This window comes from Carettochelys insculpta, chromosome 2 (assembly GCF_033958435.1).
Source record: "Carettochelys insculpta isolate YL-2023 chromosome 2, ASM3395843v1, whole genome shotgun sequence".
Lineage (NCBI taxonomy): Eukaryota > Metazoa > Chordata > Testudines > Carettochelyidae > Carettochelys > Carettochelys insculpta.
The window spans coordinates 83693830-83765918 of record NC_134138.1 but is presented as its reverse complement, the minus strand read 5'-3'; the positions used below and the strand labels follow the sequence as shown (position 1 = coordinate 83765918).

Genomic DNA, 72089 nt, shown 5'->3' with positions numbered 1-72089 from the left:
GACTTCCTTTTGTTTTCTTAACACTCTCCGCAAAGGGAGGAGAACTATGTAACTACCACCACATAGGTATGTCACTTTCTCTCTCTGCTGTTTCCTAAATCCTGTTATACCAGAAGTGCCAGTTTGAGACACTACCTTTTTGGTAGCTTTTCTGGCAGCTGTGTCAAAAAGGGAGATCTGATTATTTTTAAACTCTATTGTTTTCTTTACCAGTGGTTCTCAGATGTATTTGATTGCACCCCGCTTCTTTGTGCATGCAAGCAGGCCTGCTGATGGGCAGGGCAGGGCAAAGGAGGCAGTTGGGCCCCTATTCAGCATTTCCAAGGGGCCTAGAGCTCCAGCCACCTCTGCATTAGCAGGAGCAATGGCCGGCTTTCCGGGCCCCTTATAAGATCCATGGAGCACTGTGCTGCCTCTCCACGCACGGTGGGGCGCGGCCCAGGGCTGACCTCCCTACGCGCTGCCCCTTCCACACTTGACCTTGCCCCTTCTGGGGGCAGGGAGCTGGGCCTCCTTCCCGCCTTGCACCTGGGCCCACAGTGGCTGCTGGCACCATTGTACGGAGTGATTCACATCCCTTCTCACGCTGCCACCCAAGTACATATACGTATGTACCCTATTTTGCCTTCAAAGCTGCATGGCTTGGGAACACACATGAGGGTGCCCAGCCCTGAAAGCAGCATAACCAATATCAACAGCACAGAAATAAAGGTGGATATACCATATCATGCCATCCTTATTTTTCTGCTGCTGGTGGTGGTGGCACCCAGCCTGTATTTGCCACTCTCCACTCTAACGTCAGACCTCATGCCCCATATCAGAAGATATTCCACATCCACATTCTAATCTTATGTCAAAACTCCATAATTCCCAGGCTTGGCCCCTATATATTCAGTTTCTCCTATATTCTTCTTTCTTTTTTGTTTTTTTCTTTGAATGCTTCTTGACCATCAGAACAATTCAACCTCTGTTTTTGCCAGTTGTGCCACTATTAATTTTATGTCAGAAAAGTGTCTCACTTGAAGAATACAAATCCATTCTCTTCCAGGAAACCCTTTAATCATGCTTCCCCTGAATGTTTTATGATAAGTTGTTTGATACAAAACATTTGTGGTAAGTGTACACAATGCCTTAAAATCTATGTTCTGAACAGTAAACTGTTACCAAATGAATACTATCACCTAGGAAATGTCAGCATGAAAGGAATGATTCTCTTCCACTGGCAACTGTTAAATTAATATGAGATGTTTCTCAAGAAGATCACACTGGAATTAGTCAAGAGAAGTTCTGTGGCCTTATGAAACAAGAGGTCAGAGTAGATAACCACAATGATTCCTTCTGGCCTTAGAATCTATAAATCTGTGAAGCCTAGATAATGACATGTTCTCAACCCAAACAGTTTACCACTGAATAAGGAAAGATAAGCACAATATTCCACACAGGATACACAGTTCAGTGGAGCTGAGGTAAAGCAATTTATTGATTTGTATATTCTTAGATTTTATTGCATGGGCAACCAATGGAAATGGGCTACTAACCTGGTGTGTAATTCTACTGAACAGCCAAACAACTCTCAGTGCTCGACCGATATACTCCTGTAGTTTGCATAAGGTATGTTTGGAATCAGTTTGTTAGATTTTCAGTTTCCATGATAGCTGCTGCAATAGTCAAAGAAGTGCCCCAGTGGCTAGCCTGAGTTTCTCCTTATCACTTGCTGGGTGAGAACTACAGAAACTGTTTATCCGTTTCCTAGGCAGCTGTGTGTTTTCTTCGGCATGACTCAAAAGTCAGCACACTGTAAAGCTTCACCTCTGAGTTCTCATTGCTTTCATTCAGCACATTATTCACAGTATCATTATACACATGGTATCATATCCTTGAGAAATCAGCAGCTAATAACTAATGCGGTGATAGTTCTTTCTCTTGATTCATCCATTTATAGTTAACAATAAATGGGACATTTTGTGTTTTCTAGTCTTTGGTTTTATACAGCTTCATTGTGTACCGTATAGTCACTGATTCCAAGAGGCCGGATAAGGTTTTCTAAATTACCAATACATTTGCGGTATTCATTCCCTGTGGATTTTTTCGCTCCTCCCTGTCTGAACTTATATGTACCTTTCAAAATGTTTGGGTTTGTTTCACACACATAGGAAGTTGGCAGTGTGGGCCAGTGTCACTTTTCTCTGTTTGCTATTAGCGGAGAAGCAACCTACTCATAGTCAAAGTCCAGCTTCAACTTTTGATAGCAATAGGGGGTTGGGAAGTGCGGGAGAGAGAAAGATTGATAGAATTAGTCTGGAAACTAGGATTCAATTGTATTGATAAATGTCAATTTCACCATACAAACACAAACAGACTAAAAACATTTCCCTCAATAATAATTGAGAATTATAGATAGGCAAAATGTAAAAAAATACTGCAGCTTGATAACTTTGGAGTTGAATTCAGGGATACTAACTTTGTATTTTTTTTTTTTTACTTTTGATGTTTGTGTGTTAACAGTCATAAAGCTTTAATTTATTAAATCTCAATGTCTTTTAGTTATTATTGTCTAATTCCTTATCTGTTCCAATATGACAATTTTAAAAGCTAAAAATAGAAAAAAAAAACCTTTAAAATAAACATTGGTATTATCTGTCAAAATTACATTTTGTAGCCAGACATGAACCCCCCATTTGGCCTTTTCTTCCTCCCCCTGGCCACTGGGAGAGACAGAGAGACAAATAAGCAGGGGAGATAGGTAGCCTTTGATGTCCTGGGAACGCAGGTGTGCTGTCTCGCCCAGCATCTCTACTATACACAAAAACCAGACAGTGAATGGGCTAGCTAATGGCCACCCTTCTGGCTGATCTCGGTAATTGACATGCCTTGATCACGTCCCCAGGAAGGACGGGGAACCCCTGCCCATCACCTCCATAGGTGCCCAATTGTCCACAATTCACAGGTGCGAACTGAGCCTTGCATCTTCCCTGGAAACCTGGGGTCCAAAACATATTCCTCCCAATTGGTCACTTGAGACCAGGAAGAAGCCTACGTGACAAAAGGGGTATAAAGGGGCTTGCCAGACCACCCCCCCTTTGAGTTTCAATCACCTACACCTGCTGGCCAAGTCTGGAATTAACTCCCGAGACTGGGGACGCCTGGTTCGTACCTACTTCTTCCCGAGGGATTGAGAGAAAGATTCTGGGTCACACTGGATCTAGGAGGCAGGGGTAAGAATTACACCTGTATTACACTTCTTTCCTATAGGAATTGAGGGAAAGACTCTGGTTCCACCAGGTCTAAAGGCAGGGGTGAAAATCACACCTGCAACTTGCCTTTCTTGTGTACACATTAATTGTATTAGTTTAAGCTAACTAGTTTGTCTAAAACTTTTCTTAAGTTAAATTGTGTTGTTTCCCCTTTAAAAACTGCGAGTACTAACTTGGACTTTAATCATTTGTCTTAGTTAAATTGTTTCTATCTTTGTATAGATAAAAAGTAACTGTTAAAGCCTCTCTAAGTGTAATTTTCCTCTTGCTGCTGTACCCGAACTAAACACAAACCAAAGAACCCAGCCTGCCCTGGCTGCTTAGCGTGGCTGCGGGTGTGGCATCACCCCCTTTGCCCCACCAGGCCCTTAGCTGGTACCTGGGCATCGGCTCACAGAATTGGCGCAGCGAGCAGGGTTTGTGCTCGTAGTTCCAATACAGCAGCATGAAGCTAGTCACTGATTTCGGCAAGTTAGAAAAGAGCTTTGCCCAGGAAGATTGGGCTGACCCAAAATGGGAAAAAGAAATGTTAGAAAGGGAATGGGAAAATCCCGAGGAACTGTGGCTGCAGTTCTGTAGTTGGAGAACTGCTTGTAGAATAAAGCAGAAAAAGGGAAAAGGAGCTTGTATCTGGCTATTTAAAAGTGCCCTACAAGCAGCATGTAACAGCCACGCTAATCTGAAAGCAGAATTAGAGAGAGTAAAAACGGAAAGAGATGAGTTAGAGCACCGCTGCCAGAACCTAGACACCCGACAGCGCCTGCTAAGTAATAATTTGCACCAATTAGAACAGTGCTTCACTCTGTTAATAAAGAAGGAAGGAGTGGAGCGGAGGGTGAGATTAGATAGCAAGCCCCGAACAATTAATCAAGCTAAAGTAGAGGCTGCTCTCTGGCTAGATCCAGAGGATTGGGATGGGGACATCTGGGATTCCTCTGATGATGAGGTATATTCCACCTATTCCTCCCCTGAGTTAGGAAAACCCCCCATCCACATGAGACCCATCATCACCTACCAAAAAGATCTCACTGAGCAGGGAGAGGATGAGTCTAGCAAAAAGGCAGAGCCACGACCCATCCGAATCACTACTCGCAGCTATGAGCCTGCAGAATTGAGAAAGATCCAAGACGAGTTTGCCAAAAAGCCTGGGGAAGGAGTGATAGAATGGCTAGGCAGAATATGGGATACAGGAGCAGGCCATACACAGCTGTCCTCCCGGGAATGTGGGAGGGTAAATCTGGGTGCAGGAATATTCCTTACCCCCAGGAATAAGGAGGATCCGAAGTCTATTTGGACCTTTGCCTGTAGATGGGCTAGGGGAATCCACTGCACTGATAGAGGTGAACCCACTGTCACCCCGTGGACAAATGGGGATGAACTTAAAGGAGCCCTGCAGACTGTGTCCATAACAGCTCTGCTCAACCGAGTTAGTCCAGAGAATGGGGTGGAGGAGGACAGCCCATGGCAACAGAGGGTAAAAACCGAGGATTTGAGACCAGTGCTTAAAGGGGCTCCTGGACCTCATAGGGCAATAATGCTAGCCACCAGAAATCATGCTCAGGAGCATAACTATGCCTATCAGGAGCTATTTGAACTTATGCTAAGAGACCTCCAAGAGTTTGGGGAAACTGAGGCACCACAGGCCAAAGTTAAGATAAGAAATTTAAAGGGAAATGATAAAAGGCAGCAAAAAGGCTTTAAGCCTAGGCATGAGATAACCCCAGAGAAAAAGGAATTAAGAACCAAACTGTGGAAACAGCGTTTAGATCTAGGACACCCCCGAGATTTGCTGCACAGAATGCCTACCGGGAAGCTAAAGCTCCTGGCTGCCTTAAAAGGGGCTAAGCAAGGGAGGGAGGCGATTACTCCTAGTGCACCCACCCCCGGCTCCGATACCCCTTATACGCAGCTGTGGCAGCAATTACAAGAGCTGCAGCCGCTAGTTGAAACTGACCAGGGAAGTTGACTAGCAGGGGAACAAATCTCTCTCTCTATAAATGAGCTCAAACCGGCAGGGAGAGAGAATCCAAGCAATGACCCCCGGATCCTAGTAACAGTAAATGATAAGACTACTGTTTCTTTCCTGGCAGACCCCTACGGTAGCCCAATTAGCAAGGGATTCTTCCCTACAAGAAAAGCCTCTCTGGCTCCAGCAGCACCACTAGCAAGCTCCAAATATGCCCCTGGGGATACTGTGGTAGTTAAGCACCCCAGCCTGGGCACACACACTTGTATACTCCAGTCTTACAAAGGAAAGGGAGTTTGGATTATTGCAAACCCCCACAAGCTGCCACTAACCATTTCTGAGGCTTGGATTGTATCCAAGACCTGCTGACTTTGTGCTTTCTTTCAGGAAAGGAGTTAACAAGATAACAACCCACACAGGACTTGCAAATACACCTTGAGGGCTCTTCACTTATCAGCCTGAGCCGATCCCAACTCACACAATAGCATGACACCCGAATTAGCTGCAATGTTCCTCCTGATCACTGTGATCTCAGCTGCACCTGAGCACCCATTCAAAAACGCCATCCAAACCATTGCCTCTGCTGCTGGTGCTACAAACTGCTGGATGTGCACCCTGCTAAATTCCTCCACAGGACTTGGAGTTGAATTTGTTCCTTTAAACTTAAATGACTGGTGGAACAAAAGTGACTTTTTCCAGTGGGGACCAGCCTGGTTTGATGACAGCAACCCCAGCGATCACAACCTTTTAAATGACTCTGGGAAGGGAACTTGGGGGTGGCATGGACAATGAAGACCTACACTGGCGGGTCAACCTTTGGAATATATAACAGGAACCTCCAGGGAAGTGTACCCCATCTGCTTTGAAAATAAAAATGGCACAGGACCCCACCTCGTGTGGTTAAGGGATCAGCAGTGCACCCACATCGTAAATTTTAATGAGAAATTAAAAATCTGGGATATCTATCCCAGTACAACCCCCCAAAAACCTTTAAGGTGCTGGGGATATAACATCTCCCACACTGGCACATTATTGCAGAGGGATGTCACTGTTGTTCCCCTAAACTTTAGTCTATACCCCGAGGGAAAAGCCTGGTACAATCATTCCCTATTCATAATTCCCACCACTGGACAAATATACAACCCCACACTGGTAACCAGTAATACCCTACTCTCTAACCAGTGCGCCAGAGCAGACCTTTTTGCTGCAAACCAAGTCCTACAGGACTTGCTGTTTGTCTTGCATTGCACAACTGCTAATGATAGTCACTGTGCTACCCACCATACTCCAAAGAAAGGACCTGCTGGAACAGGGTGGAAGAGGGACCCTATTCCCCTATCCTAAAGAAAGAGCCAGGACTGTTTTTCATCTGTGGGCAGCAAGCCTACAAGTATCTACCACTAAACTGGATAGGGTGCTGCTCACTAGGGCACGCTGCCCCTGGGGGACTTACTGTACATCCCCACATTATGGCTCCAGATGTCACTAACCTTGGAAGTTTCTTGCACCGAATGCCAAGAAGATTCACCACAAACCCCCTTATAGAACACCCTACAGGTCTCCACCAGTTCACCCGTGCATTCCTGCCCTGGCTTGGAGTGGCTGAGCTAAAAAAGGCACTAGTAAATGTATCTGGGCAAATAGAGCAGGCTCTAAGCCGCACTGCAGATGCCCTAGGCTTGCTTAATGAGCAAATACAATCAGTAGCCCGTTATGCCCTACAAAACCAAATAGCCTTAGATGCAGTTTTAGCCCAACAAGGGGGAGTGTGTGCAGTAATTAACCAGTCTTGCTGTTTTTATGTAAATAAATCAGGACAAATTGAACAAGATGTACTCGCTATAAAGGGCGCTATTACGGTACAACATGCTGTAACTGAGGATGGGAAAATCTCATGGCTAGATTGGCTAGCCCAACACTTAGAACTTTCATTAACTCCATTCCTTCACTCTATTGTAAATACTATATTAACCATTTTACTCATTGTAATTGCTTGCTGTATACTTCTATGTATTGTTAGGCGTTTTGTGTACACAGCTGTCTCCTCTGCACAGATCCTGTATATGGCATTGGCAAGTGATCCTAATCAATCCCTTGATCCAAAATTACCTAATCAGACCCTGCCAATAGGGCGATTTTAGCTTCCTCCAAGGAGGGCAAGAGGTGCTGGCATCACCACCACCTTGCTTCCTGGGACGTAATAAGGCGTGTCAAGGGCGTGGAATGTAGCCAGACATGAACCCCCCATTTGGCCTTTTCTTCCTCTCCCCCCGCCACCACTGGGAGAGACAGAGAGAGAAATAAGCAGGGGAGACAGGTAGCCTTTGATGTCCTGGGAATGCAGGTGTGCTGTCTCGCCCAGCATCTCTACTATACACAAAAACCAGACAGTGAATGGGCTAGCTAATGGCCACCCTTCTGGCTGATCTCGGTAATTGACATACCTTGATCACGTCCCCAGGAAGGACGGGAAACCCCCGCCCATCACCTCCAAAGGTACCCAATTGTCCACAATTCACAGGTGCGAACTGAGCCTTACACCTTCCCTGGAAACCAGGGGTCCAAAACATATTCCTCCCAATTGGCCACTTGAGACCAGGAAGAAGCCTACGTGACAAAACGGGTATAAAGGGGCTTGCCAGACCACCCCCCCCCTTTGAGTTTCAATCACCTGCTGGCCAAGTCTGGAATTAACTCCCGAGACTGGGGACGCCTGGTTCATATCTACTTCTTCCCGAGGGATTGAGAGAAAGATTCTGGGTCACACTGGATCTAGGAGGCAGGGGTAAGAATTACACCTGTATTACACTTCTTTCCTATAGGAATTGAGGGAAAGACTCTGGTTCCACCAGGTCTAAAGGCAGGGGTGAAAATCACACCTGCAACTTGCCTTTCTTGTGTACACATTAATTGTATTAGTTTAAGCTAACTAGTTTGTCTAAAACTTTTCTTAAGTTAAATTGTGTTGTTTCCCCTTTAAAAACTGCGAGTACTAACTTGGACTTTAATCATTTGTCTTAGTTAAATTGTTTCTATCTTTGTATAAATAAAAAGTAACTGTTAAAGCCTCTCTAAGTGTAATTTTCCTCTTGCTGCTGTACCCGAACTAAAACACAAACCAAAAGAACCCAGCCTGCCCTGGCTGCTTAGCGTGGCTGCTGGTGTGGCATCACGCCCTTTGCCCCACCGGACCCTTAGCTGGCACCTGGACATCGGCTCACACATTTTAAAAATCAAATTTGTCCAACTTCAAATAAAATGTGAATTCAGTCACATGATGCATAGTTGCTGATTGTCGTAGTTCCTAGTCACCGGATACAACAGTAGCATGTAAGAGTCTTGGATTTGTGAGACACACATTGCCCAAATGAGAGGGGAGACATGCAGAAGGAAACGGGGGAGAGACAGTGTCTTCCTAAGCTCCTCCTGGCCTTTTAACTCTGTGCTGCCCCAACTTTGCAACACACGTCTCCCTGGTACACCTCTGCTTCTACACAGAGTTGATTCTAATATTCCTGGGAGCTCATCCTCATTCTGGTCCCGGTACAAACTGGCTGGAGCCAAAGGGAGCTGTTCCACAGACTCCTCTGGGCTTTCAGACTGGCCTTCAAGGAGGGCAATATTAGCTATAAAGGCACATAAGTAACAGAAAAGGGGTCATTTTTAGCTTTGTTCTGGATGAAGAATAGCCACATTTTGTCACAAAATATCATACAAACATCAACGAAATAAGATGAGACTAGTGGTTTAAGTAAGGCAATTTTCTTAATTAAAATACACTAAGAATAATAATAGAGAGCATAACAAATGGAATGATACAGGCTGTGAATCAAGTGCAAATTACTCTAGATTTTTATGCTTGTTATATGTCGTGCAAATAAATTATGGAAATAGTATAACCCTTACTGTACATTGAATGCAGTTGGTTTCAGAACATTTCTTCTTGATTAAAATACACAGCACAAGTGACTTATCTGGCATATATTTTTGCAGTTCCATTTACCTCTGTAAAACTATGACATTGTACACCTGCTGAGGATTTTGCCACAGCATTTAGAACCAGCCTCTTCCAGCAGGAACTGGGCTCCCCTTTATGTGAACATTGTGAGGATCTGTCACATATGGGCTACGTCTACACGTGCAGCCAACATCGAAATAGCTTATTTCGATGTTGCAACATCGAAATAGTCTATTTCGATGAATAACGTCTACACGTCCTCCAGGGCCGGCAACGTCGATGTTCAACTTCGACGTTGCTCAGCCCAACATCGAAATAGGCGCAGCGAGGGAACGTCTACACGTCAAAGTAGCACACTTCGAAATAGGGATGCCAGGCACAGCTGCAGACAGGGTCACAGGGCGGACTCAACAGCCAGCCGCTCCCTTAAAGGGCCCCTCCCAGACACAGTTGCACTAAACAACACAAGATCCACAGAGCTGACAACTGGTTGCAGACCCTGTGCCTGCAGCATAGATCCCCAGCTGCCGCAGAAGCAGCCAGAAGCCCTGGGCTAAGGGCTGCTGCCCATGGTGACCATAGAGCCCCGCAGGGGCTGGAGAGAGAGCATCTCTCAACCCCCCAGCTGATGGCCGCCATGGAGGACCCAGCAATTTCAACGTTGCGGGACGCGGATCGTCTACACGGTCCCTACTTCGACGTTGAACGTCGAAGTAGGGCGCTATTCCTATCTCCTCATGAGGTTAGCGACTTCGACGTCTCGCCGCCTAACGTCGAAGTTAACTTCGAAATAGCGCCCGACGCGTGTAGACGCGATGGGCGCTATTTCGAAGTTGGTGCCGCTACTTCGAAGTAGCGTGCACGTGTAGACGCAGCTATGCAGTCCAAGCACACATGGGAACTCAGTCTGCCTCCTTAAGGCATCACCAATGCTGCACCACACGCCAAGTGGAATGGAGCAGAGCAGGAAACAGGTGCAGGGGAGACGCTGCAGAAGAGCACTGTTTCCCGACTTAAACCAGTGGTTAAGTGAGGTATTATGGCCTGGTAAGTTTAGGAGTTTGAGAAATCTCCACAATTTTTTCAGTGAAAGTACATCTACCAGCTGCAGCAGGTAGACTCCGAGAAGAAGACTCCATCTGGGTGCTGGCAGGATGTTCAGATAGATATGAGAGCCTAAGTGGGTAGACTACAAAAATGACTCATAGTCAAGCTAGTGGAGGAAGGTCAATTGGACCCATGAGGCATAGAAGAAGATTAGATATTCTCTGAAGCAGCAGAAGCCTTTGCTTCTAGTAGTATTCCATATTTATCCCTCATAGAAGTGTCCTTCAAGAGGAAGGTTGAGTCTGGGACAAAATAGATGCAGAGTAGCCATCCAAACCACGCTGTTATGTAAGTAAGCGAGGAGATACCATCAGTCTGTGGGAGGCCAATGTGACCGGCATTATAGAAGAGGTAATTGTGCTTTGTCAGACTTCTTCTTCTAAAATAATCAGCTTCTTTAATCTCTGACAATTTCTTCTACCTGGGCAAATAATATACATGTTAATTGAAATATGAGTATTGACCATCCAATTAGTGGACATAACATACCTATTGCTGACAGAACAAGAGTTAGGTAAGCCCTACTAATTGGCCAGATGTAGCAGAGTAAACAAATTCATAAATGAAAAGATTTATAAGCTCTCTGGTTTTAGGAACTTTTCACTGCATTTCTGGCAGCAGACGATCAAACAGGTCATCTGAAAACTAGTAGGCAAGGTTTCACTGATCCTCCCAAGCATCAATATTGGTTAACAGTAGTTTCTGAGGTGCAGCTTACCTACACGTATGGTCCCAATATTTCTGTTTAGCATGGATTGTTTCACTTTCTCCAGTTGCAAATGGGGTCATTGTGCCTTGGCATCACTGTGTTTGGAAAGCTCACCTTATGAGAGTTTGTCTGTCTATCCACCAGCTCATCCTTGTGTCCACCAGATCATCGTTCTGCCCACAGTGACATGGTAAAGAATGCAGCCCCTCTTGAGTACACTTATGCTGACTTTGGTTCTCTGAATGCCAGTTACCCTGGCCTGTCTCCTCATATTTCCTAAGAATAAATGATTGAATCCCAGGAATGTACAAGCAGAAGCTTTTATCCTCTAATCAACAGACAAGTCCTGGTTACAATTTCATTTAAACAGCGTACTGTTTTGCAAAACAGACAAAACTAAATAAAATGATTTTTCCTTCTTCGTCTGTAGATGCATAGCACAGGAAACCTTACATGGGCTACCCTGGGCCTATAATATTTCCTATTAGTCTACTGGTAACTTAAATCGAAATGCAGCCTCCTTCACGCCCCTCCTACCTGCAGGTGGGTTTGACATGTACAGGGTAGCTAAATATGACAGAAAGGTGATAGGTTACGTGTGTGTTGGGGATGGATGTGTAAGTGGGAGGGAGATGAAATGATTCCATGTGAAGAAGGTAAAGTGTGTAGTATTTTATGATACTTTCACACCCTTTGTGGCTTCAGTTTGATGGAACAAGAGAAATTAAATTAGGAGAGTCCTTTTGTAAAGACTCAGGGTACATTTGTGGGTTTAGTCAACAATTCACACAACAGTTACTGAGCAAGCACTGCCCAGTTAGGCAAGAAATTGCATGCTGTGCTTTGTGTGCTTTCCAACTACCTGCTAGGCATTGTATATAAAAGAAGGATTATATTGCCAATGGTACCTGGGTGTAAGGACTCATTACTGCTGCCATGATATTCTTTGAATGGTCACTGAGCCTAGGTGAAGATAATGACGAACACAACTGCTGCCCCCGTGCTCTAATATATTTGTTCATTAAAACAAAAAAGCAGTCAAGGAGCACCTTAAAGACTAACAAAATAATGTATTAGGTGAGCTTTCATGGGACAGACCCACTTCTTCAGACCATAGCCAGACCAGAACAGACTCAACATTTAAGGCACAGAGAACCAAAAACAGTAATCAAGGTTGACAAATTAGAAAAAATTATCAAGGCGAGCAAATCAGAGAGTAGAGGGGTGGAGGGTGGGAAGTGAAGAATTAGATTAAGCCCCGCCCAGCCCCTCTGCTCTCTGATTCGCTCACCTTGATAATCTTTTTTCTGCTTTGTCAACCTTGATTCCTGTTTTTGGTTCTCCGTGCCTTAAATATTGAGTCTGTTCTGGTGTGGCTATGGTCTGAAGAAGTGGGTCTGTCCCATGAAAGCTCACCTAATAAATTATTTTGTCAGTCTTTAAAATGTTACTTGACTGTTTTTTTGTTTTGATAGTATATGGACTAGCACGGCTCCCTCTCTGTTGCTATTTGTTTATTGTTATGCCAGGCCATTGTAGTGGCTTCCTAATCCCCTCCAAGCAATGACGTAGACTGAGCCTGTGCTGCCAGAGAGTGGAGTCAAACAGAATGAGCTTGGCAAACGCTTTATCTTTCTTTCTTTCTTTCTTTCTTTCTTTCAAGGCAAGAGTGGCACTTAAGAAGGAAAGTGACCTTCCCCACTAACTCAGGAGGCATTTGGTGAAATATGTCTTGTAATGGACTACACCTGTAGTCAGAGTTCTGCCCCGTCTCACAGAGACAGGAAGAGGGTGTGCCCTCTGTCACCAGATAGGCAGCAAGAGGTGAGGGGCCAAAGAGCCAAGAGGCCTCAAAAGGAGGGGCTGGTCAGTCTCTTCCCAAAAAGAAGTAAAGGCAGATGGAAGTGGGAGACATATCATGAAGGTCAGCCTTGCTAGTTGCTTCACTGGTAATCTCACAAATGTCTCAGTGCTCATGTATGAAGTACTTTGGTAACATTAACACTTAATATGGATACTGTGCCTGTGTGCTAAGGGGTACAGAGTATGTAAAGCAGAACCCAGTAAGGTGCCTTGTTTCTTTAAATCATGAATGTAAAGGCTGATGACTTCTTTCTTCTACTGTCTTCCAAAGCATGAGGCACAGAGTAAACCAGCCATAAAAATCAGTGCCACACCTAGGGTGCAACCATTCTCTGATCAAGTGCCTTCTGCCAATGCAGCTCATTATGATTTCGGCGCTGAACACCTGTTCATCTTTGTTCACAGAGTGCAAGTCGACTCACGCACTAAGGGCTTTTAGATGCATTCTTTTCTAAAGGAGCAGAAAATTGTTTTAAAACAAAATGGGGATTTGAGTGCCCTGCTGCAAATATTTCTATGAATTTGTACACTGAATTAACTAAGTCTGATTAACAACTGTGATCACTTACCACAACTCAATGTTTACACACTGCAATCTTTTCGAAAAAAAGAAATCTATAATCATGCAAATAGGATGATGCTGCTACCTTGAATTTCTTAGTTTAGACATGCATTCACTGGCCACATTTTCCCCTTAGGAGTTATGGAAAATCCAGCAAGTTAAACGTGTTGAGGTTTATTATGGGCTCCAATGTGAGAGAAGTGATCCAACAATATCCTGCTGTTGTCATAAAGTTTTGAATGTTCAGATCTTCAAGACAGATACTTCCCTAGATCTTCTTGCTTACGTGTATAGACCTGCGGCATTATGTGTGCCTGCTTGTCTTCTGCCTGCCTTGGCAGAACTCCAGAAGGGTGTGTAGGTAGCAAAACCTTAAGGTAATCATTCATTACTCCACTGAATGAGGTAGAACTTGGCTTGAGCCAAGGGAGTAAATATAAGATATAACTGATATTGGAAGGAAAGTATATACTCTTGGTCCACACAGGTTTTTGGCCCAGGCATTGTAGGATTGAACCTTTTGGAAGTGGGATTGTTTATTTTTTTATTATATTTTCAATAAAGCTTCAAAGCTTCTGTAGCTGCCGCAAAAGTCTGAAGAAAACAGAAGGGCAGTGATCTCTTCCCAAAGCCTAGAATCTGGCCTGAGGAGCCTTTTCATCTGGCCCACAGAGCCGGCAGCAGTGCCATTTTAAAAGCCAGCTATGGGGCGAGTCGTTGGCAACCTGCAGCTCCAGAGCTCTTTAAGCAGCCATTTGCAGATTTGGATGCTGCTGTCACTGACTCCTCCTCCAGCTCCCTGCCCTGCCATGCTGAAATAATGGAACTCAATTTAATTGGTTTAATGGCCACCTGTTAAGCCAATTACATTGAGCCCCATTATTTCAGCACAGCAGGACAGGGAGATGCCTGCGCTGCATGTGGGGGAAAGGAGTAGGCAGGCTGGGGGGCAGTTTGTGTGAGGTAGGTGGGGGGTTGGAGCTGAGAGAGGTTAAGCTTGGGGCAGGCTTCAAGTTGAGAGGGGTTAAACCTGGAGATGGGAGGGGTGGGTTTGGGGATGAGAGGGCTTAAGCCTGGGGGTAGGGGTGGGAGGGTCTTTTGGGGCTGTGATGGGGTAGGCCTGGAGATGGAGGACAGGTCTGGGGCTATTTTGTGTTCAGCACCCACAGAACATGTACAAAATTGCCATGTGGCCCCTGATGAAAAAAGATTGGCCACCCCTGAGCTAGAAGGAGCTCTTTTCTCCATTTGCAAAGGTTAGAGAGTGAGTCAAGGGAGGCAGTGGTCCAGAAGTGAAAGGGAACTGGACAGCTGTGTGCATAGCTGGGGTTACTGCTCATGGAGCGGGATTCTTCATTGTCCCAGGTTGGGACATTGCTCTGCCTAGACAGTATAATATACTGGCTAGTGTGGGTGTGTTTATTTCCCTTCTGTGTGCTAGAGGGAAGGAACTTTATTTTAGAAATAGGTCAAGTTACATTTAAAAAGCTTGGGGTGATATATTATCAACCTGAAGCAGTTGGATAGCATCAAGGTTACTGATGGGGGAAGAGAAACAGACAGTTGCCCCACAACCTGGTGATTTAAAAGGGCCCAGGGCTCACAATCACCACCCCTGCTACTGTGGTAGTGAAAACAGACAGAGCCCCAGGCTTTTTAATCAGTGATGGAGCCCAGGCAGCATAGTCCAGGCAATGCTGAAGAGTTGGCTGGGGAATACTGGCTCCAGCCCCACCCCTTCTTTCCAAAGCTCCATCCATGCTGGACTCCCAGAGGCATCTCCCCTCCCCATTACACATTATTTAGACCATCCCTGACAGGGGTTTGTGTAACCTGCTCTGATTAAGATGGAGATTCCACAACCATAATCTTGACCAAGTAATTGTGGATATGGTTGCGTTCATTAATATATCTGTGCACCTGATTTCTAGGCACACTGTGGTAATATCCAGAGATACATAGATGACATAAAATGGGTCCACAAATTGTGGGAACAAACAGGGAAGACACATCTGGAAACGCTGTGGTGTTTTGTTCCTCTGGCTTTATTTTTCATGAAAAAAATGTTGAATTAGATTGTAAGTGTCTTTCTAAACCTGTAAATTCCTTTTCTCCACTATAAACTCCTCACGGCGGGGACTGTCTGTTAATACATGGTTTCCAGGCCTGCTGAGAGGTGCCGGGGAAAAGGGGACAATTGCCTTGAGGCCTGATAATACAAAAGAGCCCAGAGCTCCAGACCCTTTAAAGCACTGAGAGGGTAAGGGAGTGGCATGCAGCACAGTCCGGGCAGCGCTGAAGGCTGGCTGCCCCCAGCTCTGTCCCTTCCACCCAAGACCCTGCCCCTTCCAGGGAGGTGGAGGAGGCCCTCACTTCCCTGCCCTCATGCTCAGTGAAACCATTGGCCTCGCTGGTGGTTTTACAGCACTTTGAGTAATGTGGCCTGATGCTGATGATGGCCTATGAACGGTATTGCACATAAATGTGTATTAATAATAACAACCTCAATTTGCTTTTGATGCTCATTATAATATTTAAAAATAGCCTTTATTTATTACAATACTAAAACAATAGAAGTAATTATTACCTGGCAGCTTTCCGAGTTCCAGATGCTCCCATAGACAATTTTGCCTCTGTAATCCTGACATTAATTTGCACTTTAGGGCTACGTCTACACGTGAAGCCTACCTCGAAGTAGCTTATTTCGATGTAGCGACATCGAAATAGCCTATTTCGATGAATAACGTCTACACGTCCTCCAGGGCTGGCAACGTCGATGTTCAACTTTGACGTTACGCAGCACCACATCGAAATAGGCGCTGCGAGGGAACGTCTACACGCCAAAATAGCACACATCGAAATAAGGGTGCCAGGCACAGCTGCAGACAGGGTCACAGGGCAGACTCAACAGCAAGCCGCTCCCTTAAAGGGCCCCTCCCAGACACAGTTGCACTAAACAACACAAGGTCCACAGAGCCGACAACTGGTTGCAGACCCTGTGCATGCAGCATGGATCCCCAGCTGCAGCAGCAGCAGCAGCCAGAAGCCCTGGGCTAAGGGCTGCTGCACACGGTGACCATAGAGCCCCGCAGGGGCTGGAGAGAGAGCGTCTCTCAACCCCTCAGCTGATGGCCGCCATGGCGGACCTCGCTATTTCGAAGTTGCGGGATGCGCAACAACTACACGGTCTCTACTTCGACGTTGAACGTCGAAGTAGGGCGCTATTCCCATCCCCTCATGGGGTTAGCGGCTTCAACGTCTCGCCGCCTAATGTCGATGTTAACATCGAAATAGCACCCAACACGTGTAGCCGTGATGGGCGCTATTTCGAAGTTAGTCCCGCTACTTCGAAGTAGCGTGCACGTGTAGACACGGCTTAGGTCTGATATTTTGGGCATAAGCATTACAAAGACAAACATTTGGAAGGTCTCTGCTAAAAGCAGTTGTTGGCATAATGCCATCAAGCCTGACTAGCTCTTCTAATACTATTGTCTGCATTTTCACATACATTCTGTTTCATCTGTACTCAAATTTTAGGGTCTAATCCCATGAGATGCTGTGTGTTCAGTTAAATTTAGATGTACAGGACAGGTCCCTTAAACTACAAACCTATGTCCATAGTATATAATACAATGGCTCAACTGCATCCCTGGTATAACTTTGTCTTTTGCGAAGTTTACAGTAGGGGCTAATTTGGCCCACGGTTGCCACATGAGAATAGTAGCCCTGGCTGGCTCACATCCAAAGATTTCAAAATACTGACAGAGGCTGCTATGGAGCCAACACAACCTATCTAATTCATCATGCTCCAAAGCCAGACAGCTAAGTTTATGGCACTTTTCGAATGTATTGATCTTGCAGCATAATATTGCAGTCGGTGTAACTGGCCTAACAGGGAAAACGTTTGCTCACGTCACAGATTTTCTGAATAACCAGGGTGTATAATGCAAAACAGTGAAAAAATACATTTATTTTGCACTCCTTTATACTTAGTCCCCTAGTCTAAATGTGAATTGTCTGTTTTTCAGCTTCCATCAGAACAGCTGCTCTTTTCTTAGGAGAAAGAAAAGCCAAAGGAGCCAGTTACTTCCCTCTTGTGAGCTGCAGCTGATACCCACAACAGCATGCAACGTAACAGAAGCTGTTCTCTGAGTCTATTACATGTAATCCAGGGCATGTAACAATTGTAAAGGTCATTTTGTATTTGGATCCATTAAAAGTGAATCTGGAGCAGATTGTCCCAAGAGCTCCTTTGTGCCCTAATTTTATGTGTGTCCCAGTCTTACATAGTTAACCTTTTGGAGGCAAAATGCCTCACTAAAGATCAAAGGCCTACTTGGAAAGGCCTGATTTCATACTGATGGCTCTGGCAGTCTGCTTCTGCAGCTCCTCCCGCCCCCCCGCTCAGCTCTCCTCTCCCCCACATCCGCGGCTCTGCTCTGCATTCACTAGTAGGCACACTAGTTCTGTCAGCTGTTCCCAGGCTCTCTGATACTACAGCTGTAGCTTCCACACCGATCGGGCCTTCCAAAATGGTGTCTCCAAAATCGCTACTGGCAGACCGAGCCTCATGACTCCTGACTACTGTGAACCTGGCTGCCAGCTACTAAGAATTCCAGCTTTCCAGTAATAGAATTCCACAGTCCGTAGTCCTCATAGTTCACACAATATTCACTGCTGTTACCTCTCTCCTCTTCCTCTCGGTTTCACTAAGAACTCTCTCCCCACCTTTTATAACACAGGAGAAGAAGTCCCCCCTGCAGCTCCCTCTTGGCTGCAACTGCGGGCCAGGAACAACAGCCCATCCGATAAAGACAAAAGCTCTTTCACCCATTGCATAGGTAATAGACTCAAAGAGGAGCGCAGCCAAATACCAACAGCCCCCAGATGGTTTGGCTCTAGATTTTCAAACTCCAAGTTCTGATATGTGTGGGTGTCTGTCAGGAATGTCACAAGTGACATGGATACCGGCCAGAAAGGGTGGAAACAGACAGATCATCCTAAGCCGAGATCTGAGTTCAGATGCTGGGTTTCACAGGTATTGACAGTGGCTGCAAATCTGCCTGCGTTCGCTACCTGTGTTTGGTTTGTTTGGTTTCCTATGCCTCATAAACTGATCAACCCCTGACAGGTGTCAGAGAGGGAGCCATGTTAGTCTGTATCTTCGAGTACAGCAAGAAGTCCTGTGGCACCGTATAGACTAACAGATATTTTGGAGCATGAGCTTTCGTCAGCAAAGACCTGCTTCGTCAGATGCAACCCCTGACAGTTATTTTGGGCAGTATGGCTCAAGAACCTTATGCTTCCAGATTTAAGGGGGCGAATGCTTATTATGGAGAGCTTGGTTCAAACCCCACCTTCATTGTCTGTTAGAACCTGGGGCTCTCCCCTACTGAGTTTGCTGCTCTCTGTAGAACTTCAGTATTCAGCAGCTGATCTGCCCTGTGATGCCATTCCCCTGCTGCTGACACTGTGAGGCAGTTCCAAGGGACTTACCCTCATGTGACGGAAGCAGCTGTTTTGTGGCTGCGGATATGAGTGAAATCCTGGCTATTGAAGCTACTAAGATCTTTGTTATTTACTCCACTGGGGCCAGGATGTCATGCCTGGACATTGTCAACAGCAAGTTAAGGCAAAAGCATCTAATATAGCTGTACACTACACTGGAGAAATCTAGACAGCTGGCCAGACAGTAAAGCCATGAGCTAGCGAGTGTGGCATCACCAAAAATTAAAGTACCTTAATGATATATAACAGGGAAAGGGAAAGTTATAATGCACGTGGGAAATGTCAAAGACATTCAAGATGTACTAGCATGGAGGAAGAAACAGCAAGCCATATCTTCCTGGGGACTTGTAGGCTGATATCAAACTTACATTACTTATTTTTCCTTCCATCACTGCTTACTTCAGAGATCTGGCAGTGTCATGGGTGTCCTAAAGTGAGTAACTGTGTGACCAGCTTGCTATAACCCTTCTAATGCTTCAGCCCTTCCTGGTGTTCATCACCTCCCACACATTATGTCATGTTTGATCTTGGCAAGTTCTTCGGGGCGGAGACTGTCACTTTCATTGTTTGCTCAGAAACGTCCAACGCACCTTTAGGAGTGGAAATGGACTGACACCTGCAAAGACTGTCTAAAAATTAATAAAAAATATGTCTCTGTGATGGCCCAGACTGGAAAACTCCCATTTTAATCATCAATTCCATGGCCAGAAAGAAGTATCAGTAGTAGTATAGAGGGAGTTTTTAGCCTAAGGAAACTAGAACAAACACCTTCCTTAGCTTAAAACTGCTCTGGTAAGCGGTAAGTTAAGTTTTGCTATGGTTGAAAAGACTGACAATGAAATGGGCCCTTGACAGGCTTAACTATTGTCAGTTGGGCTAAGTGTTCATTAAAGAGTGAGAGAGATTTTTGGGTACAGCAGCTGCTTTACTGAAAGAGAAGTGAAATTCACAACAACTGGGCAAAACATATCATGAACCATGGACCTCAAGCACTGCAAATTTTTCAAATAGTTCAGTCATACCAAAGTGACATCTAAGTCCATAGATGCAAAACAATGTGTACAAGAGAATACTTTATTGGCAGATATGGTACTTGCCATATCCCTACATGCAACAGAAAATGAAAGTGAGGTGATATTGCCTAGTAGTTAGAACCTGGGATTGGCACTCTAGAAGTCAGGCTCTATTCCTTGGCTATGACACTGGTTTACTTGGTGCCGTTATACAAGTCACCGCATATACCTGTGCCTCAGTTTTGCCATCTACAAAGTGGGGATACAGCTGCTGACTTTTGTAACAGCTTTGAGAACTATGGCTGAAAAGTGCTATATAAGAGCTAGGTGGTATTACTGTTACTATTCAACTGCCACATAGATATAGCGCTTGTCATTTACTATATACAGTGTTCCCTCAAGCATGGCATTCACCAATAGGTAACAGATACTTCCCACTGAGCTACTCTCATTTAGCAGTGATTAAATTGCTTTCATCTGTGTTGCTGGGTACCTCCTTCCTGAAAGGTGATGCTTAAGGAACTTCAAAAGGTGTGCTCTTGCACTTTTCAGCTGTCCCATTGACTTGAGTGAAAGGAGGACCAGGCTGTAAGTGCTGGTGTGAGACAATTCCTCTAATCTATAATGAAGCATAAGAGTTGATATATATCTTTCATAAGAGGTGAGCCTGACTTTGTGGCACCGTATAAGATATGTCCTCCATAAAAGACAGGACCCATAAACTGTTTGAAATTTTTCATCAGTACGTGCTAATTTGACATTTACAATGACAGAACAATAGATACATATGCTGTAGAAAATGGTCAACCAACTTTCTTGTGTCTCTACAGCCGTGTCTACACGTGCACGCTACTTCGAAGTAGCGGCACTAACTTCGAAATAGCACCCGTCACGGCTACACGTGTTGGGCACTATTTCGATGTTAACATCGACGTTAGGCAGCAAGACGTCGAAGCCGCTAACGCCATGAGGGGATGGGAATAGTGCCCTACTTCGAAGTTGAACGTCGAAGTAGGGCACGTGTAGCCGATCCGCGTCCCGCAACATCGAAATAGCGGGGTCCGCCATGGCAGCCATCAGCTGAGGGGTTGAGAGATGCTCTCTCTCCAGCCCCTGCGGGGCTCTATGGTCACCGTGGGCAGCAGCCCTTAGCCCAGGGCTTCTGGCTGCTGCTGCTGCAGCTGGGGATCCATGCTGCATGCACAGGGTCTGCAACCAGTTGTCGGCTCTGTGGACCTTGTGTTGTTTAGTGCAACTGTGTCTGGGAGGGGCCCTTTAAGGGAGCGGCTTGCTGTTGAGTCCGCCCTGTGACCCTGTCTGCAGCTGTGCCTGGCACCCTTATTTCGATGTGTGCTACTTTGGCATGTAGACGTTCCCTCGCAGCGCCTATTTCGATGTGGTGCTGCGCAACGTCGATGTTGAACATCAACGTTGCCAGCCCTGGAGGACGTGTAGACGTTATTCATCAAAATAGCCTATTTCGATGTCGCTACATCGAAATAAGCTACTTCGATGTAGGCTTCACGTGTAGACGTAGCCTACATCTCCTGGGCTTTCTGAGAACAGTTACTCCACCTCAGATGCTTAAAATTTGTTTTCAGTAAAACCTGGGAGCCACTTTTACAAGTGCAGAGAACTTATAACGTATTCAATTTGCACTGAGCTAGAGACGCCTCTATTCACATATACCACATGCCTTTCCCAGAGAAACATTGAGGCCATTTGGATGTGTTACACCAATCACAGAATTTACCATCTGGAGACTGAAAAATATGGTGAATCCATGATTTTGTATCGCAGTCACAATAAAGCCAATGACTGCTACTTTTATCATGGCCACATAGAAGATCTCTTACAAGGTGATAGCTTTAAAGCTGAAGAGTTCATAGTATGTCCAGCTGCCCAGAGGAATAAGTAACCACTGCAGAGAGTCACTACCTCTATAGCCTCCTAGGATAATTAAATATGAGACCATATTGATCTCTGACAGCAGTAAAAAATACTAACAAAAATAAAACCTGAAAATGATATGGTGATATGCTTGGCTAGATTTTCAAATATTGAATTCATTACTTCTATTTAGCATTTTCAGGGTGAGCTAGGTCATTTTGATGTCTAGGTTCCTCAATGTACCAACAAATCTAGTGTTTAAATGTCTAGAAATCCCATATGGTGGATGCAAATAACTGAGAGTGCAAAATTGTGCTAGGTTGAATCCAGGCTGCGTCTCTTTAAGTACAAGTATTCAGAATATTTGATTTTTAGAAGTCTGTGTATTGAATCTCATACTAAAATCTTATTACATTAAACAGAATGTATATGAAGCTGATTTGTATTGTGCTAGCAAATAGCCTTTGATGCTTTCAAAAACTGTATGCCTACATTACAGAGCCTATGCTGTTATAAGGCCCTAAGGTAAGCACAGCCTACACACCAATACAAATTATTCTGACAGTGTAGGAGGACCACCTTCCTGACTGATGCTAGCTAGGTAAACAGAACTCTTCTTTATACAGTGGGGGTTGAGCTTGGCATGGTCAGCGAAGTGGGCTTTTTCACATCCTTGACCAATGTACCTATGACAAAATAAGTTAAAAATGTAGTCAAAGCCTAAACAATCTAGGAGCTTAAAATCTTATTAGACATCAACATGCCCTAGGAAAATAGAAACACTAATCACAGTGATGGGAAAGACCTACAGCACTGGTTCTCAAAGAGTGGCCCATAAACCACTCATGGATTGCACACTCCTTTCTGGTGATACACAGATATACATATGTTGAGACTCAAGAGAAGGTTTGGAAAGAAAGGTGCTCCATGACAACTGTCCAGCCTTTCATTAACTGCGTGGCAAAACAATGTAATAGAGATTCACTGAACCGTAGTACCAGTTTACAATGTTCACCCACTTCAAGAGTTCCTCCCTACATGTTGTTCTCTAGTGATTTTCCCAGTCTGGTGTTAAATTTCTCTAGTGTTGGGACTTCATTACCTACCATACAGCTTCACTGTATTACTTAATAGTCCTCTGATATTCTGCACACAGCCTCCCGTTCCTAAGTTTCTTCCATTACTTTTGCTAATATTGTTTATCTCGGAACTCTGTAAACAATTTTTCTGCCTCCTTGCAGACAGTTTTCATACCCCAACACCATCTTCATTTTGTATTCATACTTAGTTCCTATAATTTCTCCCCTTAAATGTGTCTGTCCACAACTATCTTCAGGGACTCAAGAATATTTGAGTAAGTCCACAAGCATAAACACTGTTACCAAGTGCCCCAGTTACTGCATCTGATGGTGGCTGCTGGTAAAAGAGACAATCACTGCCCACTACTGTCCTTGCTGAGAAGGTGGCCTCATCTCCAGCTCTCTCTCACATATGCATGTGAGATACAAATGCTGAGCAGAGACTTCACTCACCCTACTATGAGGATCAGTGCCTCTGAGCACTACACAGGGCTCATCAGGCTGACAAATGAAAATGAGATGGAAATTTAGCCACCTCCTCCTGACCCTTTACTTCTGGCTCCTACTTGGTCTTTTGTTTCTTTCCTTCCCAGTCAGGTAGCCTGTGGTAAGGGAGTCTTTGAAACCTGCTTGTTCCTTTCACATCAGCAGGTCCTCCCCGTACTCATGAGCCTGCTAAGCACCACAGAGGGTGATAGGGCAGGACTGCTAGTGAGACTAGTCTAATACTATTCAGTCATCTCCTTCCTGCGATGTTTTACGTGGTCTCTACTGTTATGCAACTGAGTATGTGACCAAAAAACATACTTTTGCCTTTTTTTCAGTCATACGTCCCGTTAAAAAATCATTTTTGAGGTTGCCGTCCAATCTGCAAGGAGAAGGATGGGCTTATCACAGTTCTTTCACAAAGTACCTTTGTGGTTTGGGTCAACTTACTTAAGACTGAATTTTCAAAGGGGCAACCTCTCTTTGCAGGCGCACATGATGGCCACAGAAGTTTGCCTGAATTGTTGAAGATACAGATCTAAGTATGTGTGCCTCTGATTATTTGACTGGTAGTATAAATCAGAATCAGGAACTCAGAAGCACAAACACTCAGATTTGTTTCTGCAATGTGCTGCCACAAATATGCAGGCAAAAAGTTGTGGATGCCACAAATAGGAAGACTAGAACTTACACATAACTAAGTCCTTAATCTTCATCTCCTTTTCCCTTCCACTTGAGATGGGGACAGTTAGACTTACCAATCTATAAAGTGCTTCCAGCGCATAGGTTGAAAACAGCCACAGAAGCGCAATGCTTTGTTAAACTAGTAGCAATATTATCAGCCATACAAATCTTTCAGTGTTAATGCTTTCCAAGTGCCACCGTCACTGAATTTCTGTGCTATAGATTCTGCTCCAGTACAGTTGTACTTCCTTAGACCACAGCTGTATTGAATTAAAACAATGGATTTGTTACCGTTTTCTTCAATTAGAAGAAATTTTGAGGAAGAAGGGGCTTCCGGAAGGAGCGTTTCCTTCCAGAAGATCCCCGCGGGCTGCACATCCGCACATGTATTTTGGAGTCTGGAAGACGTTCTTCCAGACTCTGAATCACATGCTCATATGCTAATGGGGCACAGGAAATTTACATCCACGCCTCATTCGCATCTTCTGGACAGCTCATTACCATGCTGCTTCTGGAAGAAGCAGCACACGTAGAGGTAGCCCATCAGTGTATTTTTCCAAACACTAGCAGCACACCTGTGAGCTGCTCGCAGAACACCAGTGTCCCACAGAACAGTGTAAGAAACACTGGTCTGTAGCATAAACAAGAACACTAAGAGATGGGCCTGACTAATTACGCCAGCCAGGGAAACATGTCCCCATGGGCTAGTGGTCAGTGAACCAATGGGAAATTTATCTCAGACCCTATCCCTCAGTGGCTAGCGGGCATGCTGCTGTTGCAAATACTGGTTGGCAGTAAGCAGGAATATAATTTGCTTCTGGTTTCAGAGCTCGTCTACACTACCACTTAAATTGAGGTAATTTACGTCACTCAAGCCAAAAGGACACAGACTGACGCTTTTAGATGTGACTTACCAAGAAGGCCAAGTAGACCTGCAGACCCAAAACGAAGTCCAAACTGTAATTCTGTATTAACTATATTGATTACTTAAGAATTGCCAGTTACTACTCTGAGAGTTGCTAGGTTCTTTCTTAAGATTAGGCCCAGTTTCATGTGCACAGTTGCAACACTCAGACTGTAGCAACCCTTCAAAGTTGCAGCTGTTTATTACTGCATTTAGCAAAGTCACAACACTCTAACTCAGTTGGGTGGATAGCAGCAATTCAGAATGAACATCTGAATATTCACATGCTCCCACAGTCCCTAGCAGAACAACCTGAAAATGTTAGCAACTGTCTTCCCCATCACCATCTCCTACTTCCTCATCATGAGTGATCATCATTCTGGTGCCTCCCACAAGGAACCTCTCTCTACTCCAGTGCTCCCTCTAAATTTTTCCATCCAGATGCAGAATAAATTTTGTTGTGTGCACAAGGCATATGCGGAGGTGCACCACGATTAGAAGTACATGCCGCTGGCTGTGGGAACTGTGGGTGCTCTGCTAATAAGCTAGGTAGCATTTGAATCTCTCCTGGGCAGACGCACAACTGCTTAGCTGAGAAGGAACAGTGCTTAACTCCCACACGAGGCTATCATGCTTTTTTTATACGTTAGTCGGATGCTAATATGTCTAAAGCATATTCAGTAGAGATTTCTCCCCAATTCCCTTATTTGTATTTCCTTAACCTAGTAATGTTAGGTTGCCTATCTCCTGTAGGCTAGTATGGATTCTCAACTTATTATTGTATTCATCACTTCCATGCTATTGCACTTTTGTGGTCAGATATCTGCAGATATTGGCTGGTGTCATTATTGCAGAGTCCAACAAAAATCCCCCTTTCAGTCTTATTTCTCAGTTCCCAAAAATTTGGCCATGTCTTTCAGCTGTTTAGCATGACTGTACACATAGCACCTATTTCAAAATAGTGTCATTGGATGCCATTATGGCTTATTTCAAAGTAGCACTATTCCATGTCTTAACAGTGCCTATTTCAAAATAGACGTTATTCCTGCTGCAATGAGGGTTACAACATTCAAAATGATGCACCCGCTATTTCAAATTTATTTTGAAATAGCGTGTGCATAGTGCTGACGCTAGCAAAGTTATTTCAAAATAGAGGCAGCTATCTCGGAATAACTTTGTTGTGTGGACATATCCATTGTGAGCAATTTCTGAAGTGCTGAGCAATCTCAGCTCCCACTGAACTCATCTCAGGAGATTCCTAGCATGTTGCAAACCAGACGCATTGTGCCGCAGGGAGTCAAACTTCTCCCAGAAATCCCTAAATGCACTGGGGACACACCCTCTGTGCCATCTCTGAGGAAACTAGCTGGTTTGAAAAGAAGGTGGAACAATCATCCCACCTTCTTCCTGTTCATTCTGGGATGGTTTGTGTACCTAGGGATGAAGTGTCTTCAGTCTCTGTGTTCCCCAGTGCTATTTTGGCCTGCCCATAAGTTAGGGTTGAAGAAATTGAAGAAAGCTCCTTGAGGCTTCCTTCTCTCACACCTTTTGAGAGGTTCATTCACCATCTGGCTCCATCTGAGTTCCACACCACACATCCGTGGCCTGCCATAAGAGATCCACTCATGGCCAGTAGGATTCTTGTTTCTGAGGATGTATTGCACGGTATCTCTGCTTCCACTTGGTAGCACTAGGGTGGAGTTGACCTGTAAGAAAAAGAGAGAGTTTCAAAGCACAGCAGTTAATAGGATTATAAGGGCTTGATTTCTTATCCTACATACTTCCGATATTACTATAACCCTATAAATAAAGATCTGTATCAAAATATTGTCTGATCTTGCTTATGGTGATTTAGTTTATTTTTCTTAATTTTACGTATGGTGTAGATTGGCCTGGGCTATGAGGGGCCCAGACAACAGATACTGGCTTTATTCTGCTGTTATTTTCAGATGAAGTAGACATTTGTGAAAGTTCATACACATTACAATAATATTCCTAAATTTCATTATGTGCCTTCGTTATTACTCTACTGGCCATAAAGAGAAGTCTCCCAAAGGCATTTGAAGCGGTCTGTTAACATTTTCATTATTTCTCACGATATGGTATAATGTACTTGGGATCGTCTCTGTAACACTTGTCCTCTGTCTTTAAAATGTTCTCTTTGGTATCCAGCAAAGGGGTTTGTTGAAATAAGAATTAAGGTGTGTCTCTAAGCTTTTACCTGGAAGCAATAATGATGTTGTTCAGTATTTCAGGTGAGACCAGCCCAGGATTTTTGGGTGGAGAAACAGACTCTGTTATGCACTATCTTCAGTGCTACCTTCAGAGGGAAGCAGAACTTCTCCAAAGCTAGGGTGTAAGAACATCGAGTGAGTGTCTTTTTACATTGACACCAAAGTGAGGGGGGAAAGGGAACCGGAGTGTAACCCCAACTCACTTGGACTTGTATCTAAGAGTAATCAGATTCAATGGATTGGCTCCCTGGCAGAACTGCTTTTCTATTCATTTTAATGGTAAGTAGAACTTTAAAACAATATGTTTAAGCTCTCTGTTGAAGTCAGTCACAGCCCTTTTCTACAAATGATTACTTTTACTGCTTCTTCCACTTCTAATGCCACTGAAACTCATATTAATCAAGGCAGTTTTGAAAACTGTGCAACAGAAATTAACCGGAGTTCATTTTCAACCTTAACCTTTCAAAAAGCTTCTGCAAAAAAAAAAAATTGTCTTTAATGCTAATGTTATCAGACTTGTTTATGAGTATAACTTTATACATTGTATATTTCTGATTAGTAATAAAAGACATATTTATAATCCTAAATATGTCTTACTAATCTGTTTTGCTTCTAATATATTAGTACTAGTAGCAGTAGCAGTAATTGTTATTATTATGCTTGTCTTTTCAAGTTTAATGAGGGGGAAAACATCTAGCAGTCTTTAAAAAATCACTATTTTGACTAACAATTGCAAGATGTGTCCCATTTATTAATATTGCAAGGAACCATCACTGAGTGGTACACTTGTGTAGCAGCACTGGAGTATAAAAGTAGAGAATACAGAAACTCTTACAGTAGAGGTGTTATTCTATTATTGTAATTTTTAATTATTGCACAAAAAAGCAGAATATTTGTCTAAGCATCTGGAAGCTGAAATTAACTGAAACCAGACAGATACGAAAGAGGATCTCAGGGGATTCTGTGATGCTCAGTTTTGGCATCATATTCTATTTTATTGTTTTGGATTTGCTTTTCATACTTCATCTTGCTTTTCTCAAATTAAGGACAATTATAAGACCCTAAAAACTAACATGAGTAGAATCCCTGTACAAGAGTTTATTCTGTGGAGTTTTTTTCCCACAAGCTATACAATGAAGTGTAAATATATATTAACTTTTTGAATAATACTAAAATATCCAGAAGATTACTGCCTTAGAATAAAAAACACTGGACTTTCTAGTGGAAAAAACTAAAAAAAATTTTGTTCTTAGATTTGCATTCAGTAAAGTAGAACTAACCAAGAAGGACAGCTGCCAAGGAAACCATTTTGTGTCTTGGCGAAAAACAATCATGGTTCTGAATCAGATTAGTTACTGTTTGTTTCATGTAGCATACAGGTCTCCTCCTGGTCTGGAATGTTGTGTGTTGTAATAACAATTTTAGCCTTTTGCTCAATATTATCAGTATTAGGTATGATGAGGTTTATTAATTTACATGGTGATGGTTATTCTTTATGCTTGGAACTTAGGTGCAAATAAACTACAATTGTACTATAAATTACTTTCTATTCAAGTGCATATTTTATTGCAGAAAAATAATTTTGTTCAACACTGCAGAAGTGTCATTTGAAAATATGTCTAATTTTATCATCATTTTGTAACTGAGTCGGGATTTCAGTTTCAGCCAGGAGAAGTGAAAGCTTCTTTAAACGCTAACCACATTTTGGCAGTTGTTAGCTGCATAGAATGTCATTATGCAGCCGAATCAACTATTATCATGTCTTTCTCTTGTCAGAGGACTGGTCAAGCTGGAATTTACCGGAGTCTTATTTTAAATCAGTCTCAGAGTAGTTCCTAAGTGGATAAGAAAGTGAGGCCTTTTGTAAGAATAGAAGCAGAGAGATTAATAAATTGTGAAATAATTCAGTGTTAAAAAATTGATGCAAGGCCTGCAGTATTCTATATGCATTTTTAAATGAAAACCTTACTTTACCAGAGACACACCATGCTCTGACACTATTAAATTTTGGTACACATTTCCCCAGGTGTGGGCCTGATTCTGCAACCTTTACTCAGATGACTTCAAAGACATTAATTGTATGAGTACAAGGTATAGAACTGGATTTTGTTTCTGGTGACTGCACAGGCATGTTTTTTGGAAATTATAGGTTTGATCCAGTATGTCTTCTCCTTCCAGCTACTAAGTGATGGTTAGTTTATAATAATCTTAATTTTACCAGCTCTCTTGCAGGACCAATTTTTTCCCATCTCTTTTCTTCCCTTTCTTTTCTAAGTGCAAAGGTATGGGTTGCTCTGACCACTCATAATTTGGTTGGATAATTACATTACGGGGCCAAACCCTCCCTTTAGATATGCATACAGAACACCCACTGAATCCAATAGAAGCTGCAACATGTATCTCAGGGCAGAATTTGGCTTTTGGAATTTAGGCCAAAGTTTTCAAAGTGTCTAAAGTTAAATACTTAACTCTATATTTAATATTTAAAGTAGAAGTGCAATTATTTTCAGAGGTGCTGAATGGAAACTGGGTTGTAAGCTCAACTGCAAATCAGGAATTTTTTTTAATCTAGGAGCTTAAAATTACATTTAGGTGCCTAAATTATTAAATACAAGATTAGAAAAAATGTCTTTAGAACCTTTACTCGGGTTAGCTCTCCATTCATTTTTCAAATGGTTAATGCCAGCTAAGAAATGGCACCACACCGAATTTCTGTAGGATTTGACCTGTATTATTTATTTGATAGAGGGGAACAAATCCTGATGACAAACTTGTGAAGGGGTTTAGTTTTGTGAATACAAATATTTAAAAGTGAGTGAAACATTAGGCCTTATTCTGCTGTCACTGCAGAGGGGAGCATAACTTCCATTAACATCAGTGGAAGATGTATTGGGAAAACATAGCGGCTATGTCTACACTATAGAGGTGTTTTGAAAGAAGCCCTTCTGGAAGATCTCTTCTGAAAGAACTTCTTTCAAAAGAGTGCGTCCACACAAAAAAGTGGATCAAAAGAATGATTTGCTCTTTTGATAGACAGAGTTCACACAGCCCCCACTCTTTCAAAAGAACGGGCCAGGGGTCGAAAAATCAGGCCCCATGAGGATTGCTCTTTTGGAAAAAAGGGCCAGCGGGGCATCTACACATATTTTCTTTCAAAAGAAGGTTTTGAAAGAAGGTGCTCTTCCTGAAACAGGAATGGAGCAGCGCTTTCAAAAGGAGCTCCGTGTTCTTTCGATTTACTTTTGAAAGGACACTTTTTGTGCACACACTCTCTGTGAGATCTTCCAAAAGAGCCCCCGTCTTTCGAAAAATCTTCCAAAAAAACTTGCTAGTTTAGACGCAGCCAGCACATATAAGCATCACCCTCAGCTTCCAATGTATCACAAAAGCATTTGGCCATTTGTAAATTAACATCATCAATGACAACAACAACCTGAAAAGGCATCTTACAAAGTTTCCTCTTAAAAAGGAAACTATTTATTAATTAAAGGCAAGCCATTAAGCTAACAGCGATGAGAAATATGCTTTTCTGTATAGACATAAAGGTATTATGTGGTTTGTTTAAATAAGCGGGGAGGAAAGTTCAGTCCTAAGCTCATTAGCTAGCTCTGTAGCTCAGTATTTAGCATACAATGCCTTGGTTTGGTTTTGCGTAGTTGAGTTACAGAACTCTGGAAATAGACATACATGAAAGGAAAGAGTTTGTCCTCACCGGCCCTTACTCAGTGAGCATTTTGGCTGAGTAAGGAGAGCAATATCTGACTTAAAGTGCTGACACCAACATAAGACCAGTGGCACAAGAATGAGTAATATAACGACTGTGAGTTCCCTATACTCCTCCCAACAAGATCACAAACACTCCCCTTGACTTCAAAGAGTAGACTCAGGCCCTATAGGAACCAGTCTGGGAATCAGAGCAAACGAAGCATTGTGGGCATGTTCAGTCATTTGAATGTGAGTAGGTGGAAGCGGGAGGATTCCAAAATTGCATATTATAATTTTGCTTGGCTGGCAGCTAGTGATTAGTTAATGTCTGAATGCTGCTTTGAAGATCCAAAGTGCTATTTAAATGCTAAGGGCAAAATTCTGCTCTCAGTTACAGTTGTATATATCTGGAGTAGCTCCAGTGACTTTAATGGTGTTTTTGAAGATTTTTCTCCTGTGCCAACTTTGAGAAAGATTAAACATAAAAAAGTTTAAGATTGTCCTAATGAAGATGGTTTTTTGGCATTGTGTGCTTCACTTCAGTTACCTCTTTCAACTACTCTCTCTCCTGTGGCCCTTTCCTTCATTGTGAAGCCTCATACAGGATAATGATGTGTGAAAAGACAAAAATCTTGATGCCACGCTGAAGACAACCAAGGTTCAAACCCTGAGCCTTCCAGCAAAGCTATCAAGTTTTAATTTCCAATCAGCTTTCTACTTGCCCCAAAATACCAGTACCATACCGCAAACCTTGTACCTTTTCAGTGGTGCTGATTGCTGCACATGTAACAAATCAACAGCCACATAGATACTGCGGCACTTAACTATGTAGGTTTTTGATGTAACCCATATACTTAATGTTCACATATCACCACAGACTTCCCATGTGACCCTGAGGAAGTCACTTAGCCTCTATGTGCCTCAGGTCCCCATCTGTAAGATAGCACCTCTCTATCTCCCAGGACTGTTGTAAGAGTAAATATACTAAAGACTATGAAGTGTTTTGAGATCCACTGATGAAAAGTGCTATATAAGAGAGTATTATTTGTACCATAGACAGACATCACATTCATCAGCTCATTGTGAAAACAGCTCATAATGAGGAACCTTGACTCAGAAAAAAAGGTCTCTGAAGTAAGTGATCCTTCATTAGCCACAAGTAGCTTCATGGCTTTTTTTAAAAAAAATTTCTGTAGAGCAGCCACTAGAAGAGAGTGGTGATGCTAATCTTCCTTTCACATACAGCTCAGGATAGCTGTGTGAAATCCTTCATTTCCCCCAGCTGTTCTGAGGCACACATTCAGAACATTCCCAACAAGCGGTGTCCCAAATGCAAAAGAAAAATCTCAAGTGTAAAACTCGTACCTCTTGTGGCTTCCTAGTTGTGTTACCTCCAGGTCAGGCAAAGCTAAAAATAAAGATTTTATGATTTTTCATAATCTTAAAGATGGATACTTACTGGTTCTTTAGTACCACATGTCTCATGCAGTGGTAATACAGTATCCTTAACACAACTTTGTGATTAGCTTAGAGTATGTCAACATATGGAATCTAAGTTCAAATATTGAGTCTGATAATATACACAGGGAAAGATTCACTAAGACTATGTCAACACTACAGCAATCTTCCTTAACTAACATCATACATGCCATCATGTGCCAACAATGCCCAGATGCTTTGTATATTGGATAGACTTCAAACTCTCTTAGACAAAGAGATAATGGGTACAAAACAGACATAAAAATGTCCTGATCCACAAACCAGTCAGCCAACATTTTATTGGAGAGGAACATTCTCTTAATGACTTAAGAGTTTGTGTCTTACTGAAGAAGAATTTTCACACTGCTTTGGAAAGCGAGGCTGCTGAACTCTCTTTTATATTCAAATTCAACACATTAACACATGGTTTGAACCGGGATGTGAATTTTCTGGGTCATTATAGGGGCTCTTTTGCATACATGGCTTAATCTAATTCTTGACTCCCCACACCTTCCGCCCCTCTGCTCTCTGATTTGCTCACCTTGATAAATTTTTTTCTGATTTCTCAACCTTGATTACTATTTTTGGTTCTCTGTGCCTTAAATATTGAGTCTGTTCTGGTATGCATATGGTCTGAAGAAGTGGGTCTGTCCCAAGAAAGCTCACCTAATAAATTATTTTGTTAGTCTTTAAAGTGCTACTTTACTGCTTTTTTCTTTTGAAATAAGTTTTTCCAGAAGATCTCTTCTGAAAATCCTTCTTTTGAAAGAGTGCATCTACTCACAAAAATGCGAATTGAAAGTTTGATCCACTCTTTCAATAGACAGCGGCCATACAGCCTGTGCTCTTTCAAAAGAATGGGCCAGGAATCAAAAAATCCGGCTCCTCGAGGACTAATCTTCAGAGACAGGGCCCCTGGGGCATCTATACATGGTGTTTTTGGGGGAAAGAATCTTTCGGAAAAAGATGATCCTCCTCATCTGGGAGAGGAAGAGGGCCGCCAGAAAGAGCTCCTGATTTCAGATCAAAAGGAGGCATTTTGTACGTAGACACTTAGCAGGACCTTTCAAAAAAGAGCCTGCTTTTCCAAAAGAACTTTCTAGTGTGGACCCAGTCTAACTCTTGTACACCCTTCTGGGCCAACAAGGTTGCTTGCATATGCAAGGCCAATAGACACATATTGCCACCAGGAAGGACTGAACCTGCAACCTTTGTGGCTAAAGCCATAGTCTACAGCACAATCTGAAAGCCAGCTAGCTCTCAACTAAGGCCCTAATGCAGGTTTTACATTCCCTTGTCAGTGGCCTCAGTGCCTTGGGAATTACTCATGCCAGAAGGGATTTCATCCTAAGGAAGCACGGAGGTCATCAGCACTGTCATTTAGTGTTCCATTTTAATTCCCAAAGGGGCCGGGCAGGAGCTCTGCCAAAGGAAACCTCTGCAAGAAGATACTGAATCAGTGTAATATCAGCCCATGTTGGGATTTCATCATTCCACCCTTCTTGATGGTGGTTTAATTTGCTCCATGCTGTGGGTCAACTCTGCACTGATATCAAAGCAGGCTTGTTCCTGTCAAGCAGAGAGCAACCCTATGTCAATAGAGTATCATCTCATTCACTCTATTAGTGGATAATAATTGTGCCTGAACTCAAAACCCATTCCATAGCTGTCAAAACGAAAAAACAGTCCAGGAGCACTTTAAAGACTAAAAAACTAAGTTTTTAGGTGGTGAGCTTTTGTGGGATAGACCCACTTCTTCACTTCAGAAGTGGGTCTGCCCCACGAGAGCTCACCACCTAATAAATTATTTTGTTAGTCTTTAAAGTGCTCCTGGACTGCTTTTTTGTTTTGATAGTATATAGACTAGCACGGCTCCCTCTCTGTTACCATTCCAGAGCTAAATGTTGAAATTGTCACTTATTTTTAGATTAAAAGTGAGGCTAAAGCCACCTGTCCAACATGTCTATCACTCTTCCTTTCTAAAGAGCCTATTCACATTTGTAGTTATCCTTCCATGAGAAATATTTTTCTTGCCTACACTGGTCCAGATTCTGCCCACCTCCGCCTCTGCTGCCTCACACTGAATAGTACCTTACTCTATAAACAGTCTCAAGGTGCTCTTCAGCCTAAATTCAGGTGGAAAAAATTGACCCACAATTACATCTCTTCATCTGGCACTAATACATTGAAGCCAGATGGTGCAACCTTGCCCAGGGTACACAGCAACATTTCCTCTAATCCTTTCCATCCAGGTGCAGATTTTCTCAATCCATGTGCAGAATAATTTTTTTCTATGTGTATTGAGTTATGTGTGAATGTGCACCACCAGTAGAAACAAAACCTAGCTGTGGCTAATCAGCTGAGCCACATTTGAATCTCCCTTGAATGGCTGCTCATTTTACAGGGATTACTGGTACACAATCACCCAGGCAGTCCCACTGATTTCAGGGGGCTAACTTGCAGGCCACTACTTTGTAACTGGTCACCAACACACATAAAGGATTCACAACATGGCTAACTAGGCATTTGTGAGCCTCACTGCCTTTGGAGATAAGTGAGTTTTAAAAAATTAAGCAAGTTATATTAAGTGCTAGAATCCACGGCCAGCTTTTGACAATATACTTACTTAATAATCATTGGAGAAAAATGGTTTGAAGAAAGATGTGTGAGTTAAACTTGACATGGACTATACAGTAAGCTCTGTAACAACCACCACTTTTTAACTTCCACCACTCCTGGCATAAAATCCATTTGTTTAAAATGCGCAGTCAATGAAACTGTGGTGAGTTGCTCTACAACAATACATAATCATACTGAGAAATGTGATTGGTAGTGGAATTCAGGGAAGAGAAGGCTATAAAAGATAGCCAAGTATGGTGAGCAAGGAGAAGGTCCATAACTCTCACTGAGGTGCTTGCATTGGTGGGCCTTTTCAATGCTGAACAGAAACATTCACATTGGTAGCCTTTCCTCATAAAAGAGATGCAGGATCTGGGGCTAATTCTATAACTGACATTGAACTCATAACTTTACTGTATGATCTGCACTTTTATGCTATATTTAAAAATACAGTTATACTAAATGCCCCTTTCCTCTTGTGCTTTTCATTGTTTTAAAGCAATTTCACATTGGCTCTGATCCTGAAATCTTTACTCACATGAATATGTCCTTACTTAATTTTGCCCACTAAACTCCTTGGGAATTTTTCCATGTACTTCCTTGGGCTTCCTAGCCAGAGTTTAATGTCTTTGACTTCATTGGAGCCACTCTATAAACAAAATCTTTTTCTTGTGAAGAGTAATGTAGAATCTAGACTCATATACTAAAACCAAGGCAGTTAACTGGGCTGGACTTGGACTGTGACACAAACCTATTAAGAACAATTGCAGCATTTTTACCAACAAGTCTCTCTTAAAGTTAACCTGGACCTCATCTTGTTGCCCTGTCTATGAGCAACCTATTCAGACAGAATGAGTCCAGGCTGGATCATTTTAATCTAGTTTTGCTTATGCACATTTAAAGTTTTCATGTAAAAATGCATTATGATTATAAATTGTAAGCAGAAAATTATGACACATACATTAAGTTTTCAAACACAATGTTTGAAAAAGAGTTTTATCCTTCACTTACCTGCCAAAGATAAAGCTTAATATTCTGTGTCCCGAGGTCAGAAGCTGAAGATATCAATAATGCTAAAACAGAATACAGTACTCAGTTTCAGATGTTTGTGATGAGCTCAGTTCTTGTAAGGAAAACACTGATCCCTGAACTCAGAAACTTAGAAGATAAGTCAGGGAGGAACAAATGTTCAGACTTGCTTCTAAATATAAAATTGTTGGCTGTCTTTAAGGGAATCACCTTCACTTCCAATGAAATCAATGGGTGTGTTATCTTTGACTAAGGAGTAGGGATCTGGCCCTATCTTCAACAGTGATCAGACACTGTATGCTCAGCACCTCTTCTTTCATCCTTAATGCTGCCCCATGCAAGGTGGAACCATAAGTGATTTGTTCAAAATCATACAAGACAGTAGTAATATCAGGACTGGAACACAGCCCTCCACTACTCTCAGCGCTGTTTGTACAAATAGTTCATAATGCCCTTTTTCTGACAACCATCTAAAATGTAATGAATTATTGAGAAAAATCAGATTGTCAGCACCTCATTTGTATGGTAAACTAAAGCTCATTTTACTGAGTCTAGGTCACTAGACGGCTCCATGCCTGTTTATGTCAGTTATTACAATATTACAATGTTGAAAACTTTACCAGATTTTTAGTATTTAAACCAGAATTGTCCTGTTACTAGAAGAAATGTTATGGCTAGCCTACACAGGGCATAAAAAGTATTTCAATGTATACTTGACAGGAGTAAGAGCTGAGACAACAGTCCTTGTTTATGTTATGTAAGCCCAAATTTATTTTACTACATAAACACTAGGGAGTGGATTAAGCTAGGCAGAGGACTGACATGTAAAGAACATTAAGGGAAAAGATTAGCTGTTGTGTTGGATGCTTTATGTGTGTGATGGATTTAAAACTGGAAAATGCAAATTGATACACCAGGAAGTGGAGGGCTTAGTGCATGAGGCAAGTCCCATGCAGATTTACATCCTATATAACCCACAGACATCAATGATGTTATAAAGGTTGTAAATCAGTGAAGAGTCATGGAGCTCTGTTTTATCAGAACATTTTGTATAGTTGGTGGAGGCGGGGCAGGAAGGACTTCTGCCTTGCACAGCCTTCCTCCTGTTTTCCCCTGCCTTCCCACTCCACCCAAAACCCCACGATTTATTAAATTGACTCATTTCCCCATACAGGAAATAAGCCATAATCAACCCTAAATTTTCACAGCAAGAGCAGTTTGGTTCCTCTTGAAGGACGGAATAAACTTCTTTGCTTCTGCTTATTGTTCTTTGATAAGCAATGATGGCACTATCGCCACTTTTTCTTCTGATCAATGTCATTTCTTTGTTCCTCTTTGCTCTGTGTTCCTTTGATTATTTTTTGAGAAAAAAAACAAATAACATTTACAGCATTAGGACAACATATTGTTCCTCTTATCTAAGCAACAAGTCCCACTGAAGTGCCAGTTCCAGCTGAAGTAAGTGGAAGATTTCCCATTGACTGAAATGGGAGCAGCATTGGGGTGCGTAGCTTCTGGGCTACATCACAGTTCTTAACTGGAATGTTTACATTCTGAAAGTATTGCTAACTGTAATCCAACCACTCAACACATGCGCATATGTCAGCTACATGAAATTGCACCTTCAACCCAAACCTGAAAAGAAAGCTGGGTAAAAGTCATGCTGTCACCCCCAGATAAGAGGTTCTGAGAGCAATGATGGTAGTGTAACTGCCTACAGGAATCTGGGACTTCTGGAGTTAAGTGAATGAGCCTCTACAGATTGAGCGAAGAGTCAGTAGGTTCTCAGCTAAGGCTGTAGAGGAAACTCATTCTTTCCGTGTAAGTGGTCCAGGTGCCTCTACATGGGACAGTGAACCACCTCAGTAGATGTGTGGGTTACAGCAGCAGCCTGGAGAAAGGGAACATATCAGGTGAATGCCCAAGTCTTGATAAGAGTTCTGCAGCCTCCTCACAAAGTGAGGACATGAGTTAGTGGGCCCTGCTGCAGACCCGTGCCCTAATGGCATGTCAGGACTGGGTTTTGCTTTCTCAATCCCGCATTTTACCCACCTAGAGCCAAATTACTAAGGCTTTCTCTAGACAAAAGGAATTTCATCATCTGTGCACAGCTCCTTTCAGAATATATCCATTTTGTTCACACAGATTGAGGGCCCAATGCTGCTCAGTACATTTTTCTTAGATTTGTCGATGAAAGATGCACAACCTTTGTATTCCACTAATGGTATTACTGTATCTGCAGGTAATCTTGGACTTCAGCGCTGGATTTCATGTCGAGGTAATATGTTTATGAAAATATTTGTTAAAGAGAAGGAGCTGCATATTTCTGGACCGCTTGGTAACAGTGACCATAATATAATTAAATTTAACATTCTTGTGGCTAAGAAAATACTATAGAGGCCCAAGACTGTAGTATTTAATTTTAGAAAGGGGGATGACACAAAAATGAGGAAGTTAGTTAAATGGAAATTAAAAGGTACAGTACCTAAAGTGAAATCCCTCCAAGCCACATAGAACCTTTTTAAAGACATCATAATAGAGGCTCAACTTAAATGTCTACCTCAATTTAGGAAACATTGTAAGAGAATCAGAAAAGTGCCACCATGGTTAAACAATAAAGTAAAAGATGCAGTAAGAGACAAAAAGGCATCCTTTAAAAAATGGAAGTTAAATCCTAGTGAGGAAAATAGAAAGGAACATAAACGCTGCCACATGAAGTGTAAAAATATAATTAGGAAGGCCAAAAAAAATAATTTGAAGAACAGCTAGCTAGAGAGTCAAAAAGTAATAGCAAAAAAAATGTTAAGTACATCAGAAGCAGGAAGTCTGCTAAACAACCAGTAGGGCCACTGAATGATTGAGATGCTAAAGGAGCATTCAAGGATGATAAGGCATTTGCAGAGAAACTAAATGATTTCTTTGCATCACTCTTCACGGCTGAGGATGTGAGGGAGATTCCCAAACCTGAGCAATTCTTTTCAGGCAACAAATCTGATGAACTGTCTCAAATTGAGGTGTCATTAGAAGAGGTATTGGAACAAATTGATAAACTAAACAGTAATAAGTCACCAGGGCCAGATGCTATTCACCCAAGAGTTCTGAAGGAACTCAAAAGTGAAATTGCAGAACTACTAACTGTAGTTTGTAACCTGTCATTTCAATCAGGGTCTGTTCCACATGACTGAAGGATAGCTAATGTGATGCCAATCTTTCAAAAGGGCTCCGGCAGAGATCGTGGCAACTACAGGCTGGTCAGTCTGATTTCAAAGCCAGGCAAACTGGTTGAAACTCTAGTAAAGAACAGAAGTGTCAGACACATTCATGAACATAATTTGTTGGGAAAGAGTCAACACGGCTTTTGTAAAGGGAAGTCATGCCTCACCAATCTATTAGAATTTTTTGAAAGGGTCAGCAAGCATGTGGACAGGGGGATCCTGTGGATGTAGTGTACTTAGATTTTCAGAAAGCCTTGACAATGTCCCTCACCAAAGGCTCTTAAGCAAAGTTAACTGTCCTGGGATAAGAGGGAAGGTCCTCTCTTGGACTGGTAACTGGTTAAAAGATCGGAAACAATGGGTAGGAATAAATGCTCAGTTTTCAGAATGGAGAGAGGTAAATAGTGGTGTCCCCCAGCAGTCTGTGATGGGACCAGTCCTATTGAACATATCTATAAGTGATCTGGAAAAAGGGATAAACAGTGAGGTGGCAAAATTTGCAGATGACAAAAAACTACTTCAAATAGTTAAGTCCCAAGCAGACTGTGAACAGCTACAAAACGATCTTAATAAATTGGGTGATTGGGCAACAAAATGGTAGAAGAAATTCGATGTTGATAAATGCAAAGTAATGCACTTCGGAAAATATGATCCAAACTATACATATAAAATGATGAAGTCTGACATAGCTGTTACCACTCAAGAAAGAGATCTTGGAGTCATTGTGGATAGTTCTCTGAAGACATCCACTCAGTGTGCAGCAGCAGTCAAAAAAGATAACAAAATGTTTGGAATCATTAAGAAAGGAATAGATAATAAGACAGAAAATGTCGTGTTACCGTTGTATAAATCCATGGTACATCCACATCTAGAATACTGTGTACAGATATGGTCACCCCATCTCAAAAAAGATATATTGAAATTGGAAAAGGTTCAGAAAAGGGCAACAAAAATGATTAGGGGTATGGAGCATCTGTCATATGAGGAAAGATTAATAAGACTGGGACTTTTTAGTTTAGAAAAAAAGATAATCAAGGGGGGATATGATAGAGGTATATAAAATCATGACTGGTGTGGAGAAAATAGATAAGGAATTGTTATTTACTCCTTCTCACAATGCAAGAACTAGAGGTCACCAAATAAAATTACTAGGCAGAAGGTTTAAAACAAACAATAGCAAATATTTTTTCGCACAACACACAGTTAACCTGTGGAACTCCCTGCCACAGAATGTTGTGAAGACCAAGACTATAGTAAAGTTTAAAAAATAATGAGATAAATTCATGGGGGATAGGTCCATCAATGGCTATTAGACAGGCATGGATGGTATCCCTAGCCTCTGTTTACAAGAGACTAGAAATGGGCAACAGGGAATTGATCACTTGATGATTACCTGTTCTGTTCATTCCCTTGAGGGCGCCTGGCATTGCCACTGTTGGAAGACAGGATACTGGGCTTGCTGGGCCTATGGTCTGACCCAGTGTGGCTGTTCTTATGTTCTTAAGACTTCAAAGGTGTTTGCAAGCGGAGGGATTGTTGGATCATAAACCCTGAAAAAAAGCACTTAAATGTTGACATATGAAGGAAAGAGATCCGGTCCTGCAAATTCCTTATCTCTTGGGTAGTTTTACTGAAGTCAGCAGGCTGCTCACATAAGCAAGAGTAAGGTTATGCCATTTTAGGCTCTGGGACTATATGCTTTATAGATAGACCACTAGTCTATAATTAATGGTTCATACTGTTTACTCTGTACTGTCTTCCCTACTTTACATTGTTAAAATCCGACCAGTCTATATTCATTACAACTGTATTCTGTCTGTCATGGTGACACTGGAACTCTCTCTACCTAAGGTGAAAGAATGGAATGAAGGTGGTGTGGCACAATGGCAAACCCTCAGAAGACAAAAGCGAACTTGGATTAAATATGCTGCAGCTTGTAGGGAAGGAGAAGATAATTCAAGGAGGAATCCAATTGCCAAAGTAAGGGTGCAGAGTGCTCTTTATTAATTAAAAAGAATGCTGCAGAGAAAAAACTGTTAAACCTAGTGATATAATTCATCTAATTGATGGAGACTTTTAAACAATAAACCAGAAAAGGCACACAAAGAGCGGGAAGGAGCTGTGGCACATCTAGATCTACTGAGATTACCATACCCGGCCCATGTCCAGGGGTGGGGGTGAAGGGCTTGAATACACCTCACCCAATCCAGTTTCTCTCCTTGCCTTTTTGCTGTGTTGTGCAGGGGGAGCCTGCAGGGCATGAAGGGGGAATCCCAGGCACGCTGAGAGCAGTAGTTCCTTGGCCAGCTCCCTGCCTAGTGATCTGGCCCTGGGGCAAAGAAAGGATTACATGTCCCAGCATGCCCTTGGCCATTAGCAACATGAAAGCAAGTAGGCAGAGGGAATATTGTTTTTCATTTATGATATTATAGCAAGATCCCAGAAGGTAATTTCTATATAATCTTTCTTACTGTATAAACTTTTAGTATGTTATAACAAAATCATTTCACCAAATCATTGTTTTCACTCTTAATTTTTCATTAACTTCTCTTATGCACACTCATTGCATAGCTATTTTCAGCTCTTTTATCATTGAAAAAATTGCCATCCACATTCACAAAAAAAGCACACACCCCACACAAATTCCTGCAAACAGGCCCACATCCACCCATAAGATCAGAGAGTTATGGGCTAGATTGTGGTACTGAGTGTTTTGGGGGCAGCGTGGAGGCCTCCTGGATCACAAGTGGAAGATAAGTGCCTCTCCTTCTTTTTTGAGTATGCCAGGTATAATGGCACTCTCTTTCCCTACCCACATTGAGGAATCCCTGAGAGCCAGGATTGGGATGGGGTCTGACTAGTCCTCAAACAGGCAAAGAGGTGTTTAATGGCGGTGTAGATACATGCTAAAAGAGCAGCATTAAAAAGCTTTCTAAGGGGCTACACCTAGCCCACCATGAATTCTGACACAATACCATCTGCAAGGCCTGTGAAGAGAGTAACTCAGATTTTTTTGTGAAGGGAGAAGCCATCACTCGTGTTCTCAGTGAACTATGATGAGTATACTCTTGTCTATTTATTTTTCTATTTTCCATCTATTTTCTATTTTGTTGGGTTTATTGTTGTAGATTCGATCAGACTGCGAAGAAAACATGCCAATTATATACAGCTTCTCTGGAGTTGGGGTTGATGCTGGGATCTTTGTTATTAATTCAAAAACTGGAGAAATTAATATAACATCAATAGTTGATCGAGAGACGTACCCAGAATTTCTTGTAAGTATTAAATGAATTTTTGAGAACAGTATAGCCTCCTTTCTTTTACTTCATGCCTTCTGTTGATGAATGCAGAGGGAAATGAAGCATCATTTAATTATTTTCAAAATTTGAGCTTTTGTCTTTTTCTGTGAAATTATATATATATTTGTAAACCTCTTTATTCAGCTAACGTGTTATGCTAAACATGCACATACTGGAAGAGATGTAGAAACGCCTCTTGAGCTTCGAGTCAAAGTTCTGGATATAAATGACAATCCTCCAGTATTTTCAGTAGCTACATTTACAGGGTCTATTGAAGAAAGCTCCATGGACTGTAAGTACCTGTTCCGTACGCATATGACAGCAACTGTGAGTAGCCAACCCTGTGGAGATTGCAAGACAATTACTGTATTGTTTTTTTATTCATCCGCTCATAATGTTCTTAAACAAATTCTTTTCACATTTATAATTTTTTAGGAAAGCAGATTCTTTTTTTTTCTTGTTGTGGTTGATTACTTGTTTCTGAGTGTTTGTCAGTGTTCACTAGCCTAAGTATGGCAAGATGGACACTCCCCACACTGAGGATACATAAAATATCCTTTTTCCCATATATTTTGATCTGAAAAGATGTGATTGTGTAACTAAAAAGGTGGCTAAAGCTGGCACTGCAAAGTAACATCCTAATACAACAACCCTTCCTACAAAGCCTAGGGCTTACTGCTAGAAGAATTCCCCCGATCTTATGCATGTAAATAATGTTTACATTCATCAGAGGTGTCATTGAACTTAATGGGAGTAGAAAGATTATTCACAGGAATATATGTTTGACGATTCAAAGGTCTGACTTTATGGTAGTCCATCCTGTGATTTAAAACCAATCTATGTTTGGTGAAAACTGCTCATTGCTTTTTAAATTATGGACACATATTTATCAGTCTCAAACTTTTCTGTTAGAAGAATTTCAAGTTCTGTTAGGCCCCAGTCCTGCATGTTACTCAATGTGGCCTTCATTTGTAATGCTTTGTAAGAATGCATTTAAAAAATAAGTTATTACTTTGACCAGGTTTAGCCATAAGTAGCTGTCACAATGTTGACCACAACTTCTCTCTGTCTATCCTCACCCCAGAATTACTAGATCAGTCTTTCAGGCAATTTGCAGTGAAGTCAATCCCTGAGAGGCAGTAAGTAGAAGAAAGTAGATTGTACCGCCTCTTGCATTCCCTCCCCTCCTATGTGAAAGGGACATCTTACCACATATGTGCCATGCACGAAGCAGGAAACTTGGGGATACATAATAGGTTTATCTGTTCCTTTTCTCGTCCTGGCAATATCTGAGTGGGTGGAAAGGATGGTTGAGAGCTAAGTAGTTGTTTCCCTTCAGATTTCCATAGCCAAGTGCATGTATGCAGTCACAGGCCTAGCTCTATAGGTTTGCTACACGGATGCCTTCCAAATGTATTTAATCAATTGCCCCATTCTTTTCCTCCTGTCATGTCCCACTGCACAAAATGGTGCAATGTGTTTAACCCTATGCTATCAACATCCATAGTAACATACAGTCACAAAATCGGTGAACTCCTACTTTTTGTCATGTTTTCGTAAATGTTAAAGCCCGTATGGACCATTGTGATCATGCACTATGATTTTCTGAATACCTCAGATGATAGAATTCCACACTTTATCTACTTCGATCACTGAGAATAAAGGCAATTTTTTACCTTAAGGAAATCTACCACCCAGCTGTCCAATTAAAAGCCTCATGAATAAAGTTAGCTCATGTGATAGATTCAGATATGAACACACATTTTGGTATAATTAATACAGGTTGAACCTCTCTCTTCTGGCACCCTGGGGACCTGACCAGTGGCGAAAGAGAGAATTTGCCAGACCTCAGGAGGTCAATATTGTTTAGCACATTACTAACACCTCCACTGCTTACCGGACTCTTAGAAGACATTTAGGGGTAAATTACAGCCAAATAACAACACAGAACATTGAGAGCCAGCACTGGTAGCTGTAAGGGAATTTTATGGGTCTATGAGAAACTTTGCCACAGGTCATTTGGTTAACTAAAATCATGCCAGATTATGGATGTTGCTAGATGAGAGAATTCCAGATGAGAGAGGTTCAATTTATCCTGCAACGTTAAAATGCATATTCAAAATGTCAGGAAGACTTGAACATAAACTAGTGAATATGAAGAAACTCTCCAAATTATCTGGCAGACCGCCCCCCAGGGGGCCATGCTTCTACATGCCATATTGGGGTCCAGAAGAGCGTCTTCTGGACTCCAAATCTTGTGACCTTATGCTAATGAGGTGCTGGGAATTTACATATGTGCCTCATTACCATATTTCAGGCTGTTTATTAGCATGCTACTTTCGAAGAAAGTGGCATGTGTAGAAACAGCCTGGGGGATTGGAGGGGAAGAGTCTGATATTCATGATTTCATGAAAACAAACTGTGAATATTTGTTTATATACTGTTCTTAAAATAAATCCATGTTTATACAGCCCTATATATATATAAATGTGAAATTACAACACACTTCTTAAAATATAGTGTAATTAAAGCTACGTCTGCATTAGCACTCCTTTTTCAAAAGAGGCATGAAAATGAAGGAACTTGAAAATGCAAGTGAGGCACAGATTTACAGATCTGGCACCTCATTTGCATATTCTTTCGAAAGAAGAAAAGCAGTGTGGACACAGCCTTTTCGAAAGAAAACCCCATCTTAGAAAGAACCCTTCTTTTCTTCTTTTGAAAGAAGCTCTTATCCAGTACTTTCTAGACTTTGCTTAGTAAATGAAACTAAACATAGCTCCTTATAGGCAATATAATTCTTGTGTTTTTATCAACTGAATTTTTAAGACTGCTTGTCTTGCTGAATAATTTAAATTAACAAAATGGGGCTCTTGTGCCAATTTAAATGATATTATCTCAATTCCTAGCTACTCTGGTGATGAAAATAACTGCCACAGATGCAGATGAACCCGGTCACTTGAATTCCAAAATTGCCTTCAGGATAGAACGTCAGGAACCTGCAGGTCCATCAATGTTTATTCTAAAAAAAGACTCTGGAGAATTGCACATAGCAAATTTTCTGGACAGAGAGGTAAAAACTTCAATATATTGATAATGAGTCATGAAGGAAAGAGTTTGTTTGTGAGAGACTAATATATTTACTTGTTACAAAAGTGAAACAGAATATTGAAATGGCTTTATTTTATAATAATAGGTAGTTGGGGGTTTTCTGTGCTATCTCAAATCTTTGTATCACTAACAAATAGGTGTATTTGAAAAAAGCTGCAAGAAATTACTGGTTAGTATTTTTTTTATGTTTTTGCTTGTAAATAACGTGTTCATTATTCTTTCCAATTTAGCAATGTGGCAGCTACTCTCTTGTTGTGAGAGCCTCAGACCGTGATGGAGCTGCAGATGGAATCTCTTCCGTTTGTTCCTGCACTGTTAATGTTATTGATGTCAATGATAATTTCCCAACTCTTTCACAGAGTTCAGTAAGTTTTTTTTTTCCCATCCAAAGTAACACCACTAATATTTCTGTGCCTTAGCAGCCCAGAGTTAAACAGTGGAGCCATTACCCTTTCTGTGAAGAGCTTGCTCATATGAATAGTCCTATCAAAGGTACTGTTCTCATGAGTCAGAACTCACCTGCTTAGATCAGGGTTTCGCAAAGTGGCTTGTGGTTTCTGGGCACAGTTCTGATGACAAATGCACAACTTTTTGTGTCTCATGAAATCAACTAGAGTAGCTGTTCATGCAGAAGAAGTAGAGGACAAATTATGTAGTCCATATTCAGGAATTATTCAGTCCTTGCTCACAAGAAACACCCATTGACCTCAACCAAGATAATTTCACAGACATGTGGGGCACTACATGCATTTGTTTCAGCAATCAGAACCACCTCCAAATAAGTGTATTCATCGCCAGTATCGATTGTGAAAATAACATCGTTCAAAAAGGTGAAACTTACATACACTTCTCTGGGGTAGTGCTTCTTCATTACAAAATGTCTTTCAGTGCTTGTTAACTGAATGTGCCTCTGTCATTCCAGTATTCAGTCAGCATTGAAGAAAATGCACTCAGTTCTGAACTGCTACGGATACAAGCTTTTGATCTTGATGAAGAGAACTCGGACAATTGGCTGGCAGACTTTTTCTTTTTATCTGGCAATGACGATAATTACTTTGAATTTGTAACAGATCCAATAACTAATATGGGTATTCTGAAGGTTATTAAGGTAAGGATATGTAAGTATTATTGTTCACAGGTTGAACAATGACATTTCCAGATCATAAAGGGGCAGATTCTGGTGTGTATAAAATGCAAAGGAATTCTAAACCACGTACTCCCTGTGTAAAAGGTTCCAGAGATACTTATGTTGAGAGTGCAGCTGGGCAGATCAAAAAGCCTAGCCAGGGAGGAGGCTATGGTCCTACAACCATATGGAGATAAGCATACCTATCTCACAGAGATGGAAGGAACTTTCAGAGGTCATCAAGTCCAGTCCCCTTCTTTACAGCAGGATCAAAAAGCAGCCTGAACCATTTCTTTTTTAATCTATTTGCCCTGGATCCCTAAATGGCCCCCTGAATTATTGAACTCATAATTCTGAGGTTAGGAGGCTCAAATGCAACCCCCGAGCTATCCTTTACCAACACCTAGCAACTGCTGCCAAGAGAAGCATATAGTATGCCTCCATGAGGGATCCTCTCATCAGAACAGTCCCTATCATCCCATTGGCTGTGTTCTCTTTGTCTTTGCAATCTGTGCAGGTTGTTTCTTTTGATGCCCCTGGTTCCTATGAAATTTGTGGTTTACATAGCCTCTATATACCATTCATAGAGCAATTTGCAATAATAAAAGTTAAGGCTCACTTTCTTGCCTGGACTCAAGTTCAGTGTGGCAAAGGCAAAGAGTAAAAGTGGGGTGTCAATTTTAACTGTATTTCTTGGTTTTTTTCATCTTAAGGGTAACTTCATTAAACAGAGTATTTTGAATATGCATTGATTTCTTTAAGTTCCCACTAATCAGAGTTATTTTTGTCTTAAAGTCTATGATCGATCAATAAAAGCATAAATATTTTGTTAATTTTTAACTTAGAAAACTAAATTTAGAGGGATGCACATAATAACGGTCTGAGCAAAGCCCTATGTACTGTATGATTATACAACTGCGGAAATAGTCACGTAATCCTCCCCTTTTGTAAAGCAGCCACACTAGTGTCTGTCGTGGCACATGAAAGTTCAGCCACAGGCTCAGAGTAGTATAGAAGGAACTAGATTAGCAAGGAGGCCAAAGAAAAAAGGAGCCACAGAAAGAGCCTTGAAGACAAATTCGTGCCCCACCTTTGCTAAACCTGCTGGGTTAGAACTGCCAATCTCATTACATTTAGGCACTTTATAGAACAGGTATACTCCAAGTCTCTGCTTCGCAGGTCAAGAGTTCTACTGCAGTCGAACTGGGCAAGCTGAGCAGTGATAAGGCAAGCAGCCCAGCTGCTCCTGTTAGCATCCTTTGAATGCTACCTGCAGCTGGATTTGCATCTACCCTGTTGGGTTGCTAAGCTTTACTATGGGCTCTTTTCTGGTGTCGTCAGAACTCAACAGGACAAACATCTGGTCCTGGGATCCTGCTCTGCTTCAACTTGAAAGCCCTTCTAGCTTCAGTCTCCTTCCCAAATCTCCCTCACACTGGCCTGACTCTCAAAATATTTTGCCATCTGGAGAGTAAGAAGCTTTCAGAAATATCAGGCTTAGTTCATTAGACAAAAGCACCCACACAGCAGTGAATCAGCTAGCCCCAATCTCCTTTGCAGTGAACCAAAGGTGGGGGCAGCTCTGTCCCCTGTCAAGCAAGTGTTTTAGACTTTTCTTTTTCCCTGACGCCCAGTCAAAGGACCCCCCTCCCATGATAAACACAATAAGAATGTATCCATTGGAAAGAGAGGAGTGTGTGTGTTTATATATCTAAAACTAATGAATAAACTGAGAGTTTATGGATTTATCCTATTTCTTCGTTTCTAACATTTTTAGCCACTGAACTATGAAATGTTACAAAGTCATCAACTGAGCTTTGGTGTTAGAAACAAAGCTCCATTCCACCATTCCATTCTTCAAGACTTTAAAGCTACTGGAACTCCCCTCATAGTACATGTAAAAAATCTGATAGAACCACCATGCTTTCATCCATCTTCTAAGATATTTTATCTGCCAGCAACCTTATCAATGAGAACCGTGTCTGGTTACATTGTTGGAAGATACGCAGCCATTGATGAGGAAACTGGAAAAATTGCATCAAATGTCAGGTAAGAATGTCTTTATTCTTTATGGATAACATCCCCTCCCCAGCAATAAGCCTGATTAATTACATCAGCAGTTGAGCCAGGAGAAGAAGGAATCTTCTACTTTAGATTATACAGCAGAATCAGAGCCTGAGACAGCTCCATATTTAAAAGCAAGAAAGGTTTTTTTAATTATAAAATAAATAAAACAATAAATAACCATTTAAATAATCTGAATGTTTCATCCTAAATTGATAGCAGATACATTTTAAACAAAGCATATAGGAAAGTTGGCAACCGTATTGTCTGTTCTAGATATTATAAAGCACTTTATTTTCCAAAGAAACTGTTTTGTATTAATCACATCTCTGTTTTGCCAAAGACCATCCAAATAGTTTCATGAACATGGGGCCTTGTCCAACCAAAGTCTAGCTGAAGAGTCCTACTGAATAGTAACAGTGGCTAGGAAAGGAAGGGTGCAAAATCAGTCTTCCACTACATTTACACTGCCCAATAAATTCAATTTTATTAAATTCAGTTTTATAATGCTGCATTGTGGGAACCTATCCCACAGTTCCCTCAACCCAACATTCTGCGCCATCACCCTGGGCCCTGCTGCACGGGGCAGTGCTCACCCTACTGCCTGGTTCCTGGGTCTCTGCAGGTTGGGGGAGCTGAGAAACTGACCAGCATTGCTGTGCCTGACTTGCAGCAGCCAGTAGGGAGCCAGGTGCAGCAGGGAGCCATGTGCTGCACTGGTCAGTTTCCCAGCTCCCAGATGTGTCAGGGAGCCAGGAGCAAGGTGCAGAAGTGCCATCAGTTTCCCAGCTCCCTGCCACTTTCAAAAGCTGGGAAACTTACCAGGGCCGCTGCGCTGGTCAGTTTCCTCATGACCACAAATGGTGGGCAGCCAGGAGGCAGGTGCAACACCACCAGTCAGCCTCTGGAGGCTAATGAATTCAATTAAAAGACAGGGAGCTTACACACTAGTCTTCATTAGAATTGTTTAATTCGAATTTGATGCTAGACCCACCCAGTTCCGACGATATTATGGCATTAATATTAGTGTTCCCTAAATTGAGCGGATGGTATTTACAGTGAAGCCTGTCACTTGATACAATCAAGCTAACTGCCTTAAATTCAAATTTATCTCTTGTTGTAGATGTGGCTGAGTTACATCTGGCCTGGTCAAACTGTTTGTCTTTTGCGGATTTATAATATATTTAAAAAACTATATTAAAAGAACATATGCTCAGCAAAGTCAAGCATTTGAAAATTAGGAAATGTCAGTGTTATGGTCACATGTGAATCCAAATTCTAGAGCCATGTGCACCAGTCAGTCTGTTCTCTGAAGGAGGCTGGAGTTTTATGGGGAAAAAACAGTATGAGATCGTGTCTTTAAAGACTTTAACACAGTGATGGGCAACACGAATGCCACCTGCCCCGCCCCAGCTCAGTGGGCTGCAAGATTCTTGTATCCAGGATGAATCCTGGGATAAGGCAGTTTTGCTTACTGCACTTGTGTACCTGGAGTTTGCAGGGTGTACTGGATGAACCATAGCAATGCTTTGATGGGATGCAGACAGAGTGCATGGGTTTCATTGTTACATGCAATCAGCATGTCTCCCTTCACGTCCTTGCTGTATGCATGTGCCACTTTAGTAATGCCCATAAGAAACAACCTATGCAGAGGGAAACCAGCAGAATCTGGCAGCCCTGCACAGACAAGCTGCAGGCTGGCCACAACCACTATACCATAATGCACGTGCACAAAGGGGTCAAAATAAGATTGCCCAGGCAGAGATCTGGCATCTCTTCATTTTTGAGGGTTTGATTTTGCAATCCAAATAACTTTATTTTAATCAAGTGACCTTCTCCTAATTTTCTGTTTAGAAAAAGACAAAAACAAAGTTTATTCTGTGCAGTTGTAACTATCTACATCCCCTCAAGTCCATCAGCAGGTGAACCTTGGACTTTTATTGCAGCAGCAAGGAATGCTGCTATCTAAACTACAGGACTAATTAAATTAGCCTGCAGAAGGAAAAGATTATTATCCCAGACTCAGGACATACTGTTGATTATATGTCCTGGCTCCCAGGGATGGTAGTGGGGAGTCCAGCTCAACTTTTTCCCCCTCCTTTTGGAAAGTGAAGGTTCCTACCCCTTTTTGCATCATGAGAAGGCTGCTAGGGATATGTGCTGGGTCCAGACCTGCAGTGAGGAATTTAGTAGAGAGGAGCCATGCCAGGTGTTCTCCCTATTTCCATATGCTGCTATAGCTACTTCAACAACTCCCCGGCATTCCCAGTGTAGTGCTTTGATGTCAGCAAGGCCGCAGCTCTTTAGAATGTTCAAATTTAGTGACTCTTTTGCTCAGCTGCCCAAATATGCCTGAGACTTAAATGAAAAAGGAGGAAAATGTAGTGTCTATCAGTTTATATCTCAGCTGAACCTGAATAGAAATTAATTTAGACAAATAAAATCTCTCCCCCAGCTTAGGGGTTTTCTGTCTGAAAGGCATGCTGCAAACAGTGTAAGTGCAAGCTTTATTAGTAGCAGTTTTAGAATAACAACTTTTTTTTATAATGGAAAGTAAGAGTAGCCTAAATATACAGACCACTACCATCGTACCTTATAACAAAAACACACAGATCCAAATGTATCCCTGTTGGAATCAGTGGCATTTCTGAAACATATTAAATTTTGTGTCCATCCGTACATAGAAATTGTGAATAGGATCATCTTCAGATGATTTTCATGCAAGCAAGAGTAGTTCCTAATGCACATATATTTACCTAACTATATGCAAACTTACATATATAGGAAGAGAGAGCAAGAGTGCAAATTTTCCATAGAGCAGATGATAATATAAAAAGTCGTATAACTATATCATAGAATCATAGAACTGGAAGGGACCTCAAGAGGACATCAAGTCCAGTTCCCTGCCCTCAAGGCAGTACCAAGCACCTTATATATCATCCCTGTTAGATATTTATCTAACCTGTACTTAAATATCTCCAATGATGGAGATTCTACAACTACCCTTGGCAATTTATTCCACTATTTAACCACCCTGACAATTAGAAAACTTTTCCTAATGTCCAACCTAAACTTTCTTTGCTGCAATGTAAGACCATTGCTTCTTGTCCTATCATCAGAGGCTAAGAAGAATAATTTTTCTCCTTCCTCCTTGTAGCACCCTTTAAGTATTTGGAAGCTGCTATCATGTTCCTTCTCAGTCTTCTCTTTTAAAAACTAAACAAACCTTTTTAATTTTTATATGTAGCTGATTCCTCAGTTTTCTCTTAGTTTTTCTCTCAGTTTTGCTGCAGCATCTGAAGAAGTGGGTCTTTCCCATGAAAGTTCATTACCTAATAAATAATCTGTTAGTCTTTTAAGGTGCTACAGAACTGCTTCCTTTGCTTTGCAAAGATCCAAAATAACATGGCTACCTCTTTGAGACTAAACCCAATTTTTTAAATCTTCTTTTGTAGGTCATATTTTCTAGCTCTTTAATCAATTTAATTGCTCTTCTCTGGACCCTCTCCAATTTCTCCACATCTTTCCTAAAATATGGTGCCCAGAACTGGGCACAGTACTCCATCTGAGGCCTAAACAGCACAGAGTAGGCCAGAAGAATTATTTCTTGTATCTTGCACACATATTTAGGCAACTCTCCTTGTGAAGCCAATGGTGTATTTGTCTGAGTGAAGCCTATAGAACTTGGCCTTTGGCATACATGGAAGTATCTTAAAGTAACAAAAATATTTTAAAACTAACAAATATGCAACAGTATATTACAGTGCAATGAGTTTATATTGGGATTTTGGTGACAAATTGGACAAAGTGTGCTTGCAAGTCTTAATATGTCATCAGACCTCCTGAAAAGAATTACCCTTGTGTTACATGGCTGATTTTCTGTTATGTTAGTTTTACTGGCTAAAGGAAAAGCAGTGTGCAGGCTGAAGTAAGATACATTTTACAGCTGTAATGAACATTTTACTGTTATTCAGTGTCATAGTTTATAAAACCTGTTAGCTTATTTGTATTTCTCCAGCACATTAAAATTTATTTCTGTACAAAAGTTAAATTAATAATTTTCACATGAAAACAAAATTGGGGGCTAATCTTCAGCAGATGACAATGAAACTGTGCAAATTTACACCAGCTGAGTGTTTGGTACTGTCATGTTTGTAGTACTTTACATTTAATGTAATCCTAAACAGTTTTTATAAACCAAAAACAGATATGTGATGGGACGTGATCCAGGTGCCTATTGCTTTGTCCACCCCACAACTGGTGAAATCAGACTGAACAAATTTATTAATTTGGCATCATACAATGGGCTATACAAAGCTGAGATACTGGCTATTACGAAAGGTAAGAAAAAAGATTTAGCATTTGTCATTTCGCAGTTTTGTAGCACTGTCCTGGGCTTATAATACTTGTCTTCTTCCCTATTAAAGTGAGCGTTTCCCTGAGTGGTAGAATGAAACTGGCCAAAAGCCACACTCTAAGCCTGCTGCTACGCTATCCTTGTTCCATCTGAGGTGCCATGGTAGCGAGGCAGTTCAAAGAAGGCTAATGTGCATATTCAGTGCCTCATTAGCATAATGGCAGCTATGCGAGCAGACTTTGAATTGCAGATTGACAGTGAAGATGGGGGCAGCTTCAAAATAAGCTCCGCACTTCAACATTCCCTTACTCCTGCAGAACTAGATCAGAGTAAGTGAATGTTGAAGTGAGGAGCTTAGAGGCTTAGAGGCTAACAAATATATTAGGTCATGAGCTTTCCTGGGTTAGACTCCATCAGATGGAGGTGGGTCTTACCCACAAAAGCTCAGGACACAATAAATTTGTTAGTTTCTAAGGCCATGTCTACACTAGCCCAAAACTTAGAAATGGCCATGCAAATGGCCATTTTGAAGTTTACTAATGAAGCGCTGAAATACATATTCAGCGCCTCATTAGAATGCAGGCAGCCGCAGCACTTCGAAATTGACGCGTCTCATCCAGACGAGGCTCCTTTTCGAAAGGACCCCGGCAACTTCGAAATCCCCTATCTGCTGTTAGGAATAAGAGGATTTCAAAGTTGCCGGGGTCCTTTCAAAAAGGAGCCTCGTCTGGATGAGACGTGTCAATTTCGAAGTGCTGAGGCTGCCTGCATTCTAATGAGGCACTGAATATGTATTTCAGCGCTTCATTAGTAAACTTCAAAATGGCCATTTGCATGGCCTTTTCTAAGTTTTGGGCTAGTGTAGACGTGGCCTTAGAGATGGGAAACTGGAGTAAGTTATTCCAGAGAAAACAGAGGCTTCATGCTATAAGCTTCATCCCTACCAATAGTGCTTTGGCAATAAGCTACACCAGTATGATCATATGGGCAAAGAGCCGAGTGCGGCCCTGGCCTTATAGGAGTAACTTTATTCGTATGAGTAGAACACTATTGCCAAGTCAGACCCTTATTCTGCAATATATTTTCCACTTTTATGTTACCTATAAGCAAGAAAGGACCCGCCTACACTTCTAGAGGGTTAAACTAAAATTTTGTGTGATGAAGAGGTGAGCTTTAAAAATAAATCCTCTGTGTACTTGCAAAACAACAAATAACCAATAACCCTATTCATGTTTTGGAATGAAAAATTAGGTAATATATACCAAAGGGGCTTGGATCTGAGGAGAGAATGCCCTTTTACCCTATCAGTCAAATTTGTGCTTGTGTTATTGGGAAGTGTTCACTCTTTACTTTTTTCTTTTCTTTTAAAGAAAAAAACTTAAATCATTTCATCTCAAAAGTAATTCAGGGCCTGATCCAACTCCCACTGAGCTCAGAGGGAGCCTTTCTACTAACCTCAGTGGGAGCTGGATGGGACAAAATAAAGTGATACTTGTGTGAAATAAACAAATGAATAAATATGCTGAGCCAGATCCTTTGAAATGGCCATTTGCCAGCAAGAGCAGCTTGGGGGAAGTGGGAAGCAAGATTAGCTGTAAATTACTTCTATGGCCCCTAATCCTCAAGGCACCATGCCTCAGAACAGATTTGAGGAGCAATTTAAGGCTACGTCTACATTACGATGTAAAATCAATTTTATTAAAATTGAATTTTATAACTTTGGGTTTTATAAATTCAAATTTGACTACCCTCACAAAGTCCCCACAAAGTCAACGTATTGCTGCCACACTCAAGCTTCACACATCAACTGCTGAAGCAGTGTACTGTGGGAACCTATCCCACAGTTCTGTCAGCCCTGCAGCCTTCTGGGTATTTTCACTGGTGCAGTGTGGGAAAAAATGCCCTGAAAGTGGTTGTGAGTATGTGATGTCACCTTCCCACATTGCATTGCCCTCATTCCTTCCCATGGAAAGCAAATGGCCATTTTTCCAGAGTGAAAGAAGCAAAAGTAAGGCATTCCAGGTGAAAGAAAACCAAGTAGGATGGCTTCAGGTGTAGTGTGCCAGGCAGGGGGTCTGTCATACTGACCTGGGATCACCCAGGTGTCTTTATCATCTTAATTGGTCCTCCAGCTACTTCCCTGCCTCTTTTCATCCACAAACATTGTCCCTGAAAATGTTACAGGACCAGAGCCGAGCCTGAAGAAAGAGAAGGATAAAGAAGTTGAGGAAAAAAGACACTTTGTGATGCAACATTTTTGACTTCCCACTTCACTACCCAGATGTGTCCAACACAGGGGATGGAGCTCACCAAATTTCCACATACATGAATGACTCTGTGCCCTGGGATCACCCAGGTGTCTGTGTCATCTCAACTGCCCCCCCATTCCTTAAAGCACCCCTACCTAGACAGAATGGCATGCCTTCTACCTGCTAAGCCACCTAGTGTTCTAGGCATGGGATTGTCGCATCCCTCCCTCCCCACATCCATAGTGGGGTGTGGGATTGTCTGTTGAAGGGTCAGTTGACGAGCACCTGTCAGTAAGTTGCCCGGGGGGGGGGAGCCCAGATTGACTGAGTGAAGGATGCCCCCCCACGACACCCCATGGGGGGGGTTGTCATGGAATGAGGGGGGGGCTGTTGTTTGAAGGGCCGATTGAAACGGCAACAGCAAGCCCCCAAAATAATTGCTGCGGTAGAAGATTTCCCCCCAGTGAAGCAAGCCCCTGAAGGTCTTTGCCACAGAGGGAGACTTCCCTCCCAGCGACAGCAAGCCCCTGAAAATCTCTCCCACCTTTGGAGCCCTCACTGTGAGCAAGCCAGGACACGGTGCTGTCAGGCACTGTGCAGTAGGCATGTCCTTTGATTGGGTCAGAGGCTAGCCATATGATGTGGTTGGGCACAGGAAAGACCCCGACTGCATGGCACTTGTGGGGAAGGATGGTGGGGGCTACCCCTGTAAACATAAACCATGGAAAATAAGTTTCTAGCCTCTCATACAAGCACAATCCTTGCAGACTAGCTGCCACGTGGTGCGGTGGGGCAGGGGTTGGTTCCAGCACAGGGAAAAAAAATCCAAGTGCTACGCTTATAGAGGGAGTGACAGAACCATGAACTCCATGTTGGGGCTATTTTTAAGGGGTAGATGCGCTCACCATGCTGTTAATAAAGAAAGAGGTTTCTCAGCCTCTCATACAAGCATGAACCCACAGCCTAGCCACACTTCTGGATGCCAAATTCAAGTTCGCGGGCTTCCTGTTACCTAATTCCTGTGCACCCGCAGCAGAGCAGAGATGGAAGAGGCCAGAGCAGACAACCCTAGAGAATTGTCAATTAAAAGACATGGCGTTTCCACACTAGCCTTAACTTGAGCTTTTAAATTCAAACTTGATGCTATGCTGAGTCACTTTTGATGATGTTATAATATCATCCTTCGCACTCCCTAAAATTGACCTAATGATATTTACAGTGAAGACAGCGACCTTGTAAAATCAAGCTAACTTCCTTAAATTTGAATTTATTATGTAGTGTAGACATAGGCTGTGTCTACACTATGAGATGAAATCGAATTTGATTTAGTTAGCTCAATTTTAGCACATGACTGTCTTCACTATAAATACCATCAGCTCAATTTTGGGTGCCCTAATCTCGATATTACAAAATTGCAGTTATCTGACAGGTATTGCATCAAGCTCAAATTCAGAAGTTCAATTGAAGGCCAGCGCGGAAGTGCCACGTCTTAAAAGCAAATGTGTTAGCCCCCAGAGGTGTCGCGTATGTAACTCACAATGCCCCTCAGTGCTCCTCTCTGGCCTCTGTTCTCCAGTTACAGGAAGGCCGTGAATTTCCAAGCCAGAGCAGCAAGCCTTTTCATGTTAGTATGAGAACCTGATAAATGTTTTTCTTTCTATCCCATTGGCACTGTGAGCGCATCTACCCATTAAACTAGCCCTGCAGGGAGTTCGCTACTCTGTCTGTACACCTTCTATTTTTTTTCTGCACTGACTGTTGCCAGTCCTGCCCAACTGTACCACGTGTCAACAAAGCTGTGCTGGTGGTCATGCTAGCATAACATGCTGAGAAATTTCTTCTCAGTGGTTTACATTTGTGTGCGAACCTTCCTCCCTCCCCGACAGGTGCCACACAATCTGGATCTTTTCCGTGCTCAGCCATATCACGTGGGTAGCCCGCAACACAATGAAAGGATGTGCCTGCTGTTTAGTGCTGACCATTTAGCCAGTCATGCATTCAGGTCTCCGGGGTGGGAAAATATTATGGGCTTTGCTGCTGCTGCTGCTGCTGCTGCTGTGGGGAAGTCTCCCTGGCAATTAAGATACTGGGGGCTTTGCTGCTGCCACCGGGGAAGGACCACTTCAACTGGCCCCCAATGAACCACTCCCCCCCTTGGCCCATATCGGGACTTGCTGCCACTGGGGAAAAGTCTCCTCCCAGTGGCTAAGGGGCTTGCTGCCGCCAGGGAAAAGGTCTCCTCTGGCAGCTAACGGTCTTGCTGATGCCAGGGAAAAGTCTACTCCAGTGGCTAAGACACACAGAGGCTTACAGGGATCACGTACATGCAGTGATGGGAGGTGGTACAAGTGGATGGCCAGTTGAGAATACAGTCGCTGCACCTGTGTGACCAATATAATGGGTGGGGAAACCAAACATTCTTTATTTCACTTTTCTATCAGTCTTGGCCCCTGTCTTACTTTCAGGGAGCAAATGCGTGAAATGATGGGAAGCAGGATACTCAGTGGATGGCCAGCTGAGAATACAGTCATTGCCCAGAAGCCTTATAGTGCACCGGAAAGCCAAATACCCTTTCCAGTACCAATGTGATGATTTTTTTTTCCTAGACTTTCCTATCCTCTTTCTTGTCACTTCAGAAAACAGGTCAGGACCTTGCTTTATTTTCAGGGATCATATGCGTGCAATGATGGGAGGTGGGACACCCAGTGTATGGCCAGCTGAGAATACAGTCGCTGCATGCATGTGGGCAATGTAATGTGGGGGGAAACCAAAACCTCTTTTCTATCCTCTTTCTTATCACTTTAAGTGTCCCTGCGTTATTTCCAGGGATCAGCATATTTTCAGGGATCATGAGGAGAATGAGAAAAATACAATGTTGGAAGATGACATCAGGACCAGCAAGCATACCCAGCATGTATGGGGATGAGGGATCTGTGGGATAGGTTCCCACAATGCTCTTCTGCAACAGTCGATGTTAGCCAATTTGTGTGTGGCAGCAATGACTCAACTTTGTGGGGAGCAAGGTGGAAGTGAGGATGGTCAAAATCAAACTTATAAATTCCAGAATTAAAAAATCAATAGAAATAAATTCAAATTTGTCTCAGAGTGTAGACACAGCCATAGCCTAAGAGTAACTGTAACTCTGACTTGCATCTATCACAATAGTCCAAAAGGTTCTACTGGCAGCTGAGATCATTTGAATATAAGGGTACTCCTTCCTGGTTCTCTTTCCCACAGCCATGCATAAAAAAGGCCAGGCAAGAGTTTATATGGATTTCTGCAATATCCCAGTGTTGATGCTAAAAATACACACTTAGGGAGGTATATGCAACTTTGTTCTATTGGTTTAATTGAGACTTTAATAAGCACTGAATCAATTGAAGTCATGCAGTCACTTGGGTACAGTGTTACCGGGGATTTACACCCTGTGAAACTGACAGCAGAATTTAGATCCCTTCCCTTTAATTAAAAACCATCAATGGTGATCAAATAAAATTAGGCAAGTGATGAGTTAGAAAGTTGATTCTTGAATTGTAAATTAATGAAAATTGCTAACATCATTTATCAAGCATGTCAATATTTTAGGCTGTGATATGAAAGAAAAACAGATGTTGTGTGTGATTTGACAGGCATTTGCGACTCCTTAAATACTTCTTTAACTCCAATTACTGTTGACAGATGTTCCTGAAAAAACTGCCACTGGTACCATTGTGCTGACACTTCATGATGGCAGTGATATAACAGGTCGTAATAACTGTCCAACTCTTACTACCGAAATAAGAAAAGTATGTATGAGTTCTCCATCAGCAATTGTCACAATAAAAGATCAGTATAGGGAACCATTTGTTGGTCCCTTTACATTTATCATAGTTGATCAGCCTACACCAAATTTATGGACTGTTAAAACAATAGACGGTGAGTAAAATTAAATTTTTACAACATAGTAGACATAAAAGTTATAGAAGTTAAGTCAAAATATAAAAACTTGTATGCTTAAATTTAAGATTGATGACAATGATAATCAAACATCTAAAGGCAAATAAAATGAACAGTAATTACTGGGTCTTATTTTGATGCCACTTAGTTTGGTATTTGATATCCGATATTGATAGTTAATTGAGTAAATGGAGTTGCTCCTGATTTTCACCTGTGTAAGTAAAAGGTTCACTATTTGCATTTTATTTAACATTATTAATTTTAAAATACATCCAAAATGTAAGTGTATATGAAGATTCTGTGCCATAGTTATGCTTTTGATTTTATTTTCTTGCACTGTAGTTTTAGTTGGCAGGGTATACAGCTGAGAAATTCACAATGAACAATAATTTATTTCAGAAATATTTTGGTTTGCAGATTATCCAAAGAGTTCTGAACCTCTCATGAACATCCCAAATGTACTAATTATGTGACATTATCCATGAAACTTTTGCTTGACACAATACTTGATTTTAGTACATTAGGGTGACCATATTTCTTTAGGCCAAATACAGGACACCCTGGGCTGGGGAGAGGCTCTCCAGCTGTGGCTGCTAAGCAAGTGCAGCTCCCTGGCTGCCCCTCACCACAGGGCGCTGGAACGGGACTGCTGCCCCACAGGGGACCTTCCCCAGCTGCCCCATGCCTCCAGGCTCTGGGAATAGGGCTGCCACCCCATGGGTGAGCTCGCTGACTCCAGACACTCCCTAGCTATGGAAGCGGCTGCCCTGCAGGGCAGGGGATGTCTCCTCCAGCTACACAGGAGGTTGTCCTGCAGTAGGGATTGGGCTACCTCCCCACAGTGGTCTCCCTGGCTTCAGGTGGACACCAGTTCCCCCTTAAAATCTTAGAGAGGGAAAAACACATTACCCTCCCCGCTCCCCCAACATACCCTGCCTTACCTCTAAGACAGAACCCCTGGCTTCCCCTCCTGCTCCTGTCTGTACTGGCTGGTCAGTATGTGCTGCACGTGCTGTCTCGCCAGCTCTTGATTTATTTTACCTGCAGCTGAAGCTGTACTGACTTGGACAAAGGGTAGCTCTGCAGGGGGAGCGAGTACATGGGACAACTAGCTCTTTTGTTTAAAAAAAAAGTGGGGTGCCTGCCTAAAATATGGGACTGTCCCAGTGAAAGTGGGATGGATGGGCACCCTATCAGCAACATAGCCTGGGCAAAAAGCCAGGTGCCTTGATTCCTAATCCAGTGCCCACTACATTAGGCCAGGCTGCCTCTCAGCTTAAACTTCATTTATGGAGAGTATTCAAACAAAATGTCCCTTTGGGGATTTCCAGGCTAATAAAGTGCAAGCACGTGAGTGTCTGTGGAAAGCGAACACAAAAGGGACATATCTATGTCACATTTGAATTGAAAGATACATTTCAACATGCAGAAATTTTCATATTAAAATGTTTCAATTTTTCACTTTGGTACAGGTTTTAAAAGATATTTAGGCATTTCTCCAGTCAGTATATCAAAGCCTCTGTGAGTCAAACTATCTAACTTCCATTTTCAAAAGTGATTTACAGATGAGAAGTAGGGGTATACAATACCCACTAGCAACCTTCTCCTCTTCAAGCTTTTCCATAGAAGGAAATTGAGTGGATGAGTAGGAGTCATTTGTGCTAACCACGTGCAAACCTGTAACTAGAAAGTTTTGAAATCTAAAAATTACTAAAACATTTTTTAAGCATGAAGCACATCAGACACCTCATTATTCAGAGAGGACTGCAAAAATGCAAAGTTTTAAGTTATGGTGTTCACCATTTTATATTTACTTGGGGAGGGCCCTGAAAATATTTAAACTACACAAGAAATGTGTATTTCCCTTTGCTATTTCTCTGACAAAATATTTGCTGAACTGATTTGGGTCAGACTCTTCTCATAAAAATAATATGTGTGCTGAGATCAGGAACATTCAGCCCCAAAGACAATTTTAGACTTAGGAGCAACTGAAAAGATAAATTCAGCATAAGAATATCATCTTATGCTCAGTCTTAATATTCTGTATCATAAACTCCACAATAATAGATTGCCTCAAAAGGGCTAGAAAAGAGTAAATTCAAAACAGAACTGTTAATTTAAACATTTTTGTTTGTTTGTTTGTTTTTGTTTTTTTTGTTTTGCAAGATCACTCTGTGGAACTAGTAGCTTCAAAAATGGAGTTTTTCCTGTATGACATCTGGATAGATGTGATAGATAGCCATGGCAGAAGATGTGAACAACCAGAGTTTATTTCTTTGCAAGCCTGTGTTTGTGATATCCAACAAATATGTACTACCGGTGCTACCCAAAAACCTCCTGCTGGAAGTACGGCAGCTGAGAGTGTGGTCACTACTACTGTTTCTCAAGTTTCTACTAGTACTAGTTCTGTTAATGTACACACTGCTAATGGACAAACTGCCAAAAGTGGATTGACTACTCTTAGTGGTGCTGCTATTGCTCTGATGTTTCTTGGAGGCTTAATATTTCTGTGTAAGTACTCTGAAAAAATTACTCTGTGTAATATTCTGAAAAATGTGGTCTGAAGAAATTGAGCACCCAAAAGCAGTGGATATTTTGACCTTAATGTCTCCCTCTACCTTAGTTTTCCAGCACTAAAGTGGTGATAATACTTCCACCTCACCTCTTTATAATTTTTATGAAGTATTCAGAAAAGAGCACTACAGAAATGCACATGGAAAAATTAATAATGTGGTATTCAGTACAAGATTTCCATACACATAAAATGAGGCTTTGTGCCACATGTTGAAAGAGGATGATGAAAACAAATGTTGGGTTGGGAATGGGCATGAGGCAGGGTCCTTTGGAAACTATAACGTGACAATGTAATTACAGATTGTCTCTTAATGCACATACATAAAAAAGACTCAATCAAGGTTGTAAGGGGCACCTTTAGCTTGCTTTTGCTTAGGCTCCGATAATAACTTCGGAGGAAAATGTCTGTTTATTTGTGTCCACTCAGATTAACCTGAGCATGAGACTGTTGGTTTTAAAACAGGCTCTGAGGGGTAGCTGTGTTAGTCCGCAACACCATAAAGACTAGCAAATTTATCTGTCAGTCTTTAAGATAATACAGAACAGCCTGGTTTTAAAATGTTACTGATTTAAGGGTATGGAACAAAGTCTCTTCCCAGTTATAGTGGAGTCAGTTTGCTTTAGTAACTCATCTTTTCCAGAGTTATCCTATTGCAAGTGGGAGCAGATGTTCTTCTCATGACAAAAGGCTATGTGCATTTTTTTTCAATTCCCAGTTTGTAATGCCTTAAGGGAGTCAGATTTTCAAAAAAAGGCTGATCACCTTTCTGAGGAAAAAGAAATCTATAGCTACATCAGTATTTCCTTAACTTTTTGAAGCCATGGAACACCAAACAGAATATCTATGGAAATTTCCTTCCAAAAAATTGTCATCAGCTCAAAAACACCAGCAACATCTACAACAAAACAAAATGAAGTAATTTAATCAGGTATCATAGCAATGAAGAAGTAACATTGTATCTGGTATTAGTTACAGAAAATACATACCATGAGAATATTTTTCAAAACGCTAGCGGCACAGCTGTGAAATGTTCACTGAACACAAGTGCTCTGTGAAATACAGTTTAAGAAACACTGCTGTATACTCAGAGATGGAAATGTATTTAAAAATATGACTGACCTTTTTTTTTCTCTTTGTTTCTCCCTTAGCGGTTCCAATTTTGATGGCAGCGAGTGACTGTTGTGGTTATGGAGCTAGAACTGTCGGTGGTGTTGGTGCTGGATTTGAGCCTGTTCCTGAATGCCCAGGAGCCATTCATTCATGGGGAATAGAAGGAGCACACCCTGAAGACAGTGTCAGTTCCCAGTTTATAAAAACAGTTATTTGCACTTTGAATTAAGTTTATCATAGTGCCAGAATTAGGATCAGGATCATGATGGTGTGTCTTTTTTTTTTTAAATAAAGGGATTCTTTACAATACAGAAATGCAAAATATTACTCATATGCTAGTTTTTTCATTCATTTACATGGCACTTACTCATCTGAGTAAGTTCAACTAAGTAAAGTTGCAAGATCAGGCCCAGAGTTGTAAAGTATTACAGCTGACCTTTCTATCTGTGTAAGTCACAAATTTATAAACCAAGCAAGGTAAAATAGAGGCTAAAAATGGAAATGCATCAAAAATGGGGATTTTTAGCTGTCTTAGTGCATATCTGAACAACTGACGTTGTTTTCCAGGTTGTCAACCACACCACTGGACAAAAAGTAGGTGCCACAACAGGTGACTTTGTTGACTCCTCTGGTAAGGAGATAATAAGCTTCTTTAAATTTTTAACGCAAAGACCCATCTTGCAGCCTAGAATGTCATTTTGATATACAAAGACATTATCTGATTTAAAATGTTTCTGTTTCCAAACACTCTCCCACAACATTTACTCATACAGATAGCCTCATTGTAGTCAGTGGGACCAGTTATGTGAATATATGACTACCTGCATGAGTAAAGTTTGAGTCTCTGGGGCTGGATCTACACCAGCAAGTTCTATCAGAAAAGCAGGCCTTTTTTCGAAAGAACACACGGATCGTCTACACACAAAATGCACTCTTTCAATCAGAAAATGAGAGAATAAAGTTCTTCTTCTGGAAATTATCTTCTGCTCCCAGATCATGAAGAGTACCTTTTTCCAAAAGACTCTTTAAGAAATAAAATGTGTAGATGGCCCGGGGGCCATTTTTTTGAAAACACAGTCCTCATGGTGCCAGATTTTTCAGTCCCTGACTTGTTCTTTTGAAAGAGGAGCAGCTGTGTGCCACTGTCGAAAGAGCAGATCCATCTTTCAATCCACTTTTGTGTGTGTGGACGCAAAAGAAGTTTTTTTGGAAGATCTTTTCCAGAAAAATCTTCTTTCAAAGATCGCCGTAGCATAGGCGCAGCCTCGGCGAGCCTACACAGCAAAGTTATTTCCGAATAATGGCCACTGTTCCGAAATAACTTCGGGAACGTCTCCATAGCAAAACTGTTATTCTGAAAAAAATTCAAAATAGTGGACGGCTTATTTAGAATTCTGTAAACCTCATTTTACAAGGAATACTATCTATGCCAAAATGGATATTTCAGAATAGGGGATACACAGACAGGAAATAGGGACTGTTTTGAAACAGCGGGCCAAGTGGGCTATGTCCACGTAGCAGTGTGATTTAGGAATAACTGAGCACTATTTTGATATGCGTTTTGGCTGCATCTACACTGCCCCTGCCTTTTGGAAGGAGCATGTAAATGCAACAGATTGAAAATGCTAATGAGGCACTGTGAATATTCAGTGCCTCACTTGCATAATGGTGGGAACTCACCACATCAAAAGTGCTGCTTTCGAAATGCAAACTAGCCATGTAGACAGTGCTCCTTCAAAGAAAGCCTCACTTTGGAAAGCACTCTTCTTCCCAATATTTTTCAGGAAGGGTGCTTTTGAAAGCAGGGCTTCCTTGCCAAGGAAACCTGTCTACATGGCTAGTTTGCATTATAAAAGCAACACTTTTGACGTGGCAAGTGGTTACCATTATGCAAATGAGTTGGTGAATATTCATATCATGCCTCATTAGCATTTTCAATCCACTGCATTTACACACTCCGTTTGAAAGGGTGGGGCAGTGCAGACAGGCTATTTCAAAATAAACTATTCCAGAAAACTCTTCCAAAATAGCTTATTCTGAAATAATGCTCTTGTGTAGACATAGCCTTAAATATAGGTAGATTAGGGACCCAGCTCTCTGTTCAAGCAAAAATTGTTCAGCAGTATTTGCCAATGTTTTCACACCCAAATACATCTCATTGTAACATTGTAGGTAGTAATTGTTTTTCTTTATGAAAATTAACTACCTCAGGTACAGTATAAGATATGTAAGCAAATATCATTTTCAGTATTGGAATGGTGTAATTCTCAGTAATTGCTCAGTTCTTCCCTGATTTTTTAAGAAAGGGCTGGCACAGAGATGGGTGGGGACTGCCCAGAAGCTAATTTATTCTCCCTGATCCTCTCTTGTCCAAGACACACCAAAGGCCAGAGCAGCCTTTGTGGTCCTCTAATTTACCCAACTGCTATAAGGTCCCTTAGAGATCTTACACCATGGAAAATCAATTTAAGCATGGTTCTTCCTTCCCCCAGTATGCTTCCTGTGCTAACGCATGAGGTGATGATGACAAACAGTCACATCCACTAGGTTGATGTAGTGAGAAATTCTTTCCACAAATCGTATTCTATTTATGCCATTTATATCATGGCCATTTATAGACAATAAAATTGTCACACTCAAGATACACCAAGAGATGAAATCATACAGTCCCAAGAATGGGCAGTTTTATTCTTTGATGTCAAGGGGCACTTTGCTATGGTAATGACTGCAGGATTAGTACACTTGCCATTTCATTCCTATTCTTCTCTTTAGTCCTCTTTGGAGAACCTATAGGTCAAACTCTAACACCAGTTAAGATCAATATGGGTATAAATGAGCAAAATGTGGCCTACAGACATAACATACTGCAGTCATAGTCAAGACAACGACTGAACATTTAATTATTTCAGTACAAGTTGACGTTTGAGACCAACTCATTGGTTTTGTATAAGACTTTATAGTCTTGTAGGTAAATACAAACGTAGAATAGCTCAGTGGTTAGAGCACTGGCCTTGTAAACCAGGCCCAGATTCTTACTGAAAATTGGGAAGATTGTAAGTGTACATTTGTATGTATTTAATTTTTACTGTAATTTCAGTTTAACACTTTAGCATATGCCTGTGTGAATCTGTGATTGACATTAGCCCAAACTGCCCTTGTTCTTTTTTAGTGTTTATAGTAATCAAAAGGTGAATGATTAATTTCAGTATCCTATAGAAAAATATTGTTTTTTATTTTCAGACATTTATACAAATACATGTGAAAGAAGAGTAACTACTGGACTTGAAGAAACTACAGGGGTCGGAACAGCTGTAGCTTATGGACCATCCAACACCTTTGGGGCTGGTAGCAGTTATGGAAAAATTGGGATAAAAGGATCAAGTGGAGGAACTTTAAAAGAGCACAGAGAAGGAGGAGTAAACATGGCTTTCTTAGACAGCTACTTCTCTGAGGTAATTCACATACCTTATTTTTAATATGTCTAGATAAAGTCTCTTTCTAATGTTCATTCACACAAGTCATTAACCTCAGTGACATCAAGCCCATAGTGTACATTGATAAGAAAAAATGGGACTGTATTGTTGCATTAATAATGCTCGATAGCATTGGCCATTAAAGTCCCCTACTGTAGGGGTGCAGTGAATATTTTCATTAATTGTCAAACTAGTTATTGATATAAATTTGTCATTGTCTTGTTTGGGACTAGAACTGGCAAATAACTCACAGAAACTCATGCATTTGATGAGCATCACCCTAATCTGTTTTGTGAATTGCCTATGAACAGATGATGAAATTTTTGCTCATGAATTTCCTCATCAAATAATGTTTGGTTAATGCAGACCTCATGAATTGTGACTCTTACCACTTCACAGAGACTTGTTCTTTTCTTATTGTCTCTGTTCCCTGGATGACAAAGATAATTAAACCAACACTGTGTGAAATCCAGTTGTATATTCATATGTAAAATGAAGTGTGCACAACATTGATTAGTTATATAAGTAATTTAAATATGGAACAAAAACAATAGCATGAGACTATGTTATTAGCTAACAACATGACCCATGAGTCTCACATGTTTAAATAAAATCAAAATTCATTTTGGGGGCGGGGGGGATGTTTGAATTCAAATACCATTCACCATAAGAATTTGTCTTAGCAAAAGCTTAAGAGGTTAAAGCAGGTATACAAGGACGAGAAACACTGATAAATAGTATCACATGGGTAGAGGAGTTACTCTGTATCTTGAAAAACAACAAGAGGTCCTGTGGCACCTTACAGGCTAACAGACATTTTGGAGAATAAGCTTTCATGGGCAAAGACCCACTTTGTCATATGCATGGCAGGGGGCATTTCAATGGAGGGTTTAAAGAGGGAGTCTCAATCAAGGAGAGGGCCAGAGTTGACAAAGTCATGAAGAATGTGGCCCATTATCAGCAGTTAATGTGTAGCTGTGAAGATCAAGAGACAAGAAACTGCTTTTGTAATGGGCCAACCACCTTCCGTCTCTGTTCTGTCCTTGGTTGATGGTGTCAAATCTGCAAATGAATTTTGGCTCTGAAGATTCTCTTTGGAGTTTATTTTTTAAGTTTTTTGTTGTAGGACAGCTACTTTTAAATCTGTTACTGAGTGTCCAGGGAGACTGACATGTTCTCCTACAGGTTTTTGTATGTTGCCATTCCTGATGTCTCATTTATGTCATTTATTCTTTTACATAGAGACTGTCCAGTTTGGCCAAAGTAAATTGCAGTGGGGCATTGCTGGCACATGATGGCATACATTATACTAGTACATGTGCAGGTGAAAGATTCCCTGGTGGTGTGGGGTTGATGTGGTTAGGTCCTGTGATGATACTGGTGGTATAGGTATGTGAGCAGAGTCGTCAGCGAGGTTTGATGAAGGGATTGGTTCTAGGTTTAGAGTTACTATGGTGCAGTTTATAGTTGCTGGTGAGAATTTGTTTAAGGTTTGCGAGCTCTCAGTAGGCGAGGACAGGCCTGCCTCCCAAGGTCTGTGAGAGTGAAGGATCATTGTCCAGGATAGGTTGTAGATCACTAATGATGCACTGAAGAGGCTTTAGCTGGGGGCTGTATATGATGGCCAGTGGTGTTCTCTTGTTTTCCTTGTTGGACCTGTTCTGTAGCAGGTAACTTCTGGGTACACGTCTGGCTCTCTGTTTCTTCACTCCCTTAGGTGGGTATTGTAGTTTCAGGAAAGCTTGGTAAAGGTCTTGTGCATGCTTGTCTCTGTCTGAGTGATTGGAGCAAATGTGGTTGTACATTAGTAACTGGCTGTATACATAGTGGTTTATATATATAAGTGGGTCTGTACCACGAAAGCTCACCTAATAAACTATTTTGCTAGCCTGTAAAGTGCTACTTGACTGCTTTTTGTTTTAGCTGTATACAATGGATTGTGTAGTATGTCCTGGATGGAAGCTGGAGGCGTGGAGGTGAGCATTGCAGTCTGTGGGTTTCCAGTATAGGGTGGATTTATGTGACCACCACTTATTTGCACAGTAACATCCAGGAAGTGGATCTCTTGTGTGGACTGATCCAGGCTAAAGGTTGATGGTGGGGTGGAAACTGTTGAAATCATGGTGGAACTCTTCAAAAGCCTCTTTCCCATGGGTCCAGATGAAGAAGATGTCATCAATGTAGTGCAAAGAGAGGAGGGGAGCTAAGAGACAAGAGCTGACAAAGTGTTGTTCCAGATCAGCCATAAAATATTGGCTTACTGTGGGGCCATGCGGGTGCCCATAGCAGTGCCACTGATTTGAAGGTATAAATTGTCCTCAAATCTGAAACAGTCATGGATGAGGACAAAGTCTCAAAGCTCCACCACCATTTGTGCCTCAACCTCATCAGAGATAATGTTCGTAACAGCTTGAAGTCCATCTTCATGGGTGATATTGGTGTAAAGGGCCTCTACATCCCTGGTGGATGGATGGTGTTTTCAAGAAGGTCACCAATGAATTGTAGTTTCCTAAGAAAGTCCATGGTATTTTGATGAAAGCTGGTAGTGCTGGTAGTGTAGTGTCCGAGTAGAGAGTCCACATATCCAGACAATTCTGTAGTGAGAGTGCTAATGTGTGAGATGATGGCATGTCCGGGATTCCCAGGTTTATGGATCTTGACTAGTAGATAGAATAAACCTGTTTGCAGTTCTAGGGGTGTGTCTGTGCAGATCTGTTCCTGTGTTTCACCTGCATATCTACTAATATACTATCTGCCGTCATATGCCAGCAATGCCCCACTGCAATTTACATTGGTCAAACTGGACAATCTGTACGTAAAAGAGTAAATGGGCATAAATGAGACACCAGGAACGGTAACATACAAAAACCTGAGGAGAACATTTCAATCTCCCTGGACACTCAATAACAGATTTAAAAATAGCTGTCCTACAACAAAAAAAACTTAAAAAATAAACTCCAAAGAGAAACTTCAGAGCTGCAATTCATTTGCAAATTTAACACCACCAACCAAGGACCAAACAGAGACTGGAAGTGGTTGGCCCATTACAAAAGCAGTTTCTCCACTCTTTATTTTCACACCTCCACATTAGCTACTGATAATGGGCCACATCCCCCTTGACCGAACTGACTTGATTTCTCCTCTCTTGATGTTCTTAACTCCACATTAATTGCTGGTGATGGGCCACATCCTCCATAACTGAACAGACCTTGTCAACTCTGGTCCTCCCCTTGACTGAGACTCCCTCTTTAAACATTCCCCTGAAACACACCCCCCACTCATGCATCTAATGAAGCAAGTCCTTGTGCACAAAAGCTTATGCTCCAAAATATGTTAGTCTATAAGGTGCCACTGGACTTCTGATAAATCTGATTAAAAATTCACATAAGCATTGATGACTAAATTTTCTCACTACTTTTATCCACTTGTTGTAATTGCTTGCCTTCTGCAGTGTTAGTACAGTAAGTCACATTCTGCTAGGGAGTTCATGCATGCCAGAAATCTACAAATGGTACATGAAGACCAACAGAGTACAAGTCAGTTTCCTCAATTCTGGCTCACTTTACACCTTACAGAGGCATAGGTCTGCAGCACTTCTGCAAGAGGCACGATACACGGAAGATAATGCACAATAATCATGAGTTCAGAGGCCTCCTTGTGAATAGGTGAAATACAATGGTACCTCCCATTGTGCCACAGATATTCAACACTGCTTCCTCCTGTTTTCTGACACTAAACCATTAAATTCTTTGTAAAAGTCATCAGTACAAAGACAGATAATATTTGATGGCATCTAATCTAAGTAAAGTAGTCTAATTCTATTTTCCCCTTTCCTCCTTCAGAAAGCATTTGCCTATGCAGATGAAGATGAAGGCCGACCAGCAAATGACTGTCTACTGATATATGATCATGAAGGAATAGGTACTCCCGTTGGTTCTGTTGGCTGCTGCAGTTTTATTGGAGAAGATATCGATGACACCTATTTAGATACGTTAGGACCAAAATTTAAGACATTGGCAGAAATCTGTTTAGGCAAAATTGCCAGCCCCATTCCAGATGTTAATGCTACCTTTCCCAATATTGAAAGTGACCTAAAGTTGCCACCTCCCGGAACTACGATCATCATTAATGAATCTTCATCTATGCCTCCCCCAGTTACAACAATTGTTACTGGAAATACATATGCATCTGGTTCTACCCTACAGCCTGCAAGGCCTGTCCCTGATCCTTTGCTCCATGGTAATGTAATGATGACTGAGACCTACACATCTGGTGCAAGTTTCCAAACACCTGCACTTAATGTCGATCCTCTCTGTGCATCAAATGTTGTAGTAACAGAAAGGGTACTTGCTCCTGCTTCGGCGTCTGATTTGCGTGGGGTTCTAGATATTCCTGATCTGACAGATGGGGCAAATGTTGTAGTCACAGAAAGGGTAATTGCTCCTGGTTCAAGGCTACCCCCTTCTTTGAGTATTCCTGACCTAGCAGATGCATCAAATGTTGTGGTGACAGAACGGGTGATTAGACCTGCCTCTGGTCTGACAGGCGGTTTAAATATTCCTCCTGAGCTATCAAATGCACATAATGTGGTTGTTACAGAGAGAGTAGTGTCTGGCCCAGGTGTGGGCGGCATTGGGGGCATGAGCAGTATGGCTGGTCAAATGCTTAGTGCTGACACTCACCTTAGTCAAACCTTTGGCTCCGCTTCCCCTGGAACATCTCGAAGAAGGGTAACAAAATATAGCACAGTACAGTACGCTAATCAGTAAAGCTTCTCAGTGTATTTTTCTGCAGAGATCATGATTTACATTGAAATTTTTAACTCTTGCTTAATGTACCAAAGTATATTTTTATTATTTATGATGAGCAAATAGTTCTAAACGTGCCATGAGTCCTGTCTGAGTAAGAATCTCATACAGCTAATCAGTTTTAAAGTGAAACAGAAACATTGTCAACATGGGAAAGTTCAGGTAAGCAACTTTAAATATTTTCTTTTATTATTACAAATGCAGTGCTAAAAACAGATGATGATTCCTCTTCCACAGCAAGGCCTTTTGCCTGCTGGCATTGATAAGACTGAGAGTATCATCCATTCAAAATATCACTGTGACTGATTAAGTGCCTCCTCACCAAATGTGGTGTGGCAATATTGCACTGCTGTCTTGGGAAAGGGTCATCGTGTCCTGTCAACACAATGCAAATGCATCACACTGCATATTACATTTTGCAAAAAGTTACGTATCGTAAGTCATTGTTTTGCTGCTAACACTGCAATTCATAGAAATAATTACAAGCATAGGAACAGAATATATTCTTACTGCCTGGCTACCTACCCGCCTTTCAGTAAATGCCGAAGCTTCCATGATGACTCAAAAAAAAAAATTCCATTTGATCTGGTAAGGGTGTAAAATTATTAGTTAAGTCGGTGGCTCCACTAAACCTAATGAGCCATGACTGTTGTCCTCAGTGACTCAAAGGTTCTTAGTCAGGCATGTTTCCATCTACCAACCAGAAGAAGATCTGCA

The 72089-nt window shown here is 41.7% G+C and overlaps 1 protein-coding gene across 1 annotated transcript; it reads left to right on the top strand.

Annotated features, from left to right (window-relative positions):
• Window positions 1-38246: 38246 nt before the first annotated feature.
• On the top strand, window positions 38247-71333 carry LOC142008263 (desmoglein-1-like). The gene is made up of 16 exons (XM_074985450.1): window positions 38247-38327; window positions 41116-41244; window positions 42393-42539; window positions 42708-42855; window positions 45473-45636; window positions 45905-46039; window positions 46597-46782; window positions 48578-48849; window positions 53072-53205; window positions 59149-59385; window positions 61573-61917; window positions 63130-63275; window positions 63659-63722; window positions 65864-65917; window positions 66332-66543; window positions 70407-71333. Exons 1-16 carry the CDS (start codon window positions 38247-38249, stop codon window positions 71331-71333), a joined length of 3381 nt encoding a protein of 1126 aa, XP_074841551.1.
• Window positions 71334-72089: the final 756 nt, after the last annotated feature.

What these genes read in the sequence shown, in the direction of transcription:
- LOC142008263 (XM_074985450.1), top strand. Translation starts at nt 38,247, where the DNA reads ATGCACAACCTTTGTATTCCACTAATGGTATTACTGTATCTGCAGGTA. An exon ending in GATACTGGCTATTACGAAAG is followed by an intron (nt 53,206 to 59,148) that starts GTAAGAAAAAAG and finishes TACTGTTGACAG; the next exon opens with ATGTTCCTGAAAAAACTGCC. An exon ending in TGACTTTGTTGACTCCTCTG is followed by an intron (nt 63,723 to 65,863) that starts GTAAGGAGATAA and finishes TCTTCTCTTTAG; the next exon opens with TCCTCTTTGGAGAACCTATA.